The sequence below is a fragment of the Tamandua tetradactyla genome, chromosome 5, assembly GCF_023851605.1.
Source record: "Tamandua tetradactyla isolate mTamTet1 chromosome 5, mTamTet1.pri, whole genome shotgun sequence".
NCBI classification, from domain to species: Eukaryota; Metazoa; Chordata; class Mammalia; order Pilosa; family Myrmecophagidae; genus Tamandua; species Tamandua tetradactyla.
In genome coordinates, this window is record NC_135331.1 from 180,602,420 (window position 1) to 180,674,508 (window position 72,089).

Below are 72,089 nucleotides of genomic sequence, written 5' to 3' on the forward strand. Positions count from 1 at the left end.
TTATATGACACCTGAGATTAAGAGTTAGAGCTCTGAAGCTATGAAAGTCAGCACTATCCCATATAGGAACAGTTTAAAAAATTGAAAAATGGAAGAATTCAACTAGAGGTGTGAATGTACCTGATCTGGACAGGACTGGTGTCAGAATATAGGGTGAAGGATGATATCATCTATATCTTAAAACTTCAACTTCTGTGTAAGACCAAAGGGAGAGATGTTTATTTAATGCAAAGTTTTTATCTTGGGTTGTACATTACCTAATTTAACTTGTATGGTCTGTTTACCTGGGATTCACCAGGACCCAGCATCATGGGATTGAGAAAGGCTTCTTGACAAAAAGGGGAAGAGAGACATGAGACAGGATAAAGTTTCTGTGGCTGAGAGATTTCAGACAGATTCAAGAGGTTATCCTGGAGGTTATTCTCATGCATTATTTAGATACCTCTTTTTAGTTTGTGGTATATTGGAGTGTCTGGAGGGAAGTAACTGAAACTGTTTAGCTGTGTTCCAGTAGCCTTGATTCTTGAAGATGAATGTATAGTGACATAACTTTTACAATATGACTGTGTGATTGTGAAAATTTTGTGTCTGATGTTCCTTTTCTCCAGGAACATCAGATGAATAAAGAATATGGATAAAAAATAAATACATACTAGGGAGGACAAAGGGCAAAATAAATTGGGTAGATGGAAATACTAGTTGTCAATGAGAGGGAGGGGTAAGGGGCATGGATGGATGAGTTTTTTCTTTTTATGTCTTTTTCTGGAGTGATGCAAATGTTCTAAAAATGATCATGGTGATGAATATACAACTATGTGATGACATTGTGAGACATTTTTGTATATGTATGGACTGTATGTGTAAAAATTTGTCAATAAAAACATTAGAAAACAATTCAGCCTGATCCAATTTTTTATACTTTTCATCATTATCCCACACCCTTAATATACTTTCCCACACATATTACCCTTATTTCTCTTTGTATAAATTGAAAAAATCACACCTTTTCATGGGCCACACTTTGTACTTCACCTTTTGAAGTGGGTTGTGACTTCAGTCTAGTTATAAGCCTGAAAGTAAAGAGGAGTGGTGTGCATGGGTTGCCAGAAGAATTAGAAATGTCTTGCAAACCACCTATCTGAGAGCATTACATTGCTGTTTCATCTGGTGAAAAAGGACTAATCTCTTCAGATAGAGGAGTGAGGGCTGTTTCCTCAGAGGAAGAATTACATGTTTATTAGGGACAGCAGATTAAGTCTGGATGGCAGATTCCTCCATGGAGACTGGAGATCAGGAGGCTGACTCCTCAGGACTTAACTTTTCAAGTTTATTTGGCAAAGACTCAGCAGAATCTAAGGTTTCAATGTTCCCGCCACTCTGGTTATCAACCCACCTGTTCCCATTCCAAATGTCAGGATTCCATTCCTTTCCAGTCATAGAATTTTAGAAGAACTGATGTTAATTCTTCTTGGAATGCTTGGCAAAATTCTTCAAGACACTGATATTTTTGTCAGAGAGGTGCAGTCATCTTCATCTCCAGAGGTGAGGGTGGTGGTGGTTTTGAAGAGTCCATGGATGTGCCTAGGAGAGAAAGATGGCACTTTGAATATCTGTCAAGGCCAGAGGAAACCAATACCAGATGATACTCATGACATTTCTAGAAGATTTTGTTTATCTTTTTACTGTCATCTCCTCCCCAACTTGGGAAGGACTGGAAACTGAAGCTAGGAGAAGAGAGTAGAAGGAATGGTGATGGGAGACAGTGGTGGTGCGCTAGCAAGAAAGAACCCACCATGCTTCCCTCTCTTACTGTAGCATTTGGACCCACAGCAGGCCTGAACTGGACACATATATTTTAACTTTGATTGAAGTTTTGAGTATTAATAGTCCTTGAGATTGGATATATTGACTACTACCTAGGCTGAATCAGCATGCCTTTTTTTCTCTCTCTCTCTAAAATAGATTGTTTAAATGATCCTATGGCCTTTAGGGTTGGCAAATTTATTTCCCAGTCTGAACCATAAATTCAGATCATTAGTAGATGGTATTGGTGACACCAAGGTCTGTCAGAGAAAGATTGATGTAAACATCAATCAAGTACATAAACAATTACATTAATAAGACAATTATCAGAGATTGAAAGTTCTTTTCAGTGAATTGAAATGCAATGAAAAGACATTGATTGGGGAGCTGCTTTGGATTGGCTGGCCAGAGAACAGCTCTCTGAGCTGAGATCTGAATGCTGAGGAGGAAGGAGCAATACAAATTTGGGATGGGGGTGAGTGGGTTTGCATATCAAGCAAAGGAAATAGCTAGTGCAAAGACTGTCAGGATGTAGTGAACTTGGCATACTTGAGAAGCAGAAAGAATACTAAGGTGGTTGATGACACATTGATGAGTCAAGAATGGTGTGAAGTGGAGGTGGCAGTTTAGAAATGCACATCCTGCAGAACTTTGTAAGCTAGAATAAGGTGGGAGAATTGGAGAACTTGAAGCATGAGAGCTATACCATCTGAGGTATAGTTGCAAAATGCTCCCTCTGGCTGACATGTGGAGAATGGATTGGAGACAAGACAAGAATGGATGTAGGGAGACCAATGAAGACATTATTAAGGAAGTTCAGATTAAAAATAGTCATGAGTTGGATGAGAGTAGTAGACACAGAAATGGAAGGAAGTGGTGGATCGTGGATACAATTTGAAATTAGTCAAAACACTTAATGGAGCTTTGGATGTGGGGGTGAGGGAAAGTGTTCCCAAGAATGTGTCATAGAATTTTGGCTGGAGCAGCTAGGTTGGTGTTGCTGATAGCCATCAGCATACCATGAAGTTACTTGCCTTGGTTCTATGCGAGAAGAATATCATAAAAGACTAACCAAAATTAAAAATACACATCTCTTTGGTGCTACCACCAGAGCCAGGACAATAAACTCAACACTGGCTCTCATGGGAGTGGAGTAGCAACCCTGGCATTGGCAGCAGTGCTTGCTCCAATGATTGCAGCCTTGATGGTGGCTGCAAGACATGTATAGCACTTGGGACACTCATTATGATTATAACAGTGGCAGAATTAGGGAGAGGCTCTGAGGTTAGGCATCAGAAGGATTTGCATGGACATTGGCCTCATCCTTAGGCAAGGATATCAGAAAGAGCAGTGACCTTGGCAGACAGCAGCAGCATTGATGGCCCTGCCATTGGAGAACTGAGGCAGAACAGCTACTGTTTTGATACTGGCAGCTACAAACACATAAATGATAGAGACCTAAAGAGGACAGGAAAATAGTGATAGCCAAGAAAATTAATTAGTTTTGGGAGTTTACATGTGAAAAATCTTGTGCTGATTCCCAGAACATTTTACAGGGAATTTATAAGATGCTTGAGGTCTCAAAGAAGTGGGAGAGGAGTAGAAATATTTTGTTTTTTGGTTAGATGCTTAAGTATCTTGCAAAATGCAGATCAATCATAAGGGTGGTAACTCTTGAAAAAAAGCATAAAAGCACTTGAGTAAAATGGCTTAGAAATGCAAGTTATTAGCTAAATGAAAATAATGGAGTAGCACCCAGATATGCCATATGAAGTTTTTTAGGTGGGAGTGTGCAAATTAATTTGATTGCTGTAGATGTTTTAGTTTTGAGCCATGCTTTTGGTATCTCATGTTAGTGTACATGTACTGTAAACATGTTTCAAGGGCTTTGGGGCATCCTGCCTCTGCAGAGGAATTTAGGGAGATAATGTACCATAAAGTGGGTGCTTGGAGCCGGGTTCAAATTCTGAGCACCAAGGAAATACTGCTTTTGAGTAAGTCAAAATTTCCCTAGCATGCAATTTTAGTGTATTGGCTGGAATGTTTGCTAAAGTGTGGTATTCTAGGACAGATTTTATTCCCAACAAGGCTGTGACTCAGCCTTTCAACCAACCAAATGGAGTGCTGGAAGGATGAGACTGTAAAAAATGAGTCTTTCCCTGGACCTTGTGGGAATTTAAGAGCTCGTAGTCCTTTCTGTAATGGTGTTTGGATCACAGAAATAGGTCCAAAGTACTCCTTTTCTTTTCATTCCTTTCACCATTAGGCTTTAGGCTATTTTTGTGCTTTTCTTCTATTCCTGAAAGGTTTAAATTTCTTTGGTGAAACTGTATGTGTGGGATTTTGAGAAATGCTTTAGGATGAAGTGCTATCTATCAATCCAAAACACTACCAAGAGATTTATTTGTTGCTTGACTGTTCCTCCCACCTCTCTCACCTCTTTGCTTCCTAACACATCTTTCTTCCATGTCCATTTTTCCTGCTATCCACAATAGAGAGCGGCCACCTACTGTTTTTCCCCAGACTCATTCAGCAGAACTGTCTTAGAGAGGGGTTAATGTCTTCAACTTCTCCCCTGTCAGGCACCTGAACATCTTTTAATTCTAGCTCTGATCTTTGCTAGCAAGTATCCACCACTCTTCTCCTCTGCCCCAGATAAGACATTTTAGTGGTGGTGGGTGGTAAGTGGATGGGTAGTCAATGGGCACTGCTATCAAACCTGCTTTCATGCTTTCTTTATTTTACAGACAAGGAATAAAAGTTGCCTTGCTAAACTTGTTTTCAGGAGGGATTATTACTACTATTCACGTGATTTAAGTTGGTAAAATAACTCAGCTAGCAAATTTTGGTTAATGTTGGCTGGATCAGAAGTGCTGTGTAAGCTCCGACAAGTTAACTATAATGAGGGTAGTTAGTGAAACTGTCTCAATGAAACACCATTGCAATTATTAGAAAATAAAATGACATGTGTAAGGAATCACCCTGCCTTACCCCACAAATAGGCCCCTGCCCATCATGCATTAGTGTCTGTATATCCACATCATGCCAGTCCCTTGTGGCCATAATGATTGAGCTATAGCCAGAAAACTGTTTAAAGCTTTTTCTCATTTGCTCAGTATAACTGCAATTCTTGTTTTTAGGTGCTATCCTGCCCAGAGTAAGTTTCCAGCAATATTTTTAGGAGACCTTCACTGATTGAAGCTCTGACCTGATTATAAGGATCAAAAAGCTTGGGTGATTATCTAAAGCCTATAGGAACTTAATCACATTGCTTTAGTCATGGAAATAAGCCAGGATTCTACAATCAGCTTTTCAACTGTGATATCTGTAGATCCAGGTTAAAGCAGATAATGTGATCCTTCTTTATAAAACAGACCTCCCTTTTAGAACAGGCAGTGATGAGTTTGTGATCTACCAAGTATAGGGGCATGTAAGTGATAAGACCCTTGCTGCTGTCATTACTACTGTTTCAGAATATTCTTAGAGTTGGTCTGGATGGATGGTGGAGAAGTTAAAATATTCAAATCATTTCAACACAACTAAATAAACATTTCTTTCTTTAGATATTATAAGGAACCATTTTAGAAACAGCCAGATTCACTTTCAGAATAAATACAATTCTTCCTAATTTAATGTTAATCCCTCCTCTACCAATAGCTATATACTATCATTCTCTTTTTCTCCTGTAGGAGGCCAACCTATGTACTGGATTCTGCTTCCTCTGTTGACCTGGGGTCACTTAGTAGTCAACAATCTATGGCTGCCACCCTTTTTGTAAGTAAAGTTTTATGAGAATGGTTAAGCCCATTCATTTACATATTGAATGTGGTTGCTTTGGGGCTATAACAGCAGAGTGGAATAGCTGGGACAGAGACCTTGTGGCCCCCAAAGTATAAAATATTTACCAATCTCTCCTTCGGATGGCAAATATGCAAATATCTTTCTCACCCTTACCAACCCTTTGATTCTATAAAGCTTCTAGATCCATCTATTTTACCTTCCCTCTATTCAAACTTGTTGAAAAGTACTCTCCACCCACAGACTCACTCACTCCCTGTCTCCCATTCACTTCTCAGCTCTGCATTCTTGTTTCTGCTTCTATTGGGTTACTATCATTGAACTTAATCACTGAAGTCAGTGGCTACATTTGTGTTCCTTATCTGTGACAAGGTATTCTCCTCTTTTGCCTCTAGCCTCTGTGATATCCTTCATTGGGCCTCTTTGAACCACATTTCTATGGCTATGACTCTCTTTCAAGCCCCCCTTAGCTTATACGTGGACAACCTTAGCTGACCTCTAACTAGTTTTGGCTTACTGCATCATTGTCCTGTTTAAATCTATTCTTAAATAGAGTTATTATCTAATGTTGAAAACTCCCCTTTACTCCCCTGTTTACAAAGCTTTGGAAATTACCATTGCCTATAGGATAACTTTAAGACTCTTTAATGGGTACCAACAAACAAGCAAAGCTTCAGATTACTTTCATACCTACTCTCTTCTTCGGAGAAGTGCTCAAGACCATTTTTTCATAGTCTGGGTAATAGTCCAGAAAAAGCAAAAGTTATTGTAAACCCAGAGTGGTGACAGAGGATGTTGGATGAAGGAGTTCAGTATTTCACAGGGTGAAGCTAGCAGTGCCCCTTTCCTATCCACCCACTTGTCCAACCACTATCAATAAGAATGTGGCATTTGGTGCAGGGGGGAAGGGTGTTGGATATATGGTGGCAAAGGTAGAAGATGCTAGAGTTAAAAAAAAAATGTTCTACTGCCTGTCAGGAGAGACATTAGAGACATTAATTCCTAGGTTAGTCATAGGATAAAATCACAGTTATACTATATTAGGGCGTTTATTTTTTTATGCAATAAGTATTTGTTGACTAATTTTAAGCAGGAGATTAGCATCATCAGTTTATATTCAAGAAAAATCCATTTCTAAATTGGTTTAATACTTCTGGAAAGCAAAATTTATAGTATGTGTTAAGATAATTAAGGGATCATATGGCTGTGCCTTTTTTCAATGGGAGAGATTTGAACATATTTATATATAACTGCTGAACATGAAAAGGTTGAGATATAGGGAAAAGAATAAGAGGCAGTTCAATAGGAGATCGGAGAGAAAGAGGGAAGAATGGTGAGAACGTCGATATCAGGGCAGTCAAATGAAATTGAGGGACTTCTCATGGGCCTCCCTTGCGAACCAGGAAGCAAGGTGATCATCTGAGATTGATAAGGGAAGTGTGGCAGATGGGGCTTAAAATGAGCTTTTGGTATAATAGCCGAGGAAAATGGGGATTAGAACTATGTGTACACAGGCAGAGGGATGATTTGGTAGCGTAAAAAGAGCGTATGAGATGGGAAATCATCCAATTGTAGTGACTTCAGTAGAAAACTCCTTTGTCATTGCACTGGGTTGTGGTGGCACATTGAGTTTTGTCACTTGGAGAGGGTAAGTAGTGAAGGGTATTGACACATCTTTTGCAGCCGTGCATCACAAGGTCTAAGGCTAGCTGCAGAGGGAGTTAATGCTCACAGATTCAGAATTATGATTTGCAAGCAAACACTCAGCCCATCATGCTAATTCTCTTGAGTAGGTCCTAGTTGCTGTTAATATAATCTATTGGTAATCAGCTTTAATATCCTCCAACTGTTAGCTTTCTTTATCTAACAGTTGTGGATGTTTGGAAAGAGAGACTCTCAGGCACAATTGGAATGAACTATGACCAACAGCCAAGTTTATAGAGGCAGCCAGTGGGCCTAACTCTGTGTTCCTCTTTTTGTCCCTCAGAACATATTTTATCATCCACAAAGTTCCTCATTCTCTTCTATCTCAGAACCTTTAGTTGTTGCTTTACTCAGTCAATAAATATTTGAGTATTATGTTCCAGGCACTGGAATTAAAGTTCAATGACATCACCAGAGCTGGAATGTTTAGTTTTCCTATTTTCAGACATAGAAGAATTTGAGAATTGTTCTTGGTTCTAACATGTTTGGAGCAATTAGATAGATGTATCTGGGATTTTTCAGAGCTAACAGGTGATGCTGTACACAAGGTGCCAGAAAACCACAAGAAAAAGTGAGATACCTGCATGAAATCTCCCAGGGCAAACATCTCCTACTTATTGGGGAAAAGACTCATTTGCACTTTCAATCTCTCCCTCTCTGGTAATATTTGTACTGTTTATTATGAGATATTTGTGACTATGGTGATAAGGGGTTGCAATCTATATAAAATGTTATTAAAGTTGATTTCTTTGAGCTCGACTTGAGATAGCCTCTTCCTGACTTTTCACCCATCAGTCCATAAGTCCACGAAGGCAAGGCCTGGCACAGGCTAGGTGCTTAATAAATATTTGTTAAATGAATGAATGGATCATGCCTATAGCTATGATGAGCCTGGTAATATTTGCTAAGACTCTGCAACCCAAGACTGCATTCTGCTAAACTCATCTAAAGAATCCAAATCTTCCTCATTATTTCATGCCTGCCATTGCAATCACTGTTCAAATCTTCTTTCTCTCCTTCATCTATCTTCCCTCCTTCTCGTTGTGCAGTGCCATCCAGTCCTGGGAGAAACTGCTTTTACGTGATGACATGCTAATTATATTTTTTAACACCTTAACAAGTATCCAGTGCCTAGGAGACAACATGACTACTACTAAGTGCTAAAAACAAGCAAATACACAAAAACAAAAAGCAACTAAACAAACAAAATCACCCAAGGGCTAGAATATGTAAATCCTTGGAAGACATAAAAGGCATTGTCCTGATGTTTATATTAATGCCTGTATCTGTAGTTTTATCATACTTTTAGATTTACTTTTTCTCTTCAATAAACATTAGTCAGGAAATCAGCTCTCTTTTAAATTTCTATTGTTTTTCCCTCGATGGGTATTGATAGATGATATAGCCTGGAGAAGTAACTTTTCTCGAGGGCCTCATTTAATTTTTATCGTACACCTATGAAATAAGTGTTACCTACATTTTCTAGATGAAGGAAGCCGTTCAGAAAGGTGAAATAACATGATAATAACAAGTGATTGTGACAATATTTAGCAGCATTCAAATTAATAAGATAATGAAAATACCAGACCAGGTAGGCATTGTTATTGCCATTTTCCTGAAGCGCTGGCTTCAGTTCAGGGAGGTGAAGTATTTTGCCTGATGACACTCAGCTGCTACTAGCCTGACCATGACAGAAACAAGCATTCCAATCTGGGTCTGTCTGACTGCAAAGCAAGTGCTCTTGCTGGCTGACTGGCTTGTTTAACTAAGGGCTTTTCTCTCAGCAGGGCACTGTTCTTGAGTGTATACAGCCTTCTGGTAACAGGGAAATTACTGGATAAAATTGTATGCTGTCTTGTCCAATTATAAGACAATCAGCAGTGGGAACACCTTACCGGCTCCAAGTAAGTGTTAATGCTTCTGTCCTTTTACAAGCACAGATTAGACTTGCTCTTAGGAAAGCAAAACCCGATGAGCAACAAGTAAAAAATCCTATTGCTGTTTATTGCCTTTGCCTTTTTCTTTCTTCTCTCCTTCCCCGGTGCCAAGGGAATCACCAAAAACACAACCCCGAGAGCATTATGCTGACAGATTCTGATGCCCTGCTTCTGTGTTTCCATTTGAGCCGTGCAGTTACGTCTTCAGTCAAATGGAGCTAATGCTACAAGAGATGCTGGACCGCATTTTTCAAAATGGAGTGAAGATCACGACAACCACTTTTCACAGACTGCTGGTGGGAGGTAAGGCAGGGAAATAAAATAAAAGTGAAAAACCGTAGTTTCTTACACATTACTGTATAAGGTACTTTTCTAGCTGTGTTCTGTACACATTCAATGACATCACACTAGCTGAGGAAATACAGGCTCCCCTACCTTGCCCCCATGCTAATTATTCTTGCTAATTATTTTTAAATTATCTTTCTATCATCGCTTCTAGAACAACTGTCATAATTTCTACCCCAGAGGTTTCAGGCATGCTATAGCCATAAAAGTAGGATCAAAGGTTGTGGCTACTCTGTGAATGCTTTCAAAGGAAACACAGAAGGGAAATCAAATCCATCCTCAGCTCATACCACATTAACATGGGTGAGTCTCTCAAATTGCCTCTGTTAATTATTCATTACAGGAACACACACACACACACTAAACCCCTTAATTAATTGAGGGTTCACATTATCCAGTTCATATCTCTGTGTTTGCAGGGTGTCTGACAGCATGTTGGGCACGCAGTGCTCAAACAGTCATCTGAATTGCCTCATATTGCTTCAGTAATTAAAAAGGAGATTAGATGGAACATTTGCCTTTGAAGTCCACGTGGCAATAACTAACTCTCCTCTGACTGAGCGAAGAAGCTCTTGGCACTGTGCTAGGCACTCTGGGGTGGGGGTGAGAGGGTACAGGATCATTTATTTGTGTTCTCTACTGCAACTAATTTATAATCTCAATTTCAGGCAAAATATGTGTGTGCTATTTTAAAAAGAGAGAGAGAAAGACCAAAAGAGTAGCATAACATGGGAGTTCAGAGAAGAATATCAGGGCAAATTCTGTCTGAAGGATGCTTGCATGGGAGGGCATTGCCGAGCATGGATGAAAGTTTAGGGGGCATGGTGATAGTGATGCACGTGGGGAAGATAGGTCGACTGAACCAGAAACTATGTGTGAAGATACTAATGGGTTAAGAAAATTAGCAGATTATGTGTGTGTGTGTATAGTTTCATATAAAGTGTTATCGACTTGCTTTGGGATATATTTGATCAAATTCCTATAGAGGCCTGAAGCCCTAAAACATTCACAGTGTAGTTAATTAGGTTTTTTCTCTTATATGAAATTAACAAATTGAACCTAAAGTCAGTCCTACTGAGCTCTGTGTGCTCATTTCTCCGATAAACTTTATATCTTTGTTACAACTGGCAGATGTGATGCTTGTGAAGTTTCATGAAAATTCTTTGTCCAAAAATCAGGCCAATGTGCTGCTTAACGAATGCAGTTATGAAAGATCAGGGAGGAACCTGCCCTTTAAAAATAGTTCATATGAGATAATTAAGTTTGGTCAGATGCCATTTCTGCCACACATTCCTAAGAGAGGTTATATGAGGGCTCTCCCTTATTCTATTAAAGCTGATGACCAGCTGAAGGCACTATTCTCCATTGCACACCCTCAAGAAATTGTTGGGTGGTCTAATTATGCTTGAATATGTGAAAAAAAACCAGTTCATTTTTCAAGCACAGAATTTAAGACGGTGCTATAATGTCTCAATGTGTTGAAATAGTTGGACAGTGGAATCACCCTATAGCTGGTCTCCAGGTTTCTTTGTATTCTAAAATTACTGCTTCATTTGTTCCCTCTCTACCCCTCAGTGAGAGCTTACAGGCATCGCTTAGAGAAGAAGAGAGACTCCTGATTCTGATAATGTCATGCATTATCATGTTTAATTGCCACACAATTCAATGAGGCAGACACAATTATCTAACCATGACCACCCTTAGACTCAAGCAAGAGTGTTCTGAACCTTAGAGAGCCCTGCAAATCATAGATATTGAAGCACAAATAAATTTTTTTTTCATTCTGTTTCCCTTCCTTCCTTTCTTCTTTCCTTTCACGTGAAATTCATTTAGCTGGATAAGAAATAAAAGAAAGAAATGTGTAAGCCCACGTGGCTGCTCCAGGCTAGAGGTTGCTGAGCTGAGAACCTCTGTGTATGCAGAAAGATCAAAGCTTCTGCCCTGGGAAAACAGGAAGAATGGGTGCTTTCACTTACATCTGGCTTATATTGGCCAAATCACAAAAATTGGACCCTACAGAGACCATGATCCCCAGATAAGTGCATTCTCTTCCTCCCTCACTTTGTCTTCTCAGATGGTCTGATTTTGGTAGCTGCTTAGAATTATCTGGTGCTCCAGCCACCAGCCTGGAAAGCTTCCACCCTGCCTTGCTGAGGCAGGTCCATGTTCCTCCCAGTCCTGCAGGGGCCAGGGGCAGTTCTCGAGAAAATGAGTGGTGCTGTGGCCTGTGGATTGTGAGTAGCTTGAGGGTGGGAGGAGGCTGGCTGGGAAAGTAGTCAGGGTAGTGGATGGAGCTCATTATTACTTTGATACATCTTTCTTTTTAGACCTATGGTTTGTGGCCTTTCCTATGGACTCCTGCCCTAAACTATATTAATGTTAGGGGAAACCTGATATCAATTCTACAGATAAGAAAACTGAGGCTGAAAGACATTTAGTTAATTGTCCAAGTGACAGAACTGGAACTTGAGCACAGTCTCCTGACTTCATAATATTAAATTTTGGATAGGATAGAGGCAGTTTAGGGAGGGAGCACCATGAAAAATGTAGACATATAATAAAAAGTTGTTACAGAAGTCGAAGGAGAAAAGTAACATGAGAAAACCTTGTTCTAGAAAGAACTGTGGCAGTCTAAAGGTTTTAATCTCAGATGCATAAAAATTGGCCTTGGTTATTAATCTAAAGCTTTCCAGAGAATTGTTTCTTCAAGTTTGATTTACCAAATGCTAATTTTACACAACACACAAAAAATGTTCTCCAATTAAGAAGAGTAGGAAATTCAAGTTAAACAAAGAAAAAGAACATCTTTATTGCAGTACTTGTCAGAGTCTTAAATTTATATTCTTGAATTTCTATGTAGTAAATAACATGTAGTACTTCCCCCAAATACTTTGCTGATTGTACTTTGCACCTTTGTATATGTGTGTGGTGTGTCTTGTGGGAATATGTTGTAGGCCTCTCTTACTGGAATAAGCGGAGGGCAGCATTGTGACCCAATCGAGCTGAAATGAACGGTTCTAGTGTCTAACTAGCACTTGGTCCTCTGGCAAGTAAAGGAAAGGCTGATTAGTACTGCTGGCCACCACACAGCTGTTTTTCAAGTTATCATTATCAGTGATGGACCCGATAGCCAGGAGAGCTTATTTGGAGGTGTGGAGGATTGAAATTATGTACCCCAGCAGACACATGTTCTGAATCTTAATCTGTGTGGCTGTGGGTATCTTTCAAAGTTGTTATTTTTAGTTAAGGTATGGCCATCTGAAGCAAGGTGGGATATTTCAGATTACTGGAGTCCTTCATAAGCAGAAGAAATTCTGACATAGTGAGAGAAAGCTGCACAGGGGAGCCGGAAGCCAGCAGTTAGCAAGAACCTGAAGAGAAAGGAGAGGCCATCACTAACCATGTGACTGAAGGCCAAGGCCAGACAAGGAACATTAAGGATTATAGGCAGCCAGCACCAAAAGGCTAGTCTTTGGGGAGAAAGGCAGCCTTACTGATAATTTGATACCAGGCTACTTTTAGCCTCAAAACCAAGAGCCAGTGAATTTCTGTTGTTTAAGCTAACCCACTGTGTAATATTTGCCATAGTAGCCTGGCAATCTAAGGCAGTGGTTAGGCATCTAAACTTTCCACATAAATGGAAAAGAAACTGAAAAGTATCTTTACTTTTATATTTTTATATTGGGAAAAATAAGAGAAGGTATTATAATCCAAATAAATTTGGACAAAGACAAGAAAAGGAAATGAAAATTATTGAGTGTCTTTGGCTGTAGGCAAGGAATATTAGAACGAAACATCTGCAGCATGGATGGCAGAAGAAAATTATGAGATACAGAGATTTTACATTCTTTAAAAAATTCGCTGCAGGATAATAGAAAAATCTAGAAGGCATTGTTATGCAATGATGTCCTTACAAATAGAGAGGGCGATGAGAGTATAGATGGGAGCCTTACTAATTTTCAAATGAGAAGAACAGGTTTGTGGAACAAGGCAGTAAGTTTGTCTTCTCCAAAAGATTTAATGATAAAGCTACTACAAGTCAGGTTTATGTTACAGACCTCCTATACAAAAAGAGATAAGGCAAGAAAATACATGAAATGATAAGAGACCAAGAGAAAACATGATTAGACTTATGGGACATCTCAAACTCTTATTGTGATGTGTGATTTGTGAAAGTTTTGAGACAAGGTTAAACTGAAAGAAAAGGACAGGATGGATTTTCTAAATAGAAGACCACAGTTTTTTGTTTTATTTTTTAATTTGCAAAGCCCCAACTGACAAATGTTGCTCAAGAAAATGTAGCTGTAAACAGGCTTCAAATGTTCTCATATCCATTAGCAGAAGAATACATTGATGCAAATTTTTATGAGGTAGTATCTATCAAAAGAGAGAATTTTCTTTGTGTGCACTATTATGCAGATGTTATCAGTGAGTGCTGCCGTACTGTCCCCTGTTATTCTCCAAAACATTAAGTATTATTCCTAAAGCAGTATTAGCTAGGGGTGGGTACTAATCAGTTACTCTGCCATGCTCCCAAGTTCATTTCATGAAAGTAGTGAAGAAGGTGTTTTGCAGTTGATTGCATCTAGTGATGGTTTGAAATGATGTATGTACCCTAGAAAATCCATGTTTTAATCCTAATCCCATTTTGTAAAGACAGCCGTTTCTTGTAATCCCTATTTGGTATTATATGTTTGAAAGTGTAATTAGATAATCTCCCTGGAGATGTGATTTAATCAAGAGTGGTTGTTAAACTGGATTAGGTAGAGGCATGTCTCCATCCGTTTGGGTGGGTCTTGATTAGTTTCTGGAGTCCTATAAAAGAGGAAACATTTTGGAGAATAAGAGATTCAAAGACAGCAGAGCAGAACAGAACGACACAGCCACGAGAAGCAGAATCCACCAGCCAGTAATCTTTGGAGATGAAGAAGGAAAATGCCTCCTGGGGAGCTTCATGAAACAGGAAACCAGGAGAACAAGCTAGCAGATGATGCCATGTTTGCCACATGCCCATCCAGATGAGAGAGGAACCATGCCCATGTTCACCATGTGCCTTTCCAGATGAGAGAGAAACCCTGACTGTGTTCACCATGTGCCTTCTCACTTGAGAGAGAAACCCTGAACTTCATCGGCCTTCTTGAACCAAGGTATCTTTCCTTGGATGCTTTTGATTGGACATTTCTATAGACTTGTTTTAATTGGGACATTTTCTCGGCCCTAGAACTGTCAACTAGCAACTCATTAAATTCTCCTTTTTAAAAGCCATTCCGTTTCTGGTATATTGTATTCCAGCAGCTAGCAAACTAGAATTGCATCTAATCTCAGGAAGTTCCTGCTTCATCAGCAAGGTTATGGTCAATAAGTTTTGAACAAATTCCTGGAACTTTGGGAAAATCAAATTAAAAGAATGATGTAAATAACCTTTAAAGTAAGTAACTTAGTAGTTAATCTTAGTTTGTGTTTATACATGTCATATTGCATATACTCCTGATATTTACATGTTTTTTTGACCTAAGTATGTTTGTTTTCTGGCAATCCAGTTTACCAGAGCCCCTCTTCCTCAGCCTACTTGCATTGTGCTTTGGCTCATTGACTTGGCTGCCTTTTTCACTAAAAGGTCTAGCTCTGAAAATCTCTTTGCTTGGTGGCCCTTCTGACTCTTCCATTTTATTTAAGCCTCAATTTTGTTCTGCAAGTATTTCTGTCTTTAGCACTATTGCTACCACTACTGACCTATTTCTATTGCTTGTCTTTTTCATTTGGTTCTGTTTATGCCATGCACTTCACTATACTCTGATGGTAGAGATACATTCCTGCGTTTAGTCAGGAAAAATGTCAGCATTTCTTTTTTATCTTTTGCATTACAGTTTTCTATCATAGAATTATGACCTTTTGTTGCCCTAAATGCATATATATATGTGCTTATGTGTGTGTGTGTGTGTGTGTATATATATATATTTGGTTACCAGTTTAACAATTTTTTCCCAAATAACACATTCAGTTGCAATTTCTTTGATGGCTTAGTATGGACCAATACACATTGCTGAGTACAGTGTGAGAAGAAAAAATATCCTTGCCTTCAAAGAATTCATAGTCTAGTGGAGGAACGAGATAACAAGACAATACAACAGTAATATAACTGTCATAGGCATTTCTGTTTCATATTGTGGGAGCCCAGATGAAAATGACAATGCAAGGAGGAGTGTAGGAATGCTTCATAATGAAGTTGACACTCTGGTTGAGTCTTGAAGGCATAAATTGTTGAAAAAAGCTGAGTTTAGACAATAGCTCTCCTGCATCAGCTATCTTTTCCCCATGTAGTTCCTATTTTTTTATTTTGTAATATGTTAAACTTAAAAGTCCAGTTTAAAGAAAACCAGCCTATGCATAGAAAGAGACATCATATTTACAATAGTAGATTATTTTTTGAAAAAAAAAACAAAAATCCACAAAGGAAGTGTTTTTGTCTGCTAATGCTACTGGAATGTAATATACCAGAAATGGGTTGTCTTTTATAAAGGGGATTTATTAAGTTATAAGTTTACAGTCTAAGGCCATAAAAATGTCCAAACTAAGGCATCCAGATAAACATACCTTGACACAAGAAAGGCTAATGGTATCTGGAACAACTTTGTCAGCTGGGAAGGCATATGGCTGGAATCTGCTAGTCCTTTGAGGGTGTTTTCTTTCTGCATCTCCAAACATCTCTGTGTGTATTGGCTCTGAACCTTTTTCAAAAATGGTTTCCTCTTAAAGGATTCCAGTAAATGAATTAAGACCCACCTTGAATCCATGGAAACCACCTAATCAAAAGGTCCCACCCTAAACAATAGATCTGCCCCCTATGAGATTATATTAGAAGAACATGGCTTTTCTGGAGTACATAACTGTTTCTAAGCAGCACAAGAAGTTTTACAAACATTTTTTTTTTCGAGTATAAGAAAAGATGCAATGAATGGAAAAACAAAAATGTTTTCCTTCATTTTCTAGTTGATATTTTGTGGTTAAGTAACTCTCTTTCCATTACTCAAAATTCACTCATCTTTCTTTTTCATTTTTTTTTCAATTCAACAACTAACAAAACTTTAGCTTTAGAAACACCAACTCTCAGCATTCTCCACACCTTGCTTCCACCAGAGCACTGAGCAGCGCTGAGAAATTGTGAGGAGAAAGGCATCTTCAGTAGTGTTCAACACTCCTGTCTATTTTTCTGATTACCTCATTTTTTCACTCTTCATATAATACTTAATTCTTTATTATTCTCACACCTTCAATAGCATTTCCCTTGTTCTCCTTCCATGTCTCTCATCCTACACAGATTACCTCACATCTACCTTACAGACAACACTGAGGAATCAGATGGGAGCAGCCTCACATCAGATGCCACATATCTAAGCTATCTTACATCTGCAGTTCTTCTATCCCCCTGTCAGTCTCCCTCCTTTGGAGGAGCCTGCTTAATTCTTCCATTAGGAGTTTGGAGTCTAACATTCCCACTTTCTCAGGGAATTTATACCATGGATTAGTCTTTTTTTTTAATGACTGGTTTCAACCTCAACAGGATTATTCAACTGAAAATGACTCATTGTCTTTAAAATAATTTCAAGAATACCCCGAAGTGTTTTTTTTAAAAAGCAAACCTTGTTTATGACTAGCTCTCTCCCCTGCTCCAATGCCCAATTGTTTGTCAGCCTAACCTAACCTGGATTAGCATTGACCTCTATGTCACTTATTACAATGGATATGCTTATTTCATTTGACTTCTCAGAAGCATTCTGTACATTTGAAGAATTCCTCCTTTATGAGATGCTCCTCTAGGCCTCCTTGATAGGGCACTCTCTGGTTAATTCTACTTTTCTGGCTTCTGGTTATTTTTCCATTGCAGTACTGTGTTCTCTATTTGGCCAACTAATTTTGGAGTTCCTCAAGAGGTAGTTCTATACCTTTTATTTATCTTACCCTACATTCACTTCCCAGTTTGATTTATTTGTATTCATGAGTATTCTTTAAATCTGTATGAAGGTGTATCATAAGTTTTTCCCTTTAGCCAAGAACTCTACCCAAAGTTACATAATCATGTTTCAATTCTTACTTGGTGTCTCTTGAAGGACCCTTAAATTGAATATAAGAATAAGACTGAAGTCAATATTTCCCCACTCTTTCTCAAAATCTGATTATGTTCTAATGTCCACAATGGGACTAACATCCATTTCCTTGTTCAACTCAGTAAACTAAGCATTCTTTGACATCTCCTTTCTCTTTGACCCTCATACTTCATCTCACGTTAAGGTCTATTGATTTTTCTTTTGAAATGTCTCTTACTTGGATTACTGAAATGTGCCCTTCCTGTAATTCAAAATCTGTTATTCATACTGAAGTCAGAGTGATCCTTTCAAAACTCTAATCTAATCAGGTGTTCAGTTTCCTAACTGCTAAATCAAACATCATAAAGTGGGTTGGCTTAAATAATGGGAATTTATCAGTTCATAGTTTTGAGGCTAGGAGAAGTCCTAAATGAAGGTGATGCTTTCTCCTAGAAGACTGTGGCATTGTGGGGCTAGCGGCTAGTGATCCTTGTCCTCCCCTTTTTTGCCACATGACAATGTACACGGTGACCTTTCCTTTTCTCCCAGGTTTCATCAGTGTTCAGCTTCTCTGAACGTTGGCAGAAGCTGCTTCCTCTGACTTTCTCTCTCTCTCTCTCTTCCATATAAGGCCTTTAGTAACAGGATTAAGACCTACCCTGATTCAGCGGGGCCATACCTTAACTGAAATCAAAAGGTCCTGTTTCTAAGCGTTCACACCCACAGGAATGGATCAAGTTTATGAACATGTTTTTCTGGGTTACACAGCTCCAAAATATCATATCAAGACAACTCTTTTCTTAAAATGCTTTATACTTTCTCATTGCTAGTTTTTATAATAGCTTTATTGAGATATTTTTCATATACCATAAAATCTACCCTTTTAAAATTTACAATTCAATGGTTTCTGGTATATTCACAGAGTTGTGCAACATCACCATTATCTAATTTTAGATCATTTTTATCACCACAAAAGGAAACCCCGTGTTCTTTAGCAATCACTCCCCATTTTCCCTTAGCCCAAACTCCTAACAAAAACCATGCTACTTTCTGTATCCAAGGATTTGCCTGTTGCCTACAGATGGGGTCATACAATCTCATTGCTCTTTGAATAGAGATAAAACTCAGTAACATGAGTTTTAAAACCCTCAGTAGTTTAGCCTCTACTTCTTCTTGTCTCATTTGAAATTGTGCTCTCCTATACTGTCTTGATTCTGTTCAGAGTGGGCTTCTTTCTTTACTACACATTTATCATGCTTAATCTGTTAAAGGTCTTTCCACATGCTTTTCTCTCTTTCTCTTTTTTATCCATATTTTATTATTTATTTATTTAATTTTTTAGAAAAATTGTGGTTTCACAGAACAATTATGCATAAAATACAGGATTCCCGTAAACCTCCCCACTCCCATCACTGTGCATTGGTGCAGAACATTTGTCATAATTAATGATTGAAAATTTTTATAATTGTACTATTAATTAAAGGTTGTGGCTTAACTTACCTTTCAGTGTTTGTTTAGTATATGTCCATGGATCTTTAAAAAAATTTGATTCTATTGCAATATATACAATCTAGCACTTCCCTTTTTAATTATATTCAGATATATATTTCAGTGCTGTAAATTGCGTCAACAATGTTGGGTCACCATCACCACCAATGTGCTGGTTTGAAATTATTATGTACCCCAGAAATGCCATGTTTTAATCCAGATCCAATCTTGTGGGACCAGCCATTTCTTTTAATGCTGATTCAGTATTGTAGGTTGGAAAATTTTGATTAGATTGTCTGCACAGAGATGTGACAGAATTGGGTGTGACCTGTTGATTGGATGGAGATGTAACTCAACCCATTCAAGATGGGTCTTGATAAGTTTACTGGAATCCTTTAAAAGAGGAAATATTTTGGAGAGAGTAAAAATAACGGCAGCCTCTGAACTGACAGAAACTTCACAGTAGAGCTGACACAGATGCTGACAGTTGGAGAACAGAGATACAGATGTTCAGAGATGCTTGGAGCCTACCAGCCATCATCATGAGATGCTATGCAAGCCAGAACCTAGAGAGAGCCAAGGGAGGCAAGAGATGAAAGCCAGCCCTGGAGAAGCAAAGTGAGGAACCCCCACAGGAACAGAAGCTGAAAACAGTGGAGCCCAGCAGCAAGGGACCTGCAGATGCCAGCCATGCGATTTCTTAGAGGTATACCTGACCCACTGGCCTTCCTTGAATTAAGGTATCTTTCCTTGGATGCCTTTATTTGGACATTTTTATAGACTTAGAACTGTAAACTTGTAACTTATTAAATTCTGTTTGCAAACGCTGTTCCATTTCTGGTATGCTACATTCGGGCAGCTTTCAAACTAACAAAATTATCTATTTGCAAAACATTTTCAATGTTCCAAATAGAAAATATGTGTATTTTAAGCCTTAACTTCCTGTTTTCTATCCTTACCACATGCCCTGGAAACCTATGTTCTAGATTCTGACTCAAGGAATTTGTTTATTCTAATTGTTTCAAATCTATGAGATCATACAATATTTGTACCTTTGTGTTTGGCTTATTTTACTCAACATGGTGTCTTCATGTTCATCCATGTTGTTGCACATATCAGAACTTCATTCCTTTTATGGCTGAATAATATTCCATTGTATGCATATATCCATTTCTCTGTTGATGGACACTTTGATTGAGTCCATCTTGTGGCAACTGTGAATAATGTCACTATGAACATCAGTGTACAAACATATGTTTGAGTCCCTGCTTTCAATTCCTTTGGGTATATACCTAATTTGAGACTGCTGGATCATATGTAGTTCTATACCAAGTTCTATGAGGAATTGCCAAACTATTTTCTAGAGGAGCTGCACAGTTCATATTGCCACCAGCAATGAATGAATGAATGTGTTGTTTTGTTTTGTTTTTTGTAATAGCAGCCATTCTAATGGGGGTAAAATGGAATCTCAACGTGGTTTTCATTTGCAGTTACAAGATGGCTAATGAACAATCTTTCATGTGCTTTCTGACCATTTATATGTCTTCTATGGAGAGATGACTGTTTAAGTCTTTCACCTGTGTTTTTTTTTAAACTGGATTGTTTCTATTTTTGCTGTTAAATTGAACGATTTCTTTATATATTTTGTATGTTAATCATTTATCAGATATGTAGTTTCCATATATTTTCTCCCATTGTGTAGGTTGTCATTTTATTTTCATAATAAAGTCCTTTGAGGACCAAATTTTTAAAATTTTGATGAGATTCCATTTATCTATTATTTTGCTGTTGTTGTTGCTTGTGTATTGGGTGTAAAATATAAGAAACTATTGCCTAAAACACAACACTAAGGAGATTTCCCTATGTTTTCTTCTAGGAGTTTGATAGTTCTAGCTTTTATGTTAAGGTCTTTGATTCATTCTGAGTCAATTTTTTGCCTATGATATGAGGTAGGGGGTCTTTGTGCTTGCTTGAAATTGTTTCTCCAGAAAAGCCATGTTTTCTTTCCTAACACAATCTTATGGGGCAGACCTATTGTTTAGGGTGGAAATTTTGACTGGATTGTTTTTATGGAGGTGTGGCACACCCTGTTGTGGGTATGACCTTTTGATTGTATTGTTTCCATGGAGATTGGGTGTGACATTTTGATTAGATGGAAATATGTCTCAGCCCATTCAAGGTGGGTCTTAATTAGTTTACTGGAGTCCTTTAAAAGGGGAAACATTTTGAAGAAAGCTTAGAGGGAGACATTTTTATATGCTTGGAGTGCTGAGAGAGATGCAGAGCCCAGCAGATATCACCATGTGCCTTCCCATGAGATGTTAAGCAAGCCAGAACCCAGACTTTTGCCCCAGAGAAACTAAGTGAAGGCCCACAAATGCTTAGAGAGGAAGCCGCTGGAATCAGGAACTGAAAGCAATGAAAACCAGGAGCAAGAATCTCAAACATCAGACATGTGTCTTCCCAGCTGACAGAAATCCCAGACACCATTTGGTCTTTCTCCAGAGTTAAGACATCTCTCTTTGGATACCTTAGTTTGGACATTTTTAAAGTTGTAGACTGTGAACTTGTAACTTAGTTTATGCCCTTTGTGAAAGCACTTCTGGTATTGCTTTCTGGCAGCATTTAGTAGACCAAAACAGATATTGGTACTGAGAGTGGGGTGCTCATGTGGTTTACAAACACCAAACATGTTGGACTTGCTTTTTAAATAGATGAAGGGAAGATTCTGGAAGAGTTATGAGGGTCTTGATAGAGGAGGCATAGAATGCTTTGAAGAGACTGTTGGTAGAAATGTGGACTCTAGAGATACCTCTGATGAAGCTTTAGACAGAAATGATGAATGTATTGTTGCATACTGGAAGAATGGTGATCTTTGTAGCTGGAATTCAGAATTTGAGAGTGACAAATTTGAATACTTAGCCAAAGAGATTTCCAAACTAAATGTGGAAAATGCAATCTGGCTTCTCCTTACAGCTTATAGCAAAGCACAACAGGAAAGAGATGTTAAGAACCGAACTCTTGGGTACAGAGAAACCAGAAATTGATGGTTGGGAAAAATTCTGGGCTTCCAGAAAGTAAGACCACAGAGCATATGGCTCCACATGAGGATTTAACCAACATGGAAATATCCAGCATGGTTCTCCTTTTTTTTTATTTGCAAATGAAGATTCAGTTTTCCAAGTACCATTTGTTGAAGACACTGTCATTTCCCAGTTGAGTGGTCCTTGCTACCTTGCAAATTTCAGTTGGCCATAAATGTGAGGGTTGGTTTCTGAGCTCTCAAGTTGATTCCATTGGTCTGTATATCTATTCTTCTGCCAAAATGATGCTGTTTTTATTACCATGGCTTTGTAATAAGTTTTAAGACTGGGATGTGTGAGTCCTCCTACTGTTCTAGTTTGCTAGCTGCTGCAATGCAACACACCAGAGATGGATTGGCTTTTAATAAAACGGGATTTATTTTGTTAGTCCTTCAGAGGAAAGGCAGCTAACTTTCCACTGAGGTTCTTTCTTATGTGGAAGGCACAGGATGGTCTCTGCTGGTCTTCTCTCCGGGCCCCTGGGTTCCAACAACTTTCCCCAGGGTGACTTCTGCATCTCCAAAGGCCTGGGCTGAGCTGTGAGTGCTGAGATGAGGTATGCTGAGCTACTTAGGCTGTGCTATGTTGTGCTCTCTCATTTAAGCACCAGCCAACTAAGTCAAACATCATTCATTGTATCAGGCACACCTCCTAGCTGACTGCAGATGTAATTAGCAACAGATGAGGTTCACGTACAATTGGCTCATGTCCTCAGCAACAAATCTAGGTGCCTTCACCTGGCCAAGTTGACAACTGAATCTAACTACCACATCCTACTTAATTCTTTTTTTTCAAGGTGACTTTAGATATTTGGGGCCACTTACCCTTCCATATAAATTTGATGATGGCTTTTGCATTTCTGCAAAGAAGGTCGTTGGAATTTTTATTGGGATTGCCCTGAATCTAGCCATTGTTTTAGGTAGTATTGATATCTTAAAGATATTAATTCCTCTGATCCATGAATATTGAAATTTCTTCCAATGATTTAGGTCTTCTTTGATTCTTTTTAGCAAAGTTTTGCAGTTTTTTGTGTACAAGTCCTTTAATCCTTGGTTAGATTTATTCCTAGATATTTGATTCTTTTAGTTGCTATTATGAGTGGATCTTTTTTCTTTATTTCTTCTTCCAATATTCATTGCTTGTGTATAGAAACACCACTGATTTGGGGGTGTTGAACTGATATCCTGCACTTTGCTGAATTCATTTATTAGTGCTAGGAGTTTGTTGAGGATTTTTTAGGATTTTCTGTTTTTAGGACCATATCTTCTGCAAATAGGGAAAGTTTGACTTTTTCCTTTCCAATTTGGATGCCATGTATTTCTTTTTCTTGCCTTATTGTTCTGACTTTAACTTCCAGGTACAATGATGAATAATAATGGTGACAGTGGGCCTTCTTGTCTTGTTCTTTATCTTAGAGGGAAAGGTTTCAGTCCTTCACAATTAAGTAGGATGTTCACTTCAGGCTTTTCATATATGCTATTTATCATGTTGAGGAAGATTACTCCAATTCCTACTGTTTAAAAATTTTTTTTTAAACAAGAAAGAGTGCTGTATTTTGTCAAGACTTTTCCTGCATTGATTAAGATGATTGTGTGATTTTGTTCTTCATTCTGTTAATGTGTTGAATTACATTAATTGGTTTCTTTATGTTGAACCACACTTACATACGAGGGATAAATTCCACTTTACTGTGGTGTACAATTCTTTTAATATACAGTTGGATTCAGATCGCTAGTATTTCGTTGAAGGCTTTTGCATCTACATTCATAAGAAGTTTTTTTTCCTTATGGTGTCTTTCTCTAGCTTTGGTATGAGGGTGATGTTGGCCTAGTAGAATGAGTTAGGGTGTGTTCTTTGCTCTTCAACAATTTGAAAGAGTTGAAAGTCTTCTTGGAATATTTGGTAAAATTCTCCTGTTAAGCCCCTCTTTGGTCTTGGGTTTTCTTTGTTGGGAGGTTTTTGATGATGGATTCAATCTATTTTCTATTGATTTGTTTGTTGAGATCTTCTCTATTTTCTTGAGTCAGTATTGGTAGTTTGTTTCTAAGAATTTGTACATTTCAATTAGTTTGTCTAATTTACTGACATACAATTGTTCACAATATCCTCTTATAGTCTCTTTTATTTCAAAGGGCTCAGTACTAATATCCCCCTTTTCATTTCTGATTTTTATTTGTATCTTCTTTCTCTTTATTTTTTTTACCAGTCTAGCTAAAGATTTGTCAACTTTATGGTTTTTTTTCAAAGAACCAACTTTTGGTTGTGTTGATTCCCTGTATCGTTTTTCTTCTATTTCATTTATCTCTGCTATAATCTTTGTCATTTACTTTCTTCTGCTCACTTTGTGTCTAGTTTGCTCTTTTTTTTCTAGTTCTTCCAGTTTTGATGCTTAGATCACTTATTTGAAGTCTTTCGTCTTTCTTATTGTAAGCATCTAGAGCTATAAATTTCCCTCTCAGTACAGCCTTTACTGCCTCCTATAAGTTTTGGTATGTTGTATTTTCATTTTCATTCACTGCAAAATAATTTGTACTTTTGCTTCCAATTTCTTCTTCAAACTTTTGGTCATTTAATAGTATGTTGCTTGATTTCCACATATTTGTGAATTTTTCATTTCTCCCTGTTATTGATTTTTAGCTTTATTCCATTAAGGTCAGAGAATACACATTGTATGATTTCAATATTTTTTAATTTATTGAGATTGTCTTGTGACCCAACACAGGGTCTATTCTAGATAATGGTCCATGTTCACTTGAGAAAAATGAGTATTCTGTTTTCACTGGATTCAGTGTTTTATGTATGTTTGTTAAGTCTAGTTGTTTTAGTGTATCATTTCAAGTCCTGCACTTCCTTATTGATCTTCTAGGTAAGATTTTCTATCCATTATTGTGAATGGTGTGTTAAAGTCTCCTACTATTAATGTACAATCATCAATTTCTTCCTTCAACTCTGTTGGTATTTACTTCATATATTTTGAGGATCTGTTATTAGGTGTATATATATTTTAAGATTGCAACATCTTCCTGTTGAATTGTCCCCTTTATCAGTATATAATGATCATGCTTGTACCTTGTAACTTTTTAATTTAAAATCTCTTTTATCTGATCTTAGAATAGCCACCTCAGCTCTTTTTTGGGTACTACTTTCATGGTATATATTTTTCCCTTCTTCCACCCTCAAAATACTTGTATCTTTGACTTTAGGTTGCCACTCTTTCAGACATCATATTGTCGTCATGTTTTTTTATACTTTCTGCCAGTCTCTGCCTGTAAATGTGTAAATGGATTGACAGGAGTTTCAATCCATTTCCATATAAAGTGACAACTAATAATATAGGAATTTTTTCCTTCCACTTTGCTATTTAGCCTTTATAAGTCTTACACCTTTTTGTCCCTTTTTTCTGTTAAAGCCTATTTTGATATTTATTTACTTTTTGTATGCTGTATCATACTGAGTGTCTTATCAAATCTGTTGGGTATATTTTTCATTTATTTTCCTTGTGGTTATCATGGGGTTAAAATTTAACATTCTAAATATATAGCAATCATATTTGGTTTAATTCCAACTTAACTTCAAAAGCATGCACATATTCTTTTCCTATAACCCTCTGATCCTCCCATTTTTTTTGTTCTTGTTACCACTTATATCTTTGTTCTTGTATGTCTCAAAACCTAGATTTATCATTACTTTTTCTGCACTTGCATCTTTTCTTTTTTTTTTTTGGCATGGACTGGCTCCAAGAATCATACCCATGTCTTCAGCATGGCAAAGAAGAATTCTATCACTAAGCCACCACCCTCTGTACTTGCATTTAAACCTGTAGGAAGTAAGAAGTGGAGTTACATGCCAAACAATACAATGCAGTAATACTGGCATTTATAATTACCCGAACAGTTATTCATAGTGCAGGTCTTTATTTTTTTAGGCTGCTTTAAACCACTTTCTAGTGTTTTTTACTTTCTGTCTGAATAACTTCCCTTAGCATTACTTGTACGGCTAGTAGTGATGAACTCCCTCAACTTTTACTTATCTGTGAATGTCTTAATCTCTCCCTCATTTTTGAAAGAGAATTCCACTAGATATATAATTCTTGTCTGGCAGTTGTTTTCTTTTAGCACTTAATAGTATTTCAGCCCTCTGCCTTCTTGCCTCCATGGTTTCTGATGGGACTATGGCACTCAATACAATTGGGACTCCCAATTGTACCACATCGCTTTTCTCTTGCAGCTTTCTCAACTCTCTCCTTGTCTGTTGCATTTGAATAGTATAATTAATATATGATGAAATGTGTTTTCTTCATGTTTATCCTGCTTAGTTTTCTCTGAGCTTTTGGATATGTATACTTATGTCTTCTGCGAAGTTTGGGAAGTTCAATGTCATTATATATTTGAGTATTCCTCTTCCCCCTTCTCTGTTACAATCATATATTGGTGCACTTAATAATGTCCTATAGCTGCCTAAGGGTATTTTTGCTTTTAATATTTCTTTTTTCTTTCTGCTCCTCAGCCTGACTCATTTCAAGTGTCCTGTCTCCAAGTTCATTGCTTCTTTCCTTTGCCAGCTCCAGTCTACTCTGGAAACCCTCCTGGGCATTTTCCATTTTAATTATTGTGGTCTTCATCTTCAGTAGTTCTTTTTGTCTCCTTTATAAAAATTTCTTTCTTTACTTAGACTCTCATGTTGCTTCTTCATTGTTTTTATGATATACTTTATTTCTTTCTCTGTATTTTCTTTCACCTCCTTAAGCATTTTAAAGATCATTTTCTAAAAGGCTTTTTTTAATATTCCCACATTCTCATCCTCTTTGTTGGTGTCTTCTGTATTTTTATCCTTTTGCTTTGGATGGGCCATAATTTCCTGTTTGTTTGTTTGATTTGAATTCTTTCATTGCACACTGTACATTTTAATATTTTAAAATGTTAAATCTGGATTAAATCCTTGGCATTTCTGTTTCATATTTTTGTAACCAGCTGGTGTTAGGATAGATACTACCTTGAGCTTCAGCCCTCCCATTCACGAAGGTCTTCCCAAGGTGCATGCAGCGTGCTGGCTTTTCCCTGTCTTTGGTGGGTCTCTGTCTTGTCCTGGGCTTTTGTTTGTTAGTTGTTTTAGAGTTCCATTATATACATGAGTTTGTGTTCTAGTTTGCTAGCTGCCAGAATGCAACATACCAGAAATGGAATGACTTTTAACAAGGAAAATTTAATAAGTTGCTAGTTTATAGTTCTAAGGCTGAGAAAATGTCCCAATAAAAACAGTCTATAGAAATGTCCAATTTAAGGCATCCGGAGAAAGATACCTTGGTTCAAGAAGGCCGATGATGTTCAACGTTTTTCTCTCAGCTGGAAGGGCATATGGCGAACATGGCGGCATCTGCTGGCTTTCTCGTGGCTCTACCAAAAAAGGACTCTCTCCCAAATGTTTCTTTTTTTTTAAAGGATTCCAATAAACCAATCAAGACCCACCCAAATGGGTGGAGACATGTCATCACCTAATCCAATTTAACAACCACTATTGACTAAATCACATCATCCAGGGAGATAATCTGATTTACAGTTTCAAACATACAGTATTGAATATGGATTATTCTACCTTTATGAAATGGGATTCTGATTAAAACATGGCTTTTCTGGGGACATACATCCTTTCAAATCAGCACAGTTTGATTATCCCCTCCTGCTTCCCAGGAGACAGACCTCCCACTCCCAGGTATTTGAAGCTGATAGGCCTTTGTCTCTGATGCTATAGTTTTCTATATTCCTTTATTGTCTTACACTGCTTTGGCATGGAGGACAAATTCTGGAAGAAGGGAAAACCCAAGGAGGACTCCTCCAAGTCAGTCTTTTCCAGCCAAAGTAGGGCCAGGGATTCATAGAGATGGTGCAGACTGGCTCCAAAAGGCTTTGGGGAGGGTATCAAGGAGCCACTAAAATGGTTTCCAACAGCTCCTCAATGCTGAGGTATCCTGGCTTGCCCAGCAATTGCAGACCTTCAGTTATGTGTCTCTTGCAGATCGGAGTAAGTGCTTCACATTTACATCTCCTCTGCCTCTGCCCCTGTGTGGGAATCATTGCAATAACAGCTGCCACTTCTTTTGTCTGGAGTGGGTTGAAATGATTGCTGTTCTCAGAGCGAGATCCAGCATCTGAATTCACTAATCAAATGTTGTGATCAGTGATTGGTTGTACCCATCCTTATTCTTGGAGAAGATAATTTTTATGTCCTTTTCCATCAGCAGCTGCTAGCCAGGGTCTAGACCCTGTAGTAGTCTGCCATGAGGGTGGGGAATGGACACCAGTAGCCACCCTGCAAGAAGAGCAGTTTAGAGTTCTTTACTATAGTTTATGTCTCTTCCTCCTGCTCTTCCCTGGGTTACAAACCATATGGCAAAATTATTATAAATTATTTTTTAATTGAATCACCATGAAATATATGTTCAATAATCCTTATCTTGGTTAATTATAGTATTTAAAACCAGATTGTATAGAGCATTTGAAAGAATAAAGTTTTTTCATTTGTGTATGTATTACACATTTTTAATTATAAAGATTAAAATGTATCTTCTTGATTTGTAAGAATGTGAAGCACACTTTGTAATTTTATGAAAAATATAAATGACTGGATATAAGGTAAGAAAGGTCACATATAGCCAAAATAGTGAATACTGGCAAAGCTCTCTAAAATCAAAGCAATGATGGAAACAATAAGACGCTCAGGGTGTGTTTGCTTAGTTTGAATTTTGTGAGATTTATTCAGGAAGAAAAAGGAAAAGATGTATATGAAAATGGATGTTTTTATTTGGAAGTAACCCTATTTTAGTTTCACACTTTTGATTAAATATATTATAACATTGTAATTTCAAGAATTCCTCAATACTTTTTGTTTTTTATGTTCTTAAAAATTCATAAGTATGTTGTTTTGGATAAAAAGTTATTATGTAGTGGGCCATCAACAGTATCCTGGAAAGCAAAAAGATCAGTGCTAGCAGTAAAAACAGTGCCTGTTTAATAAAGATGTGTACAAATGCATTATATACATTGAGACATGATTTCTGTGGGCTTAATGTTTGATTTGTTTATATTCCATTAAGGGAAGCTTAAATTTTTAATGTCGCAGAATTTTATAATGTCCAAGTCTTCAAGCATTGTCTCATTACTATCCAGGGAAGACATTGTTCTCTTATAGAACTGCCACTGCCAGTTAGTGGCAGAAGCAAGCCTAGAACACAACTATTGGTATTTCCAGTCTAATGCTCTTTGTCACTATTCATTATTATTCCTGAATGAAGGAGATTATCAGCAAAGAGAAGAAAACTGGTGGTAGAATGGCAAATAAATATTCTAAATGGATGAAGATGATAACTTAAATTGTCTTACTGATTCAATCCCATCTGTGGCTATCTCCAGTTTTATCTCTACCTCCAGATGTTGACTAATTTAAATTTACTACCTGCTGCCCATTGTACAAGGACATCTAATCTAATTCCAGAATTATTACCCTTTTAATTTCTGGGCTTTCATAACCAATGTCCTATTGAGAATATTAACCAGGAAAGATTTGGGCTGAAAGGATGGATTTAATATCTAGGACCTTTTGTGAACTCATTCTTTGTCTGATCTTAAGTAGATGTCTGTATTTGCCAGTTCAACGGCAAAACAAAATTTTGAGAGTGTGCTGAACTAACAATAATGGATGTATAGATTATATCATTCAAGGAAAGTCAATATGTCAGGTGAAAAATATTTGCTGAGCTGTTGAATTCTGTAATGATTATTTTTTAAACCAGTATATTTTTTACTTATATGTAATTATCAAGTGCTTTTCCTATACATCTAATGCCTGTATGATATGTGCTTTATACGTATCTTATTATTTTATTCAGGAGTGAGGATGCAAATATCTATCTTTTGTAGGTGACTGAGAGGGATATGAAATTCTCAGAAAGTCATCAACGTTATATGGGCCTGTGTTTCTAAAAATAACATAATAATTTTGCATTTTTTTATTACCCAAAGATAACGTGACTGGCTTTTGGTTCACAGTCAATGGACAGAGCTAATGACCATTATTGCACCATTATTCTCTAATCTGAAATCATTGTGGTCTTTTGTCTCTCCTCTCAATAGCCCATCAATTAGGCTCTCTCCCTTGTGGAAACTCTTGCATTGCTTTTTTATTGTTCACATAATTATTTTCCATATCTTAGAACTTTTAGTGTTCCCTGGTGTAAAATCAAAATAATTTTTATTCCATAAAAATCACATATTGATTATCGTGTTATATTTTTTATGCCCATTTGACTGCAGATAGTCTGAAGTAGTTTTGCTTAGGACTTGTATGTCTGAGAATTTGCAAGCAGTTGATCTTCAGGCTCAAGGGAGAGCTCTCATGGGATAGCAGAACTATGAAAAATTCAGGGAAGCCAGTGTTTGATGCTTATATCATAAACTTTATCTTTAATTCAGAAATATAAATGGGAAATCAAGAATCCACAGATATTTGACTATCTTGGATTCATAAATACAAGTGGAATCCATTATTTTTGAGGAAAAGCAAAGGCATGAAGGGCATATAAAGGTCAAAGATGAATAAAACGAACAATTAATACTGAATCTTTTTCAAGGAAAGGAAGAGAACTTTTAAAAATCTAATTTGTATACTTGGACTATTTCAGAAAATAGTTCATTCATAGAATTAGAACTGGCTTTTGGGTAAAATAAACAACAAGAAGGCAAGAAAGAGTTATTGTAAACTGAAGGTATGATCAGTGAAACAAAAAATGGAACAGAAGTGCTGGAAGACAAGGTTTTGAAAACAGTTCAGAAAGTAAAAGAATAAAGACATGGAGAAAAAGTGAGAGTTAATGGAGGGCAATCTAGGATGTCCAATATCTCTCTAATTTGATTTAAATAAAGAACAGAACAGAGGCAGTAGAAGGGAGGAAATAATCCAAAAACATTTATAGGAAGGCTTCATAGAAATGAAGGCTATTTAAGAGGATTGACTAAAGGTTAAATAGAATGAATGAAGTTATAGCCATTCTAGACCCATCTTAATGAGGGTTCAGAAAATAGCAAAGATCATCAAACTTCCAAGGAAAATGAAACTATTCACCAGCAAAGGGATGAGAATAAGGTTGATGTCAGACTTCTCACCAATACTATATTTACAGCCAAGAAGCAAGATTTTGAAATTCTGAGAAAAAACTCTTTTGAACCTCCAAATATTGCCCCAGAGAGTCTATCAGTCAAGTGTGAGGACAAGTGGGGAATATTTTCAGACAAGCAAGAATTCAGAAGTTTTCATAACATTTTTTTGAAAATATACTTAAGATCACCAGCAAAACATAAATGGCAACTAAGAAAAAAGATAACATGGAAATCAAGAAAACATCAAACTAAACCTGGAATACTGTAAGAATAAATATCAGAATAAAAAAACATATATCAAGATTAGATAAGATAGTAGTTCTCTAAGAAGATTGTGTTCAAGAAGAAAGTAGTTTCCATTCATGTATGTTATTGATTAAGGAGCTGGATGACTTAGTTGTTTGGCCAAGGAAGCAGATATTTCTTCTGTCAACAAGAAAATAATGGGTGGAAGAAAAGAACATAAGGTTCTCAAGAGAAAACAGACAAGATGACAAATAACTCACAATAGATATGGGAAGTAAATTGCACAACTGATAGAGTTTAAAATAAGTAACCCATTTTTCCATGAAAGTTCAGAATTCTTCTTCAAGGAACACAGGTTCCAGGAGAGAACCACTTTCCTTTTTGAATACTTGGCTTTGCAGAAATTATGTTTGTATGATAATATAATTGTTTTCAATCTTTAGAACTGATACTTAATTTTAGCTACATAAAACACGAGACTTCATTGTAGTTATATAAAATAATATAAACGTTATAAACTTAATAATGAAAAAGCAATGGCATATGGTTATAGAATTGGCAGGTAGAAACATGGGAGGGAGAAGGAGAGAGTCGAATAGCAGAATAAAATTCCTCATTTTACAGAATAAAGAGCTAAAACAGTCTGTCTTAAACTCTAACTAGGCTCTGAGCTAACTTGCTTACTAATTACTTCTGCAATTAGAGTAGGTAAAAAGCATTCTATGATAACATTTCAAACATAAAATGAATATGGTGGAGCATATAATGTCTATGGTTCTTCAGATAATACCTCCATTTTTGAATATATGTTAAATAGCAATCTGTTGTAGAGACAAAATGTCTAAATAAAAATTTAAAACCAGCAAACCGACCAGTATGCCTAAAGAAAAAATATCAAAGAAGAGAAATGGAAATAATTCTTAAAATTTTGATATTCATAAATAATGAATATGAAATTGAAAATAAAGTTTACTTGAAATATTTATCCAGGAAGACAATATAAAAATTATAAAAGCTAATATTTGTTTAGTACCTACTGTGTGCAATGTTTGTTGTAAGTGGCTATTGTATGTTAACACAAAGTAAATGTTATCTCATAGCTATCTCCAGAAGTTAAAAAGATGGAGATTATCACTAGTAAACAATTATTTTATGGTTTATGCAAGGTGTTTACAGTTCAGAAGAAACAGAATATTAAAAGTAAGTTTGAAAAAAATATTGACCTTGTGACGGTCCCTTTCCTTGATGGGAGAAGCACTGTGCTGGGCATTCAGAAGAGGAAAATAGGCCAGAAGATGAGAAGTCGTCATGCAGATGCTTAACTAAGGAGATGGTAGTATCAAATTACTACGGTGTTTGGATTCCTATTGTTTTGTTTTATTTTGTGTCATTATTTATATTGTACCAGAAATTATATCCCTGATAACCAGGTGTCTTACATTGTAACAGCTGCTATGACAAAGACTGCACAAAATGGTGGCTTAAACAGGAATTTATTGTCTCACAGTTTTTGGTCTCAAAGTCCAAAATCAAGATGTCCGCAAGGCCATGCTCTCTCCCAGAGTCATTAGCATTCTGATGATGACAGTTCTCCATCACATGAAAATCTTTCTTCTCTCTGTCTTCTTCTGACTTCCGGCTTCTACTTCTCTTGCTCAGTCATCTGAATATCCTCTCTTCATAAGGCCTCTAGTTAGATGGATCTAAGGCCCACACCAATTCAGTTTGGCCACACCTAAATGGCATCTTCCAATATCCTATTCACAAATGAGTGCTACACACTTATTGACCTTAGCATATTCTAAGAATCTATTAGTGAATGAGTGACACCCAGAGGAACACAGAAAAATACTTGAATATGTCTTTTTTTGAGGGCACATGATTCAATCTAGCACACTATGTAAATTTAGGCTAGAAAACTTTTGAAGTATGTTTGGGGGGCTATAAAATTATTCAGAATTATTTTGGGGTAATAAAGTGAAATAAGTATGATGAACACTCTAATTTAGTTTTCCTTCTAATTTTTAAAATCTGTGCTTCATTTAAACTCTTATTGAACAGTTGGAAATTTTATATCTGTATTTTTTTCTTTGAATCTCTATTTCCATTATATTTCCCCTGTAAACTTTTCTCTATTATAATATGTCCTTCTGAAAGTCTTTTATTGATAACCTATCATATTTCCCTACAACAAAAATGTCTAAATAAAAATTTAATTATGCTAATCATCTTAGAGATGGTAGGTTTCTATTGGAATAACATCAATCAGCTGTCCAAATCAGTTTAATGCTGAGTTTGTTTCTGAATGTTTTTCAAAATTGATTTGTCTGCCACATTACATATAAATGGAACAACTATTGGAGGCTAAGTACAGTCAATCTTCCATATGATCAATGTAAAATACTGTATTTCATTAAATATAAGGTGCCAGCAATGATAAAAGTACCATTATTTTATGTACCACCAGAAAAGAAAAGCAAACTAACACTGTTTATTAAGCTATGGTATGCCACTGATTATTAGAGACATTCTGATTTTGGAGATGTTAAACTGTATGGGTAAAAGCGCATGGTAGAAAAGTGTTTATAAGCGAAACATACTCCTTTGAATGCCATGGGTTAGGTCGCTATCTACTCCCAACCTTTGGTATGGGTATCCTCTTGCCCTCTTTGACCTATGTCTACGCCATTGCTAGGTCATCACAACCTCTGTGCTGGTGGTCTTCTCTAGCTTTGCTCTCTATCAAGAATTCTTCACACCTCTTTTTCCATCCTACTACCTAACTCTTTCCTCATCAATATATACTCAAATATGTGAATGAATACTAGGAGAAGGGCTATGAGTTTATAAAATCAGTTTCTCCAGTGAATATTCACAGCCCCTTAAATCTCTACTTTTCTTATTGTAGGACAAGTATACAACAGCCACAAAAATAACTATGTAATTCGCCATAAAAAGAGGGACTTACTTAAGGTAATAAAAAATAATACACCCTAATACACGTACACATTCACTCTCAGACACAATAATCAAAGTCATTTGGAAAACCTCCCCATTTTTAAAATTTTTTTAAAAGTAGTGCTCCATGAAGCAAATGTTTTAAAAATGATCATGATGATGAATACACAACTATGTGATGAAATTGTGATCCACTGATTGTATACTTCGGATGGATAGTATAGTGCATGAAGAGATTTTAATAAAAATATTTTTTTCTTAAAAGGGAGAGGATGAAGAGTGAGGGGGGTAAGGACCAGATTCTGGGGATTTTTCAGGTTAAAAAAGCGCTTTTAAATGTGAAAAATAAAAAGATGGTTACATAAGTGAATATCCCTGTTCTTAGGAACACTTAGGAAGTGTTCAAGGGGCATGACATATATGCACTACTCTCCAAGGTTTAGAAAATAATGAGAGAGAGAGAGAGAGAGAAAGAAGGGAGGGAAGGAAGGAAGGAAGAGAAAGAGAGAACAAAAGAGAGAGAAAGAGAAAGAAAAATGAGGAGAGAAAGGGAGGAATGGAAGGAAGGAGGGTAAGAGGAAAGGAGGGAGGGAGGGAGGAAGGAAAAAATAATCCATGGCCATTGTGGTGACCTGTTAAAATTGGTGGGTCTGGATATCTGGGCAGGGGTGGGAGCATGGCGTTGGGTGGTATGTTGAATTTCTGTGTTTGCAGTTTGTATTACTTTTGCAGTAGTCTGTAAATTTGAAACTATGTCAAAATAAACAGTTATTTGGTTTATAAAGCATATTCAAAAAATTAGGTATGTTTATATCCATAGGCTATAGGCTCTATTTGTTAAAATTCCTTCCAGACAGAATTTAATGAAAATTAGTAGTAGTACCCAACCTAACAAAGCAATGTGATATTATAAATTTTGATGAATACTTACTAATAGTAAAAGTAAAATATTATTTTAAATGAATCTCTTAATAGGAAGATTAGCCTATTTATTCCTGGATGAATATTGGTTATTATTTGGATGAAGCAAAGCTCATCATATTGATTTTATCAATGTCAATAATATTCATATTTTCATGTATTTTATATATATAAGAACTGAGAAAATGTATCACAAATAAGTAGATAGAAATGGAAGGAGTTTTGGTAGCAGTATCATTCAATTCTTTGAGCTCCTTCCAAATTGTGTGCAAAAAATTCGTATAGTGATTTATCATCAAAAATATTTTTGGGCAGGCCACCATGGCTCAGCAGGTACAGTTTCCACTGGCTATGCTGGAGACGTGGGTTTGATTCCTGGTGCCTGCCCATGCCAAAAAATATATATATGTATATATTTAATAATGTATTATCAGCTGACAATTCAAATAGGTTTCCTTCAATTTTTTTTTTTTGGTTGTTTTTTTGTTTGTTTGTTTCCTTCAATTTTGATCCTGACCTGCAAGAGGATTTTTCATCCTGTCATTAATGTCATTTTCTTTCTCAGTTTATAGGAAGTATGCCAAAAAAGACTTTATTAAGACTTATTTAATAACACATTTTTCAATAAATCAATTTTGATAAAATGTATTACTTTCATGTACATTAAATATACTATAGTTAAAATCTTGAGACTACACTGCTAGCTAATCTATGGAAACTGTCTTACATTTATTGATTTGGCAAAACCTCATGTCAAGCCAATCAGTCAAATCAGATTTACTCTTTCAGAAAAAGTATGACTTCATTTCTTAATTCAAATACACTTGTTAATGTGTGTCTTCATGAAACCCTCTCACATCTGAATTCTAATTTTAAGATAGTCATGGCCAGAGCCCTACCAAGACTGTATTGCTTGGATAAATAAAGCAATTTTGGAGAAAGTAAGGGATAGGAATCTTGGGTGAAATATCTTAGTATGGGTAAAGGAAAATAAAGAAATATTGGTCCTAGTACAGCAGCTGGACTCCAGAAGTCAAAGAAAAAAATATATGGGCACAGTATATAATCAGATACTCTTAAAAATAAAATAAATACTTTATTTCAAGAGATGTGATCCTCTAGAAATGAGTGTGAAAATGTGACAATAGGGGGGTGCAAGGGTGTTCAGTCGTAGAATTCTTGCCTACCATATGGGAGACAGGTTCGATTCCCAGTCCATACACTTCCCCCAAAATCAAACAAACAAGCAAAGCAAACAAATAAAAAACAGACAAGCAAAAATTCAACAAATGGTGCTGCAATAATGGGATACTCATATGGAAAAATAATGAAATGTGACCCCACCATACAGCAAACAAACAAACAAAAAAGTAACAATAAAATCACTATCTTTTGGAGAAAAATAGAAGGGAAACAACCAAAGGAATCAATGACACTTCACAGAAAATACTGTGATAAATCAGGTTTTAAAGGATTCAAAAAATGGAATAAAGATTAAAGAATACTGGAGGTCTGGAAGAATATCAAATTAAGCCAATGCTAGAATGAGCAGAGAGTTGTAAAAGTTTAACTGCAGGTAAAGGAATAAAATGGACAAGAAGTGGGGAAGCTCACTGTTTCCCTACATGCCCTATTGCCTGAAAGGATTGATACTTCTCCACCCAGCTATTTTTCTTATATATTCAAGAGCAAGATAATTTGTTTTCAAACCGGAAACGTAGAATTAATGTCTGAAGTATATGAGAAAACAATAAAAGGCACTAATTTCTTTTATGAAAAGTCATCTTCATTCCAATTAAATTACCCTATAGTTTATTGATGCGACTTATGAAGAATTTCCATCAGTAATATCAAGAAATTGTGAAGAATTGGGGGGGACACATTAAGAGACTGATAATTTTCTAGTAACCGAGTGGGGTATATACAATGTCAATGCTAAAAATGTTCTATAACTAGAAACTATAATAAATAATTGATTAATGATCTTTTAGAAAAATGCCTCTTGTCTCTCATTCTCTGGGATCAGCCAGAATCTCCAAGTATATACCACAGGGAAGCAGATCTCAGCTTAAAGTAAGAGGGATTTCCTTAAATTTACAATGGTCTAAATTTGAAGCATCGTTCTAACTGCGTGTCCTGGAGTGCAGGACGTGGACTGATGCTGGAGCAGTTTCCTCACCACATTATGAAGAGTCCTCAAGGAGATTCTTTCTTGGAATGGGATTGGAATTGGCAATCTCAAATTATGTTATCACTCTTAGTTCCTGAATCCTGTGTTATCTGTCTTGGGTGAATGGAATGCACCTACTCAAAAAGCACAAATTTCTTTGAAGACCTTCTAGGTTCGCCCATTACCATGACTATCACTTGATAGGAGATTGAGTGAGTTCACAGGCCAGAGTGGTGAGAAAGCACACGTGTATATCAGTGGTGACGGTGGGGATAAGGAAAAACAGTTGCTCTCTAGAAACCCTAGATGGTGTGTCTCATTTACACAAACCACTGGGAAGGCCAGTGGGGTGTGGGTGGGGTTGGATTCTCTGCTTCACGTCTTCATCTCTGGCAAGCCCTCATGGTCTTTTGGATAATTTGGGAGGTATCTCAATCATTGATTAAGTCTCCTTTTTGGCTTGCTGCTATGCATCTGCCCCTCATTTCTGTTGAAAAGTCAGTTATGTGTTTTGCTGATCATTCCTTGTGCAGAGAGACCTGTGTTGGCTTCATCACCACCGTGTGGCCTTCATTTTCTGCCTTGTGGGAAAGAGGGACCAGCCAACGTCCCTCACCATTTTGCGCACATGGACATTGTGCTGCATTCTGTTTCTCTCCCTCATGATGAGAAAAACAGGGTGGTTGAGAGGTTATAGGAATTCATTAGTTTTCCATGATCAAAAATATTTGAAAGTTACGGGCCTCTTTAGAGGCAGGTATGGAGTTACCTAGAAGATGTCTCTTAGGGATGTGTGTGCATGTGTGTGTGTGTGTTGCATGTCTCTCTGTCTGTTGGGATGGGTAGTTTCATGCATACATTTGAGTCAAGTTGTATTTTTGTATGTGCATCAAGTCCTACTCAGTAATCTCTTAGCTTCCTTTATTTACCAACGAGGAGCTTCAGCTGTTTTAGTAAAGACTGAATGTGAAAGCTGAAGTGCTTTGCCAGCAAAGACATCAAAGGGACCTAAGTGTACTTTTCCCCATCTGTTTTAGGAGGTATTTCCCTCCATGCCTGATATCAGTCAGAGGGAGTGCTAGAATGTAATGCCTCACACCTCTAAGATTAAACACCTTTTCAGCTGGTATTTCTGCTTTGACTTCATTTCCTGCCACCTTATATCATGAGAACCTTGCACCATGTCATATACACTCTTGGTTCTGTCTGAGCTTTTTTTCAAGAGCATTTTTCTGCAAATAAGTAGATTCTGCCTTGTCTTTGATGTAAGCTTAGTTGCCAAATGAATAGCATTGTTGGACAGTGAGATAAGATTATAATAGAGAATATAATAACAATACCAATCATGAGTGGCAGGATGGCTGTTATTCTTGGACTGCTGTATTTGCAAATCATGCTACATATATCATGGCTTAATGTAAAAATGCCACCTTGTCAGTAGTAGAAGCTTACATTTTGAGTTCCCAAGAAAAATATTACAGAAAGAGCATCCTACTCTTCTTTATTGCTTAATAAATAAGTTCCAGGATGTGGACTCATTTCATTTACGGATTTACACAGGTGGCATTTTCACTTCTGTGCTTTATTCTATGTATGAGTGAAGTCTAACATTTATATGTAAAATGATCAATGTTTGTACTGGAGATTGGATTTTTTTTGGGGGGGGGGGGTTAGTTTTCTCCTTGCTTGAATTGGAAGTACATGTTTTAAGATGGACTAGGGAATGGAAATTTAAGAAGTCTGTGACCAGGATGTACCAAAAAGGAAGTAGCAGCAAATCAAGGACTAGTTGGGTATGGGGAATCAGTACTTAGAAAAAGGAAGACTAGAAGTGAAATATTAAAAGAAAAAAGCAAGGGAAAAAGGAAGGGTTTCCAAGCATTCTATAGTTCATTATGCAATTGATAAGTTCTCAAGGGTAAAATACCAAGAGATAGCAAACAAATTCACGTACTGTTTCATTTGCCTTATACCTTCAGAAATGTTTCATTTAAAAAAATCTTGAATAGGTGGGCTTCTCATATTTTGGTTTCAAATTTTTTGTTTTACTTTTATACCCCTTTTCTGTACTCCCTAGTGATTAAAGGGCAGGATAGTTCCCACTGTGCAGTAGTCATAGTAAAGGTATTGTGGATTGTTCCTTTATATGGAAATATTTACTTCAATGCATGGTTCATCTGTAAGGGGTTGATAGTGAATTTAGGTATCTAAAATTCAGAAATTATAATTTGTAATTTTTTAACACTTAACTGAGTCAATGTTTGAAGGGACCATCTTGGAAAATCAGACAATATAGTAATGAAATGTAGGTTTAGAAGGAATATCAGATTATTGTGCTTAATCGCTTCAGTTGAACATAAACAAGATGCGGCTTAGAGAAATTGAAAATTGCATCATGAATTTTGGTAAATGAGCAAGATGTGAAATGCCAATCTCCTGAATATCATGCCTGGGCTCTCTTGAATATGTTTGGCATCTCTAGTAAAATAGCTATTCAAACCAGTCTACCTACTTTGTAAAAATATGTTAGATTTTTTCAAACAATGAAAATGTCACTAATCATAAATTTTAAGTTGTAAAGAAGTAGCAAATAATTCTAAAATATGATCAATTTCTTCTATCAAAAAAGTTTTGAAAAATTAAACTCAGGCAAAGGAGTAGCATATTATAAGATGGTTTTTATTTTATATCATAATTTTTACTTATAAACCACTTTACTAGACATTTTCTTATGTGTTCTTCACAAAAAACTGTGAAACAAATGGCCATTAACTGCATTTTACAGATAAGAATTCTATAGCTCAAAATTGAAACAGTGTGTCTAAAGATAGTACTACTGGGTCTTAGTCCCATGTCTTTTGACTTGGCCCAAACCTAGTGTTCTTTTCGCTATGCCACAGTTTGCTCTTTAATGGTTAATTGCTCCATGTCCTCCACCTCCACTTGTCATCTCTCCAATCTTATTCCAAGTCAGGAAATAATAATGAAAAAGTTTAAAAGCCAAAGAGATTGTACTAGGGAATTTTCAAAATATTGCTTTAACCGAGAAAATAGCACCTAGAAAAACTAATAAAAAGTAGTTCTCAGGGCAGTTAAGATTGATAGGGACAGTGGAGTGCTAGAGCCACCTCATGCAGGGTCCAAGAGTCTGTTGTTCAATTTACAGCTCTTCTGATATTTGTTAAAGAGCCATTATTAAAAACTGTTATATAAATACAGTTGAAAATTATATTAAGAACAAAATTAATACTCAAAACTTATCACTTCCTAATTATTTTACTATTGTCTCTGCTATCGATATTATTTATTTCTGTATGGTGGAAATAATGGTTGTGCTGTTGCCCATGCCTTTTCAGTTCTACATTGGTAGTTTGTAATTGACCACTATAGAAGAATTTGTCCCATGAAAAGCAATAAATGCCACAAAGTATTGTTTTTCTGATTGTCCAGACTTCAAAAATGATGCAGAAAATATTAATAATGTAGATTAAATTTAAAGTTGTGTTGTGTCTGTGGCTGTGACATTTAGAATAACAAAAAAACTGACAAAATATTCTTCTAGGATTTGAAAACTATTATCTGATTCAGCAAGAAGTTACTTGTGCCATTGACAAATGAGTGAAGTCTAACATGTCTGCTGTTTTACTTTAGTTTCACTGTATTACTCAGAAGAAAATATCAGCCAACATTTACATTGGAACTGTACCCATTCAAAAACTACTGAGTGACTTCTTTGTTGACTTGGACAGTCATCAAGTATTACTCATACTCTGATTTTTTTTTACAAAAAAAATGTTTTAATCAGAAAAATCTGGTTAAATTCATTATTAACTCAAAATAGGTTCTTAAAAACCTATTGGGAAAAACAACAAGTTCTAAGAGAAAAGCAAACAGCTACTGACAAGTCTTTGGTGGAAAAATAAGTTGTGTACTTAAACAAGCTGCCCTCAGGATTATCAAGCCCAACTTTGTATCAGTTTTGCTTTTCAAAAACAGGTTTCAAGATACACCAAAGAAACCATACAGATACTCTTTCATAGTAAAAAATTTAACAGTGAAGTTTAAAGATATAGCACAGCCAAATATGAAACACACATGAATAATTTATAACATAAGCCTTTTCAATCCCAGAAAACTAACATAGGGAAGTCTCTAACTGGTAACATACATAAAATGAGAGCTAAGAACAGATGGAATCCTAAACATTTTCCCAGTAACTAAGCCACAAAGTGGCCATTTAGAAATGCTATTAGCATGCAATTTTTCTTCTTTCCCACCCAATTGTTTTATTTAGATAAATCTGGCTATTAATGAATACATGTATAAGTCTAGGTAATTTTTTTCTTACCCAATTGCAAACTTTTCTTCCTGTTTACCATTCCCTTACTTTTCTCTGGCAATGTTTTCCCTTTGGTTTCACCCATTGAACTCAACAGGTTTGGAACCTAATGTAGGTACCAACTCTTATTCGAGTAGCACTTGGGAAACACAGTCCTAGAAAAGGCAAATTTTAACAACTGCGGTGGCCTGACAAAGTTAAGCACCCATTCATAATGTGACAATGCCCTGTATGGAAATTGCTTGGGACCAAGAAAATGGTTTCTCTTGGGTACTGTGGCCAAGTAGGATACTGGTGCACTCCTGGGTAAGAACTACGTGTGCAAACACCCACCCATTTAAGCATTCAATAAATACAAAGCACCATTTTAAACCATTTCAGTAGAATAAAAAACATATTGCATTTCTGTTGTCTGTTTTGCTTCATGAACTGGCTTGGGAGGCTGTTCATAAAAGAGAAGATAAAGCAGTTAAATTGGTTTCTACTCCAAACTCCTTAGACTTCAGCACTTCTGCTCTTCATGACTGTGTTGGTTTGAAAAAGTTTCTGTACCCTAGAAAAGCCATGTTTAATCCTAATCTAATCCCTATTCAGTACTGTATGTTTGAAACTGTAATTGGATCATCTCCCTGGAGATATGACTCAATCAAGAGTGGTTGTTAAACCGGATTAGGTGGAGACAGTCTCCACCCATTCCAGGTGGGTCTTGATTAGTTTACTGGAATCCTGTAAAAGAGGAAACATTTTGAAGAAAGCAAGAGATTTTGAGAGAGCAGAACAACATAGCCACGAGAAGCAGAGAGTCCACCAGCCAGTAACCTTTGGCGATGAAGAAGGAAAATGCCTCCTGGGGAGTTTCATGAAGCAGGAAGTGAGGAGAGAAAGCTAGCAGATGACACCCTGTTCACCACATGCCTTTCCAGAAGAGAGAGAAGCCCTGACTGTGTTTGCCATGTGCCTTTCCACTTGAGAGAGAAACCCTGAACTTCATCAGTCTTCTTAAATCAAGGTATCTTTCCCTGGATGCCTTAGATTGGACGTTTCTATAGACTTGATTTAATTGGGACATTTTTTTCAGCCTTAGAACTACAAACTAGCAACTTATTAAATTTCCCTTTTAAAAAGCTTTTCCATTCCTGATATATTGCATTCCAATATTCCTCAGCACCTTTTTTGCAGCAATACTGGTATTCTTCCTTAGCAGTGCCACTGTCATGGGGCCAATGCCCCCAGGGACTGGAATGATGCAATTGGCTTTCTTCCTGATTTCTTCAAAATCCACATCTCCAACCACCTCAGGCTTAGAGGTTTTGGGATCTGCAGCTCTGTTTATTGCCACATCAGTGATTGCTGCTCCTTCCTTGATCATATCTGCCTTGATCAGATTTGAAATGCCTGCAGTGGATACCACAATATCTGCAAGAATTGTTTGCTTCTTCAACTGTTCTTTGGGAGTGTGTCGATGCAACCTTGTAATGATGGCATCACTTCCAGGACCTTCATGCACCATGGCTGTGTGTAGTGACATTGCAATGGCAGTCCAACATTCCTTGGCCTTCCAGCCACAAACACATTCTTCCCTAGTGTTGGAATTCCAGTTTGCATAATTATTTCCCGCACATGCCACATAGTGGTGGGGTGCATGGAATACTGCTCCAAACACCTTGGACCTATGCTAATTACATGAAAACGTCAATATCCTTGTTTGGAGAACAGCCTTGCAGACCTTTCTCTTATTAATGTGCTCTGGAAGAGGCAGCTGAACAAGGAGGCCTTCTACGCTGTCATCGTTCTCTCGTTTGTTGATTAAATTCAACAATTCTTCCTCTGAAATCAAAGCCAGCTTCAAAATCGTTTCTCTGATGATTTCCATGACCGGGTCTTGTTGAGGACGTGGGGGTGACTGGCAGGATTCTCGGCAGCCAGAACCAAGCTCAGGTGCTGCCGCTGGTTGCCCTCCGCCACTCACTCTCTTACCTCCTGCCGCACTTCTGCTTAACTGCTGGGCAAGTTTCTTTCCAGAAATAGCACCTTCGTTTTGGCTGTGGGGCAGTGGAAGGGACGCCAGCCATGCTGGAGCAGCTGGGCGGCCAGTCTGGACACAAGAGCCATTGCAGCTATGGCCAGGTCTGGTGCCCTCGCTGGGAGAGCCATACACTATGGTTTGTGATATAATTAAAAAATAAAACTGATAGTAGATTTTATAAGAAATAGCAATTCACACTGAAATTATTGTAATTTACAGTAAAGATTATTGTACATTTTATCATTATTGGTAAATTGGGTGCTATACATTCTTTAAGCAATGAAATTTATAATAAATTTCTTTTTTCCCTGTGAGCCGGTTCTTGAACACTTACCAGCATGCCACGGTATAAAGGGTATGCTTTGGGGGAAGATGAGTGCCATTTACAAATGGGAGGGATACCAGAAAATTCATGTTTGTACCTTGTAATTCTCTTTGAGCAGCAGCTCTGTGTGTATATAACAATACCAATTTTGTTGTAGAACTTTGTGACATTTTCCTAGAATCAAGGGGAAGGGACCCTTTCCTACTTGTGGGCCATCAGCTTCAAATGCCAGTATATGTTTTACATTTTCAAAAACTCATCAATATGTACTGACAAATGGAAGATAATAAGATCTCCCATTGGTGGTAGGTAAATTTATGGTTTTGGCTCTAATATCCTACCTTAGCATCATCTTTTTTTTCCCTTTTCTAGTACCCAGTACCCATACAGTGATTCTACCTTCTGGAACTAAGTCCCACAGTTTTGGTGCATCTTTGGTCCTGCATGGTATCATTCCACTGATATAAGCTTTCCAGAGTCATTCATAATTTAACTTTCATCCTACTGCATTCGGGTTAGGCATTAAATTACTGCCATATATGCACTAAGAAGATTATGCCATCCTCTCCCTGGGTTTTATATATATTCACATTAACACATATTCATTTTTTGGTCATACCTTGTATTAGTCAGTGTTCTCCAAAGAAATGGAACTGACAAGATTATCTCTATCTATCTATCTATCTATCTATCTATCTATCTATCTATCTATCTATCTATCTGTCTAATCTATCTAAGCTCTCAGTATAATTTATATAAAAGGATTTATTAGAAGTGTTGACTCATGCAGCTATGAGAGCTGGCAAGTCCAATTTCTGTGAGGCTGGAAACTTCAATAGAGACGATGCTGAAGTTGAGTCCAATCAGACTGAAGTTGAGGCAGAAATTCTTTCTAATCTCCAAAATCCTCAGTTTTTTGGCTTTTATGACCTCCAACTGATTAGATGAAGAGTCTCTTGACACTGAATTATAGATTCAAGCAGCCATAGATGCAATCAATTGATTATAGATCCATCTATGCAATACCTCACAGTCACAATCAGAGCAATGCTTTCTTGACCAAACAACCAGCCACTCTAACCTAGCCGAGTTGAGACGTGAAGTTAAACATCCTAACTTACCCCCTGTTAATTTGGCACCCCTACACATTTCCTTTAACCATACTTAATCTCTAAATGAAGACAATTATATAGTTATACTTTCATATAACATGATGTAAAGGATTAATGCATTTTAGTTTATACATGGGACAGAAGAGGATGCAAGTCCTTGGGTAATATCCACTTTTATCTTTGACATCCTGTAACTTAATTATTATGATGTAAAAAGAATAGAACTTATTTATATGATAGGGAGATAAGAGTAGGAAGAAAACAAAGATATTTGCTTCATATATATACCAACATATAACAAAATAAGGAAGAAATACAACAATTACAGTCTTTATTTCTGCAACTGGTCATGGGGTTGTAGCTGGTATTTGTAATAGCCTTTTTCCATGACCAATTCTATGTTCTCACTACTTTCAGCAAGTGCCTCAGCTAGTTGTGGTTCCTTGTTTGGTGGGCTGACCTAAACATTCATTCCTCAGGGGTCTGGTCATTAGTTGTCCTGCCTGGAGTGAATTGCATGGTGATAATAAGAGATGCCCTAGTGAGACATAAATTTTATTACCTCCATTGTGCATCAGTAGTTCAATTTCCCCTTGGTCATCAGAATCAATCACCCCAGCTAGTAAAGAAACTCCCTTTTTTGTTTGTTGATTCGGAGGTATGAGGAGCCCTAAGAGACTGGTTGCAATCTTAAATTCCAATTCAAAGGCTAATTTTCCTCCCACCCTTCCCCAAAGGGACCTATGACCTTTTATCTGGGTGGCTGTGCCTTGTAGTAAAGGAAATGATCAGACATTTTAGGGATCACTGGACTCTGTCTCTGAATTGACACTAATTCTGGGAGAACCAGAATGTCACTGTGGTCTACCAGTCAGATAGGGGCTTATGGAGATCAGGTGATCAATGGCATTTTAGCTCAGGTCCATCTCACAGTGAACCCAGTGCATCCCAGGAATCATTCTGTGGTTATTTCCCCAGTTCTAGAATGCAAATAGGAATAGACATATTCAGCAATTGGTAGAATACTTACATTGGTTCCTTGACCTGTGGCTTGAGGGCTGTTATAGTAGCAAAGGCCAACAAGAAGCCAGAAGTCAGCAAAAGTCACAGGTCTATGAAAATCAGAGGAATAGACTCAAGGAAAGAGAGATCTTCATGTGACAGAGGAGAAGGCAAGCCCTGCCGATACTCCATGCTGGACTTCTAGTCTGCAAACAGTAAGAGAGTAAATTTCTGCTGTTTATGCTGAGCCATTGTGTGGTATTTGTCATAGCAGCCCTGGCAAACTAAGACATACCATTACTCCAATTGATAGCTCAAGGATTGGGATTATAAGCATTGTGGCCATAATGGTGGTGGTGGTGATGTGTGTTCAGTAAATAACTGTTGATTGATTGAAAGGGTGTCCTTCTGGAATATTCAAATCATGCCACTCTCAAATTCTCCTGTACTGAAGAACTAGAATTAATCATATGATTCTCTTTCTTTTTTATTGACTTATAAATTAAAATTAATTTAGACAAAAAACAGAAGTATAGATTGATCATCTACCAGCTTTCTGGTTAAGCTCTCTTAGTTTTCAGGGTTGGCTTATTTTGCCATTTATATATGCCCCGTTGATTTTTATTTGGGGTTTAGCTTGTACTGCAGTTAATCATACTTAAGTTCCATTTGTAAAGGCTTTGATGAGACAGCAGAAATGTCAAAAGAGAAGAAGAAGTCATGAGATGTCATGGTCTTTTGATTTTCAATTGGAGAGTGGAGGTTAATTATAGGTCAAAGTGAATTGAGGGATATTTTGTAGTTATAAGAAGCTTGCAAAAGTTAAATAGAGTAATCTTTCTGAGAACACATTCATCCTTTCAAACCTTCCAGGACTACTGTAATGATTTAAATAGGAATATCAAGGTATTTTATATATTTAATATATTAAATAAGTAACTGCATATGAACATCACAGAGAGAGATGGATTAACTAAAGGGGCTTGTAGTCAGGCAGACTGGCTTCCAATCCTCGCTCTACCTCCTCAGGAAATTTAATTAATCCCTCATAACTACAATTTTATTGTGTGTAAAATTGGATATTGTTTTTAATATACACACTTGCTGGGCTTTTTAACATATTAAATAAAATAATAAATATAAACTGCTTAGTAAAATGTGACTCACAGTCCTTAATGACAACCTATTGCCAAGAAGTAGTGTTGTAATGCAGCATCATATTGCAGAGGAAAATGGGGGCATCATTTCTGTTCTGAGACTCTTTTATTTCCCAGGCTACATAATGAACTTCTTGGGTATTATTCTGAAATACCGATATTTCACACAAAATATTTTATACAGATGTACCTACTTAATAGTTACATTTGTGGAATTTTGAAGAATTTCTCGAATTCTTTTATTAGGTACAATTTGTAAAGATGCAATATATTGAATTACGTTGAGGATTTTTTAATTTTTATCATTACAAAAGTGTGGGATGTAAATTTTGTTTTGTAAGAGAACATTAAGACTTTGGGATTGTGTATCATGTCTCAGTAGAGAGTAGTGGAACAAAAGTGCTATCGTTTGTCGTATCGGATGATTTTATTCCAAACTTAGCCTAGGAGTTCCTATTTCATATCTATGCTTTCTGTGAATTTAAACTTTTATCTGATGAAGTGTTATGAACTAATAGTTCATAGGCATATTCTGTAGCTACTCCTGAAAGATTTATCTCTTCCTTTTATTGGAAGTAATTTTTTTAATATTATGAAAAGACAGTAGTCCACATAAACATTGAGTTTTATCAGAATTCATCTTTTAATCTCTGCTATGTTCGTAAATTGTAAATGAGAAGTGCAAAGACTAAGACTGCCACATCTCACTCACCTGGTGTGGTGGACCTCAGCCACCTGGGACAGTGTCTTCTGTAGTGTACTCCTTGGAGTGCTAGTCTCAAGGTATGCTGGTATGGGGGCCACTTTGGAGACTGAGTGGTATGGAAATGTGGCTACCGGAGATTTATGAATCACATTAGCATATTAAAATCTCTGAGAAGTCCTACAGCAAATTGAGTTGTTCATTTGATCCAGTGTTTTCCTCATTTATTTGATACAATTTTAACTTTGTGTTTGATGAAACATGTTTTAGGAAGCTTTGCTCTGGATTATAGTTCCTCAGCCAGAAGCAAAGAAAAACCTAAAATTTATTCCCACGAAGTCCTTAAAGCTGGTTTGCAATTACAATAATTGGACTTGAGCCCTTTTTCTACAATATTTTAGAAGTGTAACTGGGTAAATTATTTCATTGCCCAAAGTTTTAGTTGCCCTTTCTATAATATCATTAAAACATCCCTAATACTTATCTGCAGGTTGTTATAAATATCATGTAAGTTAATGTAAGTGAAAATGATATGTAAAGCCAAAAGATGTATTACTGATTCAAATATTTCTCTTATAGATTTATAGGTTTTATTTAACATACTACATTAATGAGCATGGGTTTCTAGTTTCTCAGCATGATAAATAGAATTAAAAGAAGCAAACTAGAAAACTATTGGGGCAGTGATGAGCTGTGACAATAAGAACAGAGATCCCCAAATAAAAAGTCAGACTGTAAATTTATCCCCAAATAAAAAGTCAGACTGTAAGTTTATTCTGAGATCTCTGTAAATTTCTGCTTAATAAAATTTTCACAACTAGTTGATTGGATTATTTATTTGGAGTAACTTATTCCTTGAAAATCCTGTACTGATGTATTCCAGTCTTTTTAAAACATATGTACTGTCAAACAACTTAATGTCTGATATAATATCATTAATATATGATTAAATATATCAATTCTTATATAGATTCTTTATATTGCACAATATGTAATATACATAACTTTTAAAAATGATAATATAGGAGTTATATTTATTCAGATGTAATGTATTTATGATATATTATTGAGTAAAAAAAAGGCTACTCAATAATATAAAAACATATTTAAAAAAATATGTATATGCAAAGGAAACAAATTCAGAAGGAAAAATAAAGCCAAAAAATAAGTATTGATTTTATCTGGATGGTGAGTTTATGGCTAATTTTTATTTTCTTGTATTTGCTTATCTTTTTCCAGTTTTTCTACAATAAGCCTTCATGACTTATATAACCAAAAATAAAACACAATTTTTACACAGATATTTCTTATCTAAACAATTTATCTGAATAAACGGTATCCAGCCCATAAAACCACAAAGGATCACTTGTGTTGTGCCCTTTTGTTGCTTTTCTGGCTTCTGCCTACCTTGCATCCCTGATTTCACAGAATTTCTGAGGAGATGATGGACTGTTATATCTCCAATCAATCAAGTCTTACCTGGACAGATTTCCTAAAAGATGAGAATATATACATCAACAAAAATCTGAAACACATTAATCTTTTTTTAAAGCTGTTTTATCCATACACCGTACAATCCATCCAAAGTGTACAACCAGTGGCTCTCAGTATAATCACAGAGTTGTGCATTCATCAACAAAATCAATATTAGAACATTTTCGTTGCTCCAAAAAGAAAAACCCCATACCTCTTATACCCCACTATTATTGACACTTAGCCTTGGTTTGGTACCTTTGTTACAGTGGATGAAAGAACATAAAAATATTACTGTAAATTATAGTCCATAGTTTGCATTAAGAATATTTTTTCCCATATACCATCTAGTTTTAACACCTTGTAATAGAGAGGTACATTTATTCTAGTCCATTGAAGAATATTCTTACATTTGTCCTATTAACAACATTCCTCATCCCCAATGGGGTTCACCATGTTATACATTTCCATATTTCATCCTCTAGCTTTCCTTCTAGTGACATACATGACCTAAACTTCCCCTATCAACCACAGTTACACTGACAATTCAGTGCATTTAAATATACTCATGATAATGATATTAATTCCATGAGCTATCTCATTGTAATTAGTTCATATTGGTGAGATCATACAATATGTGTTCTTTTGTGTCTGGTGAATTTCATTAGACATGATGTCCTCAAGGATCATTCATGTTGTTTCATGCATCAGGACTTCATTACTTTTAACAGCTTAATAGTATTCCATTATATGTATATACCTCATTTTGTTTATCCATTCATCAGTTGATGGACACCTGGGTTGCTTCCATTCCTTTGGCAATTTTGAATAATGCTTCTATGAGCATTGGTGTGAAAATGTTTGTTTGCATCCCTGCTTTCAGTACTTCTGGGTTTATATTTGTATATATGTAGTGGGACTGCCAGATCATAAGGCATTTTTATACTTCATTTCCTGAGGAACCATCAAACTGTCTTCCACAGCTTCACCAGTCTACATTCACACCAGCAGTAAAACTGTACTGTTATTTGTCCATATCCTCTCCATCAAACTTTTCTGTCTTTTTAATAAAGGCCATTCTAGTACATCATTGGGGTTTTGATTTGCATTTCCCTAATAGCTAGTGATTTTGAGCATTTCTTCACATTTTTTTAAAACATTTGTATTTCTTCTTTGGGAAAATGTCTATTCAGGTCCTTTGCTCATTTTAAAATTAGGTTGTCTTTTTATTGTTGCATTTAAAAGAATTTCTTTTATATTCTGGATAATAAACCCTTATCAGATATGTGGTTTCCAAATATTTTCTCCCATTGAGTAGGCTTTCTTTTCACTTTGACAAAATCCTTTGAAGCACACAAGTATTTAAGAGGTCCCATTTATCTATTTTTTCTTTCATCGCATATGCTTTGGGTATAAAGTCTAAGAAACCACCACCTACCACAGTATCTTAAAGATGCTTCCCTACATTTTCTTCTAGGAGTTTTATGGTCCTGGTTCTTATATTTAGGGCTTTGATCCATTTTGAGTTATTTTTTACAAGGTGTGAAATAGTGACCCTCTTTCATTCTTTTGGTTATGGATATCTAGTCCTCCCAGCACCATTTGTTGTAAGGACTGTTCTGTCCCAGTTGAATGTACTTAGTAGCCTTGTCAAAAATCAATTGACTGTAGATGTGAAGGTCTGTATATGAATTCTCAATTAGATTCCTTTGTTCAATATATCTATCTTTATGCTGTCTTGACCCCTTGACCTTGTATATGCTTTAAAATGTGGAAGAGTGAGTCTTTCATCTGTGTTCTGCTTTTTCAAGATGTTTTTGGTTGATTGGGGCTTCTTAGCCTTCAAAATAAATTTGATAATTGGCTCTTCCATTTCTGCAAAGTAAGTGGTTGGAATTTTGATAGAGATTGTGTTGAATTTTTAAATCAATTTGTACAGAATTGACATCTTAACAATATTTAGTTTTCCAGTCCATGAACTCAGAATGCCCTTAAATTTATTTAGATATGCTTTAATTACTTTTAGCACTGCTTTATATATTTCTGTGTATGGGTCCTTTATGTCCTTGCTTACATTTATTCCTGGATATTTGATTTTTTTAGTTGCTATTATAAATGCATTTTTCCCTTGATTTCTTCCTTAGATTGCTCCTTGCTAGTGTACAGGGACACTACTGATTTTTTCATGTTGGTCTTGTAACTCAACATCTTGCTGAACTTGTTTACTAGCTCTAGTAGCTTTATTGTAGATTTCCCAGGACTTTCTTAATATAGGATCATGTTGTCTGAAAATACTGACAGTTTTACCACTTCCTTTCAGAGTTGGATGCATTTCGTTTCTGTTTCTTGCCTAAGTGCTCTAGTTAGAACTTCTAGCACAATGTTAAACAGCAGTGATGACAGTGGTCATCCTTTTCTTGTTCCTGATCTTAGAGGGAAGATTTTAGTCTTTCACTGTTCAGTATTATGTTAGTTGTGGGTTTTTCATATATTCCCTTTATCATGTTGAGGAAGTTTTCTTCTATTCCTAATCTTCTAAGTGTTTTTATCAAGAAAGGATGCTAGATTTTGTCAAATTACTTTTCTGTGCCATTTGAGATGGTTGTTTCCCCTTTGATTTGTTAATGTGGGCATCAAAATAATTGATTTTCCTTGTGTTGAACCATCCTTACATACCTGAGACAAAACCCACTTGATCATGGTTTATTATTCTTTTAATGTGCTGTTGGATTTGACTTGCAAGTATTTTGTTGAAGAGTTTTGCATTCACATTCATTAATGAAATTGGTCTGTATTTCTTTTCTGGTCATCTCGTCATCTGGTCTTGGTATAATAGTGATATTGGCTTCAAAGAATGAGTTAGGGAGTGTTCTGTCCTCTTCAATATTTTTGAAAGAGTTTAAGAAGGATTGGCATTAATTCTTCTTGAAATAGTTGGTAGAATTCATCTGTTAAGCCATATAGTCCTGGGCTTTCTTTTTGGGGGAGGTTTTTGATGACTGAATCTGTGGTGGACCCCAGAAAAGCCATGCCCTTTGATCCTCATTCAATATAGCTGGGTGGGAGTATTTTGATTGTTTCCATGAAGATGTGATCCACCCAATTGTGGGTGGTAACTTTTGATTAGATGATTTCCATGGAGGTGTGTCCCCACCCACTGAAGGTGGAGTTGCTTGCTGGAATCCTTTAAAAGAGGAAACATTTTGGAAAGAGTCCCTTTTTGGTAGACCCATGTGAAAGCCAGCAGACACCGCCATGTTTGCCATGTGCCCTTCCAGCTGAGAGAGAAATGTTGAATGTCGTCAGCCTTCTTGAACCAAGGTATCTTTCCCCGGATGCCGTAAATTGGACATTTCTATAGACTTGTTTTAATTGGGACATTTTCTCAGCCTTAGAACTATAAACTAGCAACCTATTAAATTCCCCTTGTTAAAAGCCATTCCATTTCAGGTATATTTCGGCAGCTAGCAAACTAGAACACTGATTCAATCTCTTTCTTATGATTGGTTTGTTGAAGACTTATATATCATCTAGAGTCCATGTAAGTTGTTTGGTGTGTTTCTAGGAAATTGTCCATTTCATCTAAGTCGTCTAATTTGTTGGTATATAGTTGTTCATAGTATCATCTGATATTTTTTATTTCTGTGGGATCAGTAGTAATTTCCCCCTCTCATTTGTGATTTTATTATTTGCACTTTCTCTCCTTTTTTTCTTTGTGTCTCTAGCTAAAGGGTTGTCAATTTTATTGATCTTTTCACAGAACCAGCTTTTCAATTTTTTCATTCTTTTTTTTTAAGTTCTCAATTTAATTTATTTCTGCTCTAATCTTTGTTATTTCTTTCCTTCTTCTTGTTTTGTGTTTGTTTTTCTGTTCTTTTTCTAGTTCCTCCAGTTGTGTAGTTAGTTCTTTTATTTTAGCTCTTTCTTCCTTTAAAATATAGGACGTTAGGGCTATAAATTTCCCTTTCAGCACTGCTTTCACTATGTCCCATAAGTTTTCATATGTTGGGCTCTCATTTTAATTTGTCTCAAAATATTTACTTATTTATTTTGCAATTTCTTTTTTGACCCACTGATTGTTTAAGTGTGTGCTGTTTAACCTACATGTATTTGTGAATTTTCCAGTTCTCTGCTTGTTGTTGATTTCTAGCTTCATTCCATTATGATCAGAGAAAGCACTTCATATAATTTCAGTCTTTTTTGGTGACCCCACATGTTGTCTATCCTTGAGAATGGTCCCTGAGAACTTAAGAAGATTGTATATTCTGCTGTTTTGGCATGCAATGTTCTGTATGTGTCTCTTAGGTCTAGTTTATTTATCATACTTTTAAATTTCCCTATCCCCATGTGGATTGTCTTATTGATCCTCTGTCTAGATGTTCTGTCTACTAATGAAAGTGGTGATTAAAGTCTCCAACTTTTATTGTAGAGGTATACTGGTTGTTGCCTCACAAATTTTAGGCTCTCCTGGTCAGGTGTGTAAATATCTATGCTTGTTTTTTCTTCTTAGTGGATTGTCCTTCATGTCTCTTTTAACAGTTTTACATTTAAAGTGTATTTGGCACAATATTATATGTCTACTCCAGCTCTTTTTTGGTTATAATTTGCATCAAATATCTTTTATCAGCCTTTCACTTTCAACCTATTTGTGTCTTTAGGTCTAAGGTGAGTCTCTTGCAGACAGCATATAGGGGGCATTTTTTTTTCCATTTTGCCAATCTGTGCCTTTTGATTAGGAAATTTAATCCATTAACATTCAATATTATTACTGTAAAGCAGTACTTACTTTAATGATCTTATTATTTGATTTTGTATGTCATATCTTATTTTTGTCTTTTTTTTTTACCCTTTTAGTTACCCTTACTGATAATCTTCATTTCTACCCTCTCTTCTAAGTTGTCTCTCCTATTCTTTTCTTTTCAGATTGCAGAATTCCTATTAGTATTCCTTGGAGGGGAGGTCTCTTGTTAAGAAACTCTCTCAGTTTCTGTTTTTCTGTGACAATTTTATACCTTCCTTCATGTTTGAAGGACAGTTTTCCTGGATAAAGAATTCTTGGTTAGAAGTTTTTCTCTTTCAGTATCTTAAATATATCATGCTTCTGCCTTCTTACCTCCATTTTTTCTTATGTAAAATCAGAACTTAGTCTTATTGAGTGTCCCTTGTATGTGATGAACCATTTTTCTCTTGCTGCTTTGATTATTGTCTCTTTAAATTTGGCGTTTGAAAATCAGATTGTATGTGTCTTGGCATACATCTATTCAAATTTCTTCTGTTTTGAGTATTTTGTGCTTCTTGGACATGTATATTTATATCTTTCCTAGAGTTGGGAAATTTTCAGCCATTATTTTCTCAAGTATTCTTTTTGTCTCTTTTCCCTTCTCTTCTCCTTGGAGACACCCACAATGCATATGCTTGTGTGTTTCATGCTGTCATCAAATTCCTGAGACCCTGTCCCATTTTTTCTATTCTTTTCTCTATCTGTTATTATGTCTGTAAGATTTGGGATGTCCTGTCTTCAGGTTCACTGATCCTTTCTTCTGCTGTTGCATGCCACTAACATATTCTTCATCTCATCCATTGTGCCTTCATTCCCATAAATTGTGCTATTTTTATTTGCATGCTCTCAAATTCTTTTTATGCTCTCCTGGTATCTTCTTAATATCTATTATCCATTTAGCCATATTTTCCTTCAATTCTAAGAATTGATTTAGGACATTTGTTTGACCATCTTCATTAGTTGTTCCAAATTCTGTATCTCCTGTGACTTTTAGTGTATTTCTTTGATTGGGCCATATCTTCCTGTTTCTTAGTGTGGCTTGTAATTTTTTGCTGATATCTAGGTATCTGGTGATCATGATGTATTTGACTTTGATGATCAGTTTCTCCCTCTCTTGCCTAGGATTTTATTGTTGTTTGGTTTTGTATTAAGGCTTTACTTTGACACTTTGTTCAGCTTATTCCAGATCTTTAGATATGTCCATACATAACTGATCAAAGCAGAGCCAGAGGCCCATGAAGAGGGACAGACCAATTCCAAAGTGACCTGGCGAGTGGGTCAGGAAATATGCCAAAAAAAAAAAAGAGCCTTTAATTATTTATTTATTTATTTTGTCTGGTTCCTTAAAACTGTACTTTTTTTGGCTTGCCCAGAAGATGGCAATCTTCAATAAACCTTTCCCCGAATCTCTAAGAGGGAGTTTATTTTCTGAGCTTCCATTGGGTGGTGTTTAATTAATCATTGTGGGAATTGCTATTCCAGGCAGGATAGAACCATAATTTGGAGACAGAACAGCAGTCCAAATTTGTCAATCAAAAGTCATGCTCAGCACGCGACTGTGTCCCTGCTCCTGTTTCTGGGGAGGAAATCTTTCATGCCTCTTTGTCTGCAGTAGCCAGCATGGACTGTACCAGTTATGAGCCTCAAGGGTGGATGATATGCACTTGCAACTGCTGCGGGAACAAGTCACTTACAGCTTCTGCTGCAGCTTATCAGTCTCCATGTCCCGATTTTTCCTGAATGCCGTATGGTGTACAACTGGCCCATGAAGTCCCGGAACTGTTGGTTCAGTCAATTTCTGCCTGTCCACTAGTAGTTTCTGTGGGACTGGGCTCTGTGCTCCCCACTCCATCATCTTCCTTGGCAGTCTATTCTGAAATACATTAATTCTAATGCCCTCATAGGATCTTTTAGAAGTTTCCAACTCCTTTATTAAATAGTTTAGCAACATGAATAATATTTAAAAATGAGAGAGAGTAAGAAAGGACCCTGTGAAAATTGTAAAAAATTTTGTAAGCATAGAGTTTCATCTCGGCCCTTCAAACAGATGTGACTCTAAGCTTTTTAATGATAATACAGTATTGATGTAGAACTGCCTGTGACATAGTAGGGTATGCTGGTTTGAGTCTCTTGTGTACCCCAGAAAAGCCATGTCCTTTAATCCTCATTCAGTATTGCTAGGTGGGATTTTTTTTTTATTGTTTCCACTGAGATATGACCCACCCAGTTGTGGGTGGTAACTTTTGATTAGATGGCTTCTATGAGAGTGTATCTCCTCCCATTCAAGGTGGGGTTGCTTACTGGAGCCCTTTAAGAGGAAACCATTTTGGAAAAAGCCACAAGAGCCCGTGTAGCCAGAGACCTTTGGAGATGAAGAAGGAATACACCCCAGGGGAGCTTCATGAAACAAAAAAACCCGGAGAGAAAGCTAGCCGACATTGCCACATTCACCATTTTCCTTTCCAGTTGAGAGAGAAACTCTCAACATCAGACAAACCATGCCTGTTGCTGACTTTGATGAGATTTTGTGCTATCTCTGACTTTATATTGCATTTGTATTGTTACTGAAATTGTTTAAGGCTTTCTGATCTCATGATGGAATGGATGTATTTTGCATTTGGAAAGAACATGTCTTTTTGGGATCCAAAGGGTGAAATGTGCTGGTTTGAATCTCTTTTGTATCCCAGAAAAGCCCTGTCCTTTAATCCTCATTCAGTATTGCTGGGTGTGAGCTTCTTGGTTGTCCCCATGGAGATATGATTGAACCAACTGTGGGTGGTAACTTTTGATTAGATAGCTTCCAGGAAGGTGTGTCTCCACCCATTCAAGGTGGGGTTGCTTACTGGAGCTCTTTAAGAGGAAACCATTTTGAAAAAAGCCACAAGAGCCCATGCAGCCAGAGATCTTTGGAGATGAAGAAGGAATACACCCCTGGGGACTTCATGAAACAAAAAGCCTGGAGAGAAAGTTAGCAGACATTACCATGTTCACCATGTTCCTTTCCAGTTGAGAGAGAAACTTTCAGCATCATCAACCTTCTTGAGCCAAGGTATCTTTCCCTGGATACCTTAGATTGGACATTTCTATAGCTTTGCTTTAATTTGGACATTTTCATGGCCTTAGAACTGTAAATGAGCAACTTAATATATTCCCCCATTTTAAAAGCTGCTCCATTTCTGGTAAATCACATTCCAGTAGCTTTCAAACTGGAACATAGGGATATACAATGTTCTCTGCATACCATCTCTTACAGATAAATCTTGACAGAAACCAGGAAGGCCTCATCAAAATTACCTGTGAGACACTTACAGTGCTGAGAGCATAACCCAGGAAAATAATCCATCTCTGAAAGCTCTTAACTCCAGGTAAATGGCATCACCAGTAATGCATCTGGTTCTTGAGAAAGGTTTATCATTTTTCTTCATTCAAACTTTTCTTTTGTCAGAGAGACCACAAGATCATAAGCTAAAAGTTGTTTTCCCCCTGCTCCAATTGAGAACTTTGCAATCAGTCATTGTGTTTGTATTTAAATAATGCAGAAATTGAGGAAGACTCTTTGGTATATAACACTGATGATATTAATTCCTTTAAGAGCCTTGTGATTTGCTGCACTTAGGAAATTAGTGAATCATTTATGTTACTCTGGGATGAAGTTGAGGCTGGTAGGCTAATTATTAGTCACATGTGTAAGGGCAGTCTATTAATTCACTTAAATCCATGTATTTCAAATATTAGATTGTTTCCAAATGCAGACAAATTATGTGATTGTATAATTTTAAAAGAACAGATATTTTGATGCCTTTTTATTGATCAACAAAGGGAACTATAAATGCAATATCATTCAAATCGTTTCTTAGATTTACTTGCAGGGGTTTGTATCTCATTCTCTTGTTTTATTTTTTTGCTTTTTAGCTAGATGAAATATGGGTTTTCAACAGCAGCTCTAGTCAGAGATGGTCTAAAGGATGCATATACCATACATATTTTCCTCTTGTTCTCTTCACTAGCTCACTTGATATGCTTTTCTGTTGCTTTTTATGTATCTCCTTTACTCTGTCTTTGATTAATTTTTATTCTTCTTTCAGTCCTCAATCACTTTTTCAATTCTTTCTCATGTGCCTTTCTTATTCTCCTCATTGCTTCTTTCCATGAAATTTACATTCTTCCCCCAGCTCCTCCACTAACCCTCAAGGTCCTGGTTTTCTCTTTACCTCCTCCTTTCAGCGCTCAGTACAACTCTCCCACCTTATCATACCTTTTCTGTTCTACCATCTCTCTTCCTTCTGACCCCCATGACTTTGGCACTTTTTTTTCTATGCACATGTGAGAATCATTTATATATGTCTGGTATTGGCAGCAGAAGACAGTTTTATTCAGGGCAACGGACACGAGGTGTGCTGGTTTGAAAGGAAGTATGCCCCCTAGAAAAGTCATGTTTTAATCAAATTCCCATTTTGTAAAGGTAGACTAATCCCTATTCAATACTGTATATTTGAAACGGTAATAAGATCATCTCCCTGGATGATGTGATTTAGTCAAGAGTGGTTGTTAAACTGGATTAGGTGATGACATGTCTCCACCCATTTGGGTGGGTCTTGATTGGTTTATTGGAGTCCTATAAAAGAGGAAATAGTTTGGAGAATGAGGGATTCAGAGAGAGCAGAGAAAGCTGCAGCACTATGAAGCAGAGTCCACAAGCCAGCGACCTCTGGAGATGAAGAAGGTAAATGACTCCCGGGGAGCTTCATGAAACAGGAAGCCAGGAGAGAAAGTTAGCAGATGATGCCATGTCCACCATTTGCCCTTCCAGCTGAGAGAGAAGCCCTGACTGTGTTCACCATGTGCCTTCTCACTTGAGAGACAAACCTTGAATGTCATCGGCCTTCTTGAACCAAGGTGTCTTTCCCTGGATGCCTTTGACTGGACATATCTATAGACCTGTTTTAATTGGGACATTTTCTTGGCCTTGGAACTGTAAACTAGCAACTCATTAAATTCCCCCTTTTAAAAACCATTCCGTTTCTGGTGTATGGCATTCCAGCAGCTGGTAAACTAGAACATGAGTTTCAGTGAGTGTCTCCTGTATACTGCTTAGGTGAGATCTGATTTCTTGAGACAAGAATCAGTCAGTTTTAGGGAGGTGAATTTTCACATTCAGGCAGGTGTGAGACCTGCTCTGGTAGGTAAGGTGACAAGACATATTCTGAACGACTGGACACTACACAGATTTGTTGGTCCTGGCCCAATTAAGTGTGTTTTCATGCTGAAGTGCAGCATGCTGATTAGCAAGGCAAAGCAATAATCTCTCTCCACTCCATTCAATTTATGCTGTATATTATTGCTGAACTAATTTGCCAAATTTGCTGCTTTCATCACAATCTCTGCTTTCTGGACACCCCTTCAGAGATTCTAGTTCTTGCTCTGTCTATCCTATAGCAACTCAGCACCTTGCTCACTGCCCAATGAAAGCCCTGCCTTCCCTCTGTACTACTCTTCCCAACTTTTATTCCTTTTCCCACTCATACTTGTTCAATATATTTAGTTGGCCCTTCCCCCCAAAGTATCCAGTACATTCTTTAACAGAAGGTTCAGTCCATCTTTTCCAGGATAATTTATCTCATTTATGTAGCTCCATACATAACCCCCAAATTTTCTGTACCCTTTTTAAAAGCTTAGCTTTAATTTAAGCTTTTCTTACACATTAATTTTTGTCCCATTTTTCCTTCTCTCCAATATCATAAACTCTGTCTATAAACTTCACAGTATCTTGCCTATGTCTAATAAGAATTAATTTTTGATGAGGCCATTATTTCATTTTTAAAATTTTTATTATTAAAACAATCTTAGCCCTTCCACAGATGTGTATGAATAAAAGTATTACAGGAGGCAATGATCTTGGAAAAAATTTTATAAGATTATATTTAAATTTTTAAGGATACATATTTTTACCCATGCTCCTTTTGCAGGAAAAGTACTGGGAAAGATTACTTTCTTCTGTGATCTGTGTCTCCATTTAAAATCCTGATGTCCAGTCTTCCCTCTAAATGCTTTGAGTGAGTTTCTTCAAGGGCATTCTTTGGGGGAACAAACAGTCTTTGTGGTTTTGACCATCCACTTCTTTTCTTCTTTCTAGAGGCTGGCAGGGGCTCTTCACATCTGTCTAAAAGCCTTTTGTTTTTATCCAGTAGTATAATTCCCTGGACTGGATTTTGTACACCATCTTAAAAGTAGAAATAACTGGATATTTCAAGTACCCTAATGAATAGTTGTTAGGAGAAACTGATGTTTTAAGACTTCAGTAGACATGTAAATTGACTCAACTTTTGTAATATTCATGTCCTTCTCAGAGAACATATTCTAACAGCCACTGCTGAGTGGGCAGTCCTTCACGTGACACCCAATTCCAAGCCAGCACAGTTATGAGTTCAGTGGCCCCACTACTTTGGAGTTGGAATGCAGGGACTGTCCTCCTACATTAAAATTGAGAAGAGACATTAAACCAGATCTTGGGGTAGCAGTTTGATCCATGTGTAAATGGGTAGATTAATTTGGAATTTGGATAGCAGAGAGGGAAAACAATAGAAACATGAAGACAGAAGCAGAGATGAGACCTTGTGTCATGAAAGACAGAGAGAAAAATAGGTAAGAGTGACAGACAAAGAGAGACAGGTGCATACTTGCACACAAATACTGAAATAGAGGGAGACACCCAAAGACAGTCAGAGATACAGAGATAGATAGATAGATAGATAGATAGATAGATAGATAGATAGATAGATAGATAGATGATAGAAGGAGAGAGAGAGAGAGAGAGAGAGAGAGAGAGAGAGAGAGAGAAGTTGCCTCAGATTCTAAAACCTTTCCAATTCTTGATTCCAACAACTCTGTCTGCCATGAGGTCAGAAATAGAGTCCCCTTAGGTTACTTTTGCTAAAACCAGGTAGAGTGTATTCTGTTCCTTGCATCCAAATGATCCTAGCTTCTCTCATGAGTTGCTGTGGATCCAAACAATAGACCATCTCTCCAAAACAAATTTGAAAACCATATGCATTAACTGAAAGTCTGTCTACTGGGAAAATTTCCTGTTAGAACAATCTTTTAGGCTACCACAAATGGGACTGGAGGGTAGTAGCTGATTACTTCCAGATGGAGCCTACATACATACATACATCAAACAAACGTGAGTTTTCCTCCTTGGCTAATAGTTTTGGGGCCATTGGTTGGTTTGAGGGACTGCTGACACAGCAGTAAGAGTAAGTATTTTGAAGTCTGATTCAACTCAGGGCAGTTTGAGTTTTCTGGGCCTCCTTAGGCATTCCTATATAATCATTAAATGCTGCTGGACACAACATTTAAATTTGGTCAGTCAGATAATACTGAATTCATGGTGAGCAGCTAAGCTCTTATAGGCTCCCAGTGTTGTTCAATTTTACCAGGATTCCGTAGCAAACCAAGAGTAGCTTTACAAATGAAGAGTGGTCATTTGCAGAAGAGAGCATACCTTTCAGTGTATTAATAGTCTGTTTTTATACATAACTAATAATCAGCCTAATAGTTTTAAGACTTCATACCATAGTAGTCTAATGATTGTTTAATTTCCTAGTAAAACAAATCGGAAGACTCTTCAGAAGATTTGATAATCTTACAGTGATATAAGTCTAGCCCTAAACCAGAGGGGGAGGAGAAGTTCACCAAACATTATGAAAGCCAAAGAGCTAGAGGGGAGGGCAGCTGGTCAGCTGTGGTCAGAGGGGGCCACATTCATTGTTGGAATCCTAGCATGGAAGAAAGCCAAGAACTGTCATGACCTTTCTCTTTTCCTGCTTTCTGGTTTCCTGCTGGGCTTCCCATCAGCCTGGGCAATGCTGTCTGCAGAGATAGCACTGCCAGCATATTCAGAACAGAACAGAGAATGGATCCGGGAGGGAGGTGGCCAATGATGAATGACTCACGTGGTGGTGGAGGTAGGGGCTGTTGAAACCATACTGGGGAGTGTAAGGAGAATTTTCTGCCGTATTGTGGGCTCCCTTTCAGTTTTGCTCTGCATAGAGAATGTAATTTTTTTCAGGTTCATGGTATCACCCTAATAATTCCGTTCCCTACCCAACCCCTGCCACTCCAGTAGGTCAGGAGTTCTTTCCTATAGACCTCATGCTCCTCAGGCAAAGCAGAAAATATGGCTATAAACTGTGTCCTTAAGAAGTCTGACGTTGTAGCATGGGGAGGTCTGCAGAGAGCATGCTGCCTAGTGTTTCTGTTCCTGAGCCAAGATAACCTGTTAGAGCAGTGAAGTAATTGAAAAGTAAGGTGAGCATTACATGGAAGCAAAATTCATTATAATGTGATGGGCAGCTAAAAACTGAATGTTTTTCCAAGTCCTGTATGAAGAATAATCACACCTCTGAGTAATTTTCCCCACACAATTCAGTGGCAACACTTCGGACCTCACATCTGATCTGGAATGTCTTAGTTTCAACACAATGCCGACATTTGGCACAATGGTAGAAAGGAAACATGTGCCATTAAATAAAAGGAAAAAATCTTACTAGTTAAAAATATCCTCCCCACAAAATAACATGAACTAGATTAATCAGTTTGACTCTGTACCTAGAAAATGATTTTTTACCCTATGAATTCTAAAAAGAATAATGGGTTTAAGACATATTAAGTGGTCCAATAAAGAGTATAGTGGGAAAAACATAGAATGGGTGTGAGAAAAATAATTAGAATCCTGCACTCCAATATCAGTAATATAATATTTTCTTGAGAGAGAAAATCAGTAAGGGGTGGGGGTGTTGATTGTCATTTCAAGTACAACTTGTTTAATCATTGCTGTACATCTTTTCTATGATGTTTCGCTTAGCTATGTGAAGGTGAAAATTCAAACTAAGTATAGATCTGCATGAGGAAACAGGATTCTTTATTCTGCTTCCATTCCTGTAAGTAGAATAAATTTAGCTGTATTTGCTAGAGGCAAGTTTGCTGAACTTGAATAAACTTTACATTGATTGCTAGAGACATTCAGGTAAGATCACAAAGCTTTTTCTTTGGTGGCAGTTTTGCATAGTGTAGATTTTTTGGCCATTGTGTCAATCTACATTGCTTGTTTTGGATTATCTCTATTTGAGCAACTCCTATAACTAGAAAATGTCCTTTCTCGAGTTACTGGATTCCACATCGCTGTGCTATGGTGGAGGGAAGGCATGTGAACTTTGAAGCCAGCTGAGCAGGGTTTGAATCATGCATTCTCTGCTTATTAGCTGTATGATGTTGTGCAAATGTTTAGCTTCTCTGAGCTTTGGTTACTTTTTCTGTAATATGGGAGTATCGCTGTTTAGAGTAATGTTGACTAAAGGAGATAATATACCTAAGACATCTGATATGTTTGGCATATATTGAGGATTCAGTAAACAGAAGCTGCTGCTATTTTTCCCCTTCTTATCTTTTCCTTCTTCTCTACCTTCTCCTCCTCTTTTCCCTCACATTAGGGAATCAACATACCTTCTCTGTATAGTAGTGTTCTGGTCCTTCCAGGAGAGGGAATGTTGGCAGGGCAGGGACTTATCTCTATTGCCAGAGTTAAACACCATTTACCTAAAGTAGCTTCTCCATTTCTACTGTTCAGAATAGACTGATTCAGCACCCTCTGGAGATGAGCTTCTTCCCCAATAAATGAAAAGTTTGCATCTGAAGTCAGGTAACATTCTGCCTTAAGGCATTGTCTAAGTGATTTTTCTTTCCTGCTTAAAAGAAATTTAGCAAAGATTTACTATAAATGCTCTTAGGAGACCTCTTCTAAAATGCTTCTCTTAAAGAGGTAGTCACAAAAGTTAGCACTGATCGCTGACTGGGAGGTTGGGAAACTGACAGCAAAACCATTTTCTGCATGCTTATCAGTGAATTGGGGATGAATCTGATCAAAATTAACCTAAAATTTTAATAGTAAATTGAATTAAGATTCATGTGTGAAGACATGGTAACAGTTCATTTTTTTTTGTTAAAGAGGCAATTACTAAAAGAGCTGGAAAGCTGATAAGCAAGTCAAATTGTATTAGGTAGTTTCATAGTTTATTACATCTTTAAGGACACTATTCCTTTAAGATATAATTTTATCAGTATTTATTTAAATTACATTTCTGTGTTATATTGGCTCAAGTAGAAATTCTGAATTTAATTTAGATAAGATAAATAGGTTTCTCTTTTACTCTGTCATTTAAAAATCTTTGCAAATCTTAATTTGGGGGGAGGTGGGAATAAAAATGAAGGTCATTAATTTTGCCTTTTCAGGTATGTCTTTCTTTCCCTAGGCTTTGAGTGCTTTGTGCAACTTTGAAGGAAGACAAAAGCTTGCTGTTTGCAAACTTGCTTCATCTTATACACCCATGTATACACTCCATTAACTGCTTGCCAACCATGGAAAAGAATCGCTATATATCTAGTGGTCCTTACTAAACTGACCTTCTCTTTAAAGCATAATAAGAGTCTGATGGATTACAAAAAAAAAAAAAAAGTTAAGAAGCGTTAGTTTTCCTTAGAGGGTGTGAACAGTTTTTTTCTAGTTTTGTAATCTCCAAAAATCATTCAAAACAGAATGGCGGATTTAGAACGTACATCAGATTGTGGCATCAAATCCTAGGCTCTACTTCTGGATATCTGTCTTGAATGACACTGAAGCCTTAAACAAGCCACTTACATTTTCTGAATTCCAGTTTAGTTTTTTCATCTGCAAAACAGAGACACCAACTCGTACCTGTAGTAGATACAGTTGATTTGTTTTTAACATCCATTTCTACTTACATTTGCTTGATCTTCTTGACCTGCAGAAGTCAGAAAGCTAAAATCCATATTTCTAGGTTCCCTTGTGTTAAGGTGTGGAATCAAACTAGATTCTATCATTTAGAAACATTTACTCAAGATTTAGAGGGCGGATATGATAAGGAAACCATCTTCCTATAGTTTGATGATATTTTCCTTTCAGAAACCAATAGAAAAGACAGGGTTTTTTTTTTTTTTTTCCTGCAATCCAGTTCCAGGATCCAGCTCTAGCTCGGAGGGCATTAAAAGGCAAAGCTAAGATGGCAGCCACAGCATCCTTCTGACTCCAAGCCACAGTTTTGGTGGAGTGTCCTGGACTTAATAGTTCTGGTGGTAGCCTCTTTCCTTCCTATTGTAACAGAATCAACTCCCTCCTGGTGGCTCAACTGTGCAGTGTTTGGGGACTCATTCCTTGAGACCTTGACCAGAGCCTGTTCCTTCCAAACCTTCAGGTATTTTGTTTTAATTTCTTGTTTTAAACTCATTTCTGTTCAGACACCTACAGTGTGTCTGTTTTTGTATTGAACCTTGTTACATGACCTTAAGTCTTGTGAGGATCATGTGGAATTAATTGTATATTTTAAAGTACATTGTTAAAATGCTGTATGCTCATAGGTAATTACATGGAACCTCGAATAGGGAGTGAGAGCTTGTTGGTTCGTATAGGTTTATGGGATGTGCCCATACATCTCAGAGTAATCTGGGCAGAAGATTAAAAAGTATTTCCAAAGTCCCCTTGAGGGACTGGGAAAAATGGTAGACATATTTAACTTTCCCACCTGGGGAAGGCCTGATACTTTCGCAGTCATTTGGGACTGCCAATTTGACGGGCTAGTCCCTAGATCCTGGGGCTTGCCCTTATGAAACTTATTCCTGTGAAGGAGAAGCTAAGCCTACTTATGATAATGCCAAGAGTCACCCCCAGAGAACTTCTTTTGTCATCAGATGTGGCCTCCCTAGAGAGAGGACAACTCAGCAGGTGAGCTCACTGCCCACCCCCTAAATGGGACATGACTCCCAGGGGTGTAAATCTCCCTGGTAACATGGGACATGACTTTTGGGGATAAGCTTGGCTCTGGTATCATGGAGTGAGTAAGCCTTCTTGACCTAAAAGGGGAAGAGAAATGAAACAAAATCAAGTTTCAGTGGTTGAGAAATTTCAAATAGTCAATATGTTGTTCTTATGCAGTTTGTAGATATCCCCTTTAAATTTTTGGTGTATTGGAGTAGTTAGAAGTAAGTACCTGAAGCTGTTGAACTGTAATCCAATAGCCTTGATTCTTGAGTGACTGAATAACTTTATAGCTTTTATAGTGTGACCATGTGATTGTGAAAACCTTGTGACTGATACTCCCTTTATCCTGTGTATGGACAGATAAGTAAGAAAAAAAAGACAAAAAATAAATAAATAATGGGGGGAGGGGGGCTATGGTATTATTTGGGTGTTCTTTTTTTGCTTTTATCTTTACTTTTGCTCTTATTTTTTTGAGTGATGAAAATGTTCAAAAATCGATTGTGGTGATGAATTCACAGTTATGTGATGAATGCACAGTTTTATGATGATGCTGTGGACCAGATTGTATGCTTTGGATGATTGTATGGTCTGTGAATGTATTAGTTTGCTAAGTTGCCAGAATGCAATATGCCAGAAATGGAGTGGCTTTTAAAAAAGATTTAATAAATTACAAGTCTACAGTTTTAAGGCCATAAATATGTCCTAACTAAGGCATCTGGAGAAAGATACCTTGGCTCAAGGAAGGGTGATCTGGGAAAGCACATGGCAGGCATCTGCTGGTCCTTGTTTCCGGTTCATTGCCTGCAGCTTCTGATGCCAGTAGTCTCCTCTCTAAACATCTGTGTGCTTTCACTCACAACTCTGGGACACATTTCTGGGTTTCATCTCTTACCTCAGCATTTGCCTGGGCCAGTGATTTCTTCTCTTCAGGTTCTGGCTATTTCTGTGAGTCCTTGCTTAGCACTTGGGTTATTTCTATCTCTATCTCCAAACATCTACGCTGGCTCTGCCTATTGTCTCGCCTGTCAGATCTGGTCCTCTCCAAAATGTTTCTGCTTTTAAAGAATTCCAATAAACTAATCAAGACCCACCTGGAATGGGTGGAGTCATATCTCCATCGAATCAAAAGGTCACACCTGCAACTGGGTGTGTCACACCTCCATGGAGATAATCTAACAAAAAAGTTTCTGCCCTACAGTACTGAACCAGAGTTAAAAGAAACAGTTACCCCCACAAGATTGAGTCAAGATAAAAAACATGGCTTTTCTGGGGTGCATAATACTTTCGAACTGGCACAGTGAATATATAATACATCTCAATAAAATGTCATTTTATAAAAATGTTATACGAATATAAGAATTATGATTACTCCTCCTCCTATGATTAGTCATGTTTTTTGACTAGTGGAATTTAACTGAAACATATTCTATAACCTGCTTTCCAAGGAATTAGATCAAAATGGATAGTTCTTCACAAAGGAAAGGGATAATCATTTAGCCAAGTTACAATGTCTTCTGCTTATGCCTGGAAGTAGACAAGGACAGAGTGGGGTGGGGAGTGCAAGGAGAGAGCTTTATGCTTCTTGAACAGTTGTTTTGGAGTCTGACTGTGTAGGAACACCTGGCCCTAGTGATTTTCTTAATTCCATGCTCTATTCTTGATCCTCAACGGCCTCTGATTAGAAATTTCTGCGGTACTTGTCAAATTGAAGTTTCTAAAAATCAGATTGCTAGGCTATTTCTTTCTTACCCCCTTTTTTTCTCATAAGTAATGTCCCTTGGGAACATTTCCTGCAAGAACTCAAATTATTCAGTTAGAAAACATGATGATTTTTGAAATATAACAGGAAATTTGCACATGCTAAATCAGCACTTTGGGGTCTCCGGTTATGATTAGCTTATCTCAGTGTTACCACATATTTAACTGAGCTGTCTTTAATATCTGTGGCTTTGAGTTTGTCATTACATGATGAGTCAGTCATCATCTTTCCTCAGTCCTCATTTCCCTCATTTCCTTATTTTTTGGAGAAAAAAAGATTTATAATCAGTGAACATCTCCAATCAAACACAATCAATTTTAAGAGAAAGATGTTCCTTGTACTATTTTGAATTGATAAACATTTAAAGATCAAATGTTAATTTTACTTTGAATAATGTATGCATGACTTAAGCTATCGTTTTATCAAAATGATGCCAAAGAGGTTGTTGATTGTAATATATTATGGGAATTAGAAAGAAAATACTTGGTAATACTGCTTAATTGTTCAGTGACTTTAATATCCGGAAGAGTAAAGTTTTAAGATTTTACTATATGGATCTTTTCACTTTGCTAAATAAAAGACTTATTGAACAAATTCTCACATCTGATTTTCTCCCAGAAAGAGTTTTTCAAGTTCAGGCTTAAGCCAGACTTATGGATGAGGTGTGTTTACACAATTTAATGAACTTCTCAATACTGTAGGAAAGTAAATCATTACTCACGTGAATTAGAAGATTGCCTGGACAGCTGTGAATTTAGAAAATCACATTTAAAAAATGCTTTTAGTATTTCACTATAGATGTAATTAATGTGGGGCAAGTGTGAAATGCTCCTCAATCTCTATTAATACTTAGAAATGAGTCATCTCCTGGCCAATTTGTATCAATATCTATATATCTATATCTCAATCTATATATTTAAAAGTATACCTATATCATAGATACGCGTACGTGTGCATGTTTAAGTAGAAGGACGAAATGTGAAACAATAATGATGAATCACAATAACTTGGAATATCAAGCATTAACTTCTCTCTTCTGTCCTCATCCCCAATTCAGATCATGAGAGGTGGGTTTCCATGGAGCAGGGAGGCCTTCCTGGGCCATGGATATCTGCTGAGGTAAAGAGTTCAGGAGCTCCCTTTTCCCACTGCTTCTCATACCTAAAGGACTGAGTCATGTTGTGAGTAGAGAAAGAGGAATCAAGTTTTAGATGATGAAGAGAGCAGGGCAAACAGCACGGTGTTACTTCTTGTGCTGAGTGCCAAAGAGGGAAGAAGGAAGGAAATACAAGAAAGCCTGGGTCATTAGGCAGGTACCCAGGGGAAAAGAGATGAATGAGCTGTCTTTTGCCTGAAATTTAAAAATGGCTGCTTGTAGACACTCCCACACCAACCTACATTGGTAAAGCAGGACAGGTGGTCACATGGTGCATTTAGACATCGAGGACCCTCCAGCCACCCCAATCCTTAAGAGTGTCCCCTGTCCATGAGTGCACATGCCAGGGAGTTGCTACATTAATGGGCCAAACATGGACTTCGTGACTTACCTGGGAGCTGATGTTAGGCCAGCAGGAGGAGACAGCAGTGGAGCTTTGAGCTATCACCTTTCCAGGGAGCTACCAGAAGCCAAATGTGGACTCCACTGGAGCTCCTCCTTCAGGGCTGAGAGAGGACAGGCTATAGGAAAGTGGACTCTGCCACTCCCCCTACAGTCTCTCCCCACTGCAGACAGGGCCAGTGTGGAAGCACACTGCCTTTTACAGTTACCAGGGGAAGGCAGGGTGCGAAACTGAGGTCCACCAATGAAGCAGGGACAAACGTCTAGTATGGCATAACTGATTTACAGCCTAAGTTGACTATTAAATCACTGGATGGTGATTTACAGCCTAAGTTGAGTATTAAGCCAGAGCAAGAACTAAATTAAGTCACCTGCCATAAAGTTGGTTGGTTGGAGATCCAGAATTAAAAACAAAATCGGTTCCAGAAAAAAACATATTATGTTTTTGAATGGCCAACTATATAATTGTATATAGTATGGCCATGTCATTTAAACATATTTTTATTTATATAAGTTTTTTAAAATATAAGATCATGCTATAGATGCACGTGATCATTTCATCAGCACCATCATTTTAATGTCAGCTACTCTATCATATGGGTATATAGTAATTTCATTTTACTTTCCCTTATTTAAAAATTTTTTCTTATGTACAAAAATGTGCAGTGAAAATTCTTGAATATATATCTTTGAGCGCTTGTTCAACCATTTCTTTGGCTTAATTTCTTAGGAGGTTGTAGGCTAGAGGATATAACTTTGACACATATTGTCAAATTGTCTTCTAGAATACATTAATTTTTATTGTTAAATCGAGGTGTGAACACCTCTCTGTTCAGAATCCATGCTAACACTATAACTTATTTGAAAAAATAACTGGTAACTGGAGAGGTAAAATGAATATAACTTTGTTTTAATAGGTAATTAAAATGTATTTTTTTGTCTTATTTAGTAACTATATTTTTGTATTTCTCTTTGGTGTTTTTTGTGGCTCTTTCCACTGAAATGTTCAGTTTTTTTTATTGTTTGTTATAAGCTCTGTATATGGGAAAAACTTTTTCAGTGAATTATATTGCAAATATTTTCCCCCAATTTCTTAATTTACTGTTTCAAGTTTATTGTTTTTTTCAAGAGGATACATACATTTAAAGTTTATTTTAAATAAATTCAAAGCTATTTTTCTGATTATTGATTTTTTGTCATTTTTATATTTTTACATCTACTGTAGTATAAATATAATGATTATATAATTTATTATTTCAGCTATATAAATACTCATTTATATTTGCTTAAAGCATTTTTATGATTTTATTTATACATTTGCTCTTTTATTTATTTGCAATTTATTTTAAGAAAAGGATGAAGAAATCTATTTATTTCTCATATTGCTCAACAGTTGGCCCAATTCCATTTATTAAATTATCTATTTTCCCGTGTCAACTTTAAAAGCTATCTTTATCTTGTATTTGATGTATTAGATCTTGTAGTTTATATATGACATTTTGGTGAGAGTACCACACTATGTTATTTATGATAAAATTAGTGTACATTTTAGAATTTGGAAGGGACAAGTACTCCTTCATTAATCTTTTTTTTCATAATTTTCCTGGACATTTAGAGAAGTTTGGTATAATTTTTATTAATTAGTTGAAATAATATCGGTATTATGACTGAAATTAAAATAAACCTATGGCTTAATTTGGCGGAGAATGTGTGTCTTTTTAAACATGTGCTTTTCCATCTAGTAATCTGCATGATTTCTGTATATTCATTTCACTCCTATGTTTCTGAATAAAATCTTATAATTTTCTTCAAATAGTGATCTAAGCTTCTGTGAAGTTAATTCTATCTACATTTTTTGTTACTATAGTATGTGAAATATTTTACCATTTCATTTTCAAATTTTAAAAATGTATTACTTATAAATATAAATGTAATAATAATGTGTTGTAATTGATTTTTATCACACCAAGTCCAGATCTTTCTTTCTGTTTTAAAAGAGATTTTCCTTTAGGAAAGTATGTTAAATTTTATAAAATGCTTTCTCCCCAATATATTAACAATCATTTGTTCCTTTTTCTTATTAGGGTAATGCATAATATATATTTTCTTAATAAATTCCCATATGTAAAATATATTTCTGGAATAAATCCAAGAGGTATTGATTTTGAAATATACAGCTGGACTTGATTACTCTTTTACTTAGGATATTGATTCATTAGGTTCCTTATTTACAGTAAAATAGATAGATACATAGATACATAGATAGATGATGCAGATATATAGATGTGGTAAAGATATGGACACATGTTTATATATGATGCTTCAGTCCCTAAACATAA

At 36.6% G+C, this 72,089-nt stretch overlaps 2 long non-coding RNA genes and 1 pseudogene across 3 annotated transcripts in view; 1 reads left to right on the plus strand and 2 right to left on the minus strand.

The window, feature by feature from the left end:
* The first annotated feature begins 4,941 nt into the window (after nucleotides 1-4,941).
* On the plus strand, nucleotides 4,942-56,911 carry LOC143682914 (uncharacterized). Of its 2 annotated transcripts, XR_013175360.1 has the most exons (5): nucleotides 4,942-5,037; nucleotides 5,493-5,577; nucleotides 9,090-9,209; nucleotides 9,355-9,545; nucleotides 56,891-56,911. It is a non-coding gene; the product is annotated as an uncharacterized LOC143682914 (long non-coding RNA). The 2 variants fall into 2 exon arrangements; XR_013175359.1 differs by lacking the exons at nucleotides 4,942-5,037; nucleotides 5,493-5,577 and having other exon boundaries at nucleotides 9,002-9,209; nucleotides 9,431-9,545.
* Nucleotides 43,143-44,179, minus strand: LOC143682483 (bifunctional methylenetetrahydrofolate dehydrogenase/cyclohydrolase, mitochondrial pseudogene; annotated as a pseudogene).
* Nucleotides 56,912-68,704: 11,793 nt separating the features above from the next.
* Nucleotides 68,705-72,089, minus strand: part of LOC143685136 (uncharacterized) — an 11,288-nt gene continuing 7,903 nt past the window's right edge. The window contains exon 3 of the long non-coding RNA XR_013176396.1: nucleotides 68,705-69,854. This is a non-coding gene — a long non-coding RNA (uncharacterized LOC143685136). The remainder of the gene's footprint in view (nucleotides 69,855-72,089) is intronic.